The sequence below is a fragment of the Mesoplodon bidens genome (genome assembly GCF_964165515.1).
Source record: "Mesoplodon bidens genome assembly, contig: HAP1_SCAFFOLD_599, whole genome shotgun sequence".
Classification (NCBI taxonomy): Eukaryota; Metazoa; Chordata; class Mammalia; order Artiodactyla; family Ziphiidae; genus Mesoplodon; species Mesoplodon bidens.
Genome location: NW_027671722.1, coordinates 1 through 71,607, shown reverse-complemented (window position 1 = coordinate 71,607; position 71,607 = coordinate 1). Strand labels below are relative to the sequence as shown.

The following is a 71,607-nucleotide window of genomic DNA, read 5'->3' as shown; positions in this document are numbered from 1 at the left end:
CGGCACAGACACCCCGTAAATACTTGATGAATTCAGTAATTAATTCAGCAACGCAAGTTTACACATCACGCAGTCACCTCCCCCAGCTTATCTTCTCCCCAAACTATATTTACATAGTAAATCTTATTTCCAAAGATTCGCAACCTCGCAATGAACATTTCTGTATAGTGCATCTATTTCCAGCCCTAGTGAATGGCTGAATGATACTTAATACCTATCTTGTACAACAAAATTTTGATTCTGGGGTCTCAGGCCAAAGCACAATTCGCATCACAGAAGTCACTGTCAAGTCCCTACCAGGCGAGGGGACATAGAAAACACAAGATAGCATTTCTTTTGGAGTTGTACGGTTTCCTTTATTAAAGAAAGTAGGAACTGCCTCTCTAGGGAAGGACCCAAGCCAACCGGGGCTTTGTCTACCTCCCAGTGGTCATGTGTGAGCCTTGGTGCTGAATCAGGAGTGACTGAAGCGCCTAAAGAAGGAGAGGATCTCACTGGATGCCTTACTTAGAGTCCCCGAACTGGTGGCGGGCTGGCTCTTCCTCCGTCTGCGAGCTGTCCTCCCCTCCTTGGTCAACTTTGGGGTTTTCATGGCCGCATGAGGACCAGTGGGAGGATGCTTTCTGGGTCTTGTCCCCTCGTGTCCTGTGGTGACCTTCACCTGTCCTGCGGTGATGGGAACTTTTCCTCGATGAAGACGTGTCCTTCTTTCCTTTTTTTCCTTCCAGGCTTCATCCCTGGGGTGGGAGACCTTCTGGCTTCCATCCCCTTCAGACGTGTAGCCTTCGCTCTGCAAGGTGGAGACCACGGGGGCTGCGACCTTCCCTTCAGCTCTTCCAGCAGCAGGCTTGCTGGTTGTGACTGCACCTGGCAACACCATGCTCATGCTGCTCTCTGGACCATCTGCCCCCGTCGAGGATGTGCTGGCAACATCCGCCGAGACCAGGCTCGTGTCCTGCAGGGATAGGCTGGCAGCACCTGCAGTGGCCTGGCCGGATCCGCTTTCTCCTGGATCCTCGATGGTGGCTCCCGCCAGGCCCACGGTCATCCCTGCCGCCGATCCTTCGGCGCCTTTCAGGGCTGCAGGTGACCCACGGGGGGCATGATGGATTCCCTCTCCCCCCACATAAGCACAAGACGTGGCTCCAGTCACGTCACGAAGCTTGCGAAGCCCAACCTCATCCTGATCCCTTTCTCTGTGGAGCTCTGTGGTCTGAGCCAAGGGGAGGAGAGACAGGTAAGATAGAGATGACAGAAAGTGAGCTCAGAACTGTCCGCTCCTCTCTCATCCTGGAGCTGAGCAACTCAAGGCCTTATACTTAGAATAACCTTTGAAATCACCCAGTCTAAGCTCCCATTGGATGCAAGACCCCATCTACTGCACCCCTGTCAAACGGCCACTCCACTGTACTTGAACAGTCCCAGGGCCAGGGAGAGCACTGATACAATTCTCCATGATGCTATGCACTTTAACTTTATACCCTTGTGCTTCTCTCCCTGCAGGACAGATTCCTAGAAGTGGGGTTCCTGGGTCAAGGGATGCACACCTTCTACATTTTGGTGACTCCACGGGTTGGGCTGATTTGAGTCAGCATGTCGGAGTCCCGGGGAGACACAATGAAGGAAGGACTTCCTAGCTGTGAATGATGTTCCCCACCTGCTGAGACTACCTGGGCTGGGGTAAGTGTTCAGGAAGAGAGCAGACAGTCAGGATGCTGTAGGAGGGATTACAGCCCTGGTGATGAGACCAGTGCAGCCGAGATGATACCTAAGGTCTCTCTGAAATTCGGCCTCGTGGGACAAGGTGGAGAAGCACTCGGAACCTCTCCCGTGTGGGGACTCCCGTAGTGATAGCTCGTTTGTCCCTGACCCTTTTCAACGGTAGAAGGTATTTCCCAGGCGAGTCTCAGAGAGCACCAAAGGCTATGAAGGACCAGCTTTGCCCTGCTCTCCCAAAGCACCCTGCCCCGTGTTCTTGAGTCCCTGTCGGTGCTTACCACTAGGATGTTGGCATCCTCTGTAGTCGCTGCATCTCCAGTTTGGAGCATCGGGGTACTGCTGTAACTGTCTACCGGTGGTCTCAGGATATAGACAAGCTTTTCCCAATAGGAAAAGAGGTCTTCTTGTGCGTCGGAAGAGGGGCACAGCTGCAGGTAGAAAGTCCGGCCGGTAGCAAGATTCAGGCACAGCTGCTGTTTCTCCCGGTTGTGGATGGAGATCTTGACAAACTTCAAGGGGAGCAGCCTGGTGAGCTCTAGGGTCTTCACGGGCTTGCAACCTCTCCCCTTGGTGACCCCGGCACAGACTCTCCTTGGTCGGGCCAGCAGCATGACGTCAGGTAGCGGGAAGAGGGGGCTGGTGGATGCGACGCCCACAGTCACCGTTCGGACGCGGTTGTCTAGGTCAATCAGTTCTCCTTCCTTGCTGACCTGGATAAAGTCGCTCTCCAACATGGGAGCGTGCTTGAAAATGTCATACTCTCCTCCCTCGTACAGTTGTCGTTGCAGGACCCCCATGGAGGTCCTCGACACCCCCACTGAACAGTAGCTGTTGGCCGTGTAATGAGGTAAACTCTCACTGCTCATGGCTCTCTTCGTTCAAGACAGAGCCACCAGCCACAATTGAGTCTCAGAGGGAGAGAGAGAGAGGGAACGAAAGCACCTCGTCACCTCCCTGCAGGACTCTGCCAGAGTCTCTTGACCCGACCCTATTTATACCGCAAGCCCTTTGTGACCCGTCACCATCGCATCACACACCCCTTTGTTGAGCGTCCAAGCCCCCACCCCCTTGGGGCAGGCTCACCAGCCTCCCCCTAAACCAACCACCACGTCCATAGGGAAGAGGCTGACCCTGCCAGGGTATAGGTGTGGGTAGGCTGGATAGTCTTTCTACTCAAAAGGTTGAGAAAACCCTCCTGCTCTTGTAAATATCTGGGTGGCTTCCAGTCTTGTTGTTGTTACAGATCTCCATCATCTTGGCGCTTCTGCTGAATGATGTCCTGGGGATAAAATCCTGGAAGTGGACCGTGTACTTGCTAAGGGCAGGCATCCTATGGGGATTGCTGTTCTCTGTGCCCCCAGCGTATACAGCCCAGTGCTGGCAGGAACTTAGAAAGAGTGCTGCTACCTGTCAGAGTCCCACTGGTACTGTCATTTCCAGGATATGGAGAATTTTCTCACCCATTTTCTCTTTTCAAGGAGGCTAACTTTTGTTTATATTTATATTTATATTTCTTACAGTTTTAGAAACTTTTTATTGTGAAATATAACACACATTCATGAAAGTGCAGAAAGCATAAATATAGCTTAATGAGTAACAACAAAGTGAACACCCTTGTAGCTGCCACCCAGAGCAAGAAATAGATCCCTGCCAGCCCCTCTTCTGCATGCTCCCTCCCCACAAAGGTAACCCAAACTTGGATTGTATTTATTTTCTTTTCCTTCTTCTTTTTTATTAATGTATAGTTGATTTACAATGTTGTGTTAATTTGTGTTGTGTTAATTTCTTCGGTTAATTTCTGATTCAGTTTTTTGTATACATACATTCTTTTTCCTATTCTTTTCCATTATGGTTTATCACAGGATACTGAATATAGTTCTCTGTGCTCTACAGTAGGACCCTGCTGTTTATCCATCCTGTAGTTTGTATCTGCTAATCCCAAACTCCCAATCCTTCCCTCCTTGACCCCTGCTTGTTTTTTTGTTTGTTTTTTTTTTTTTTTTTTGCGGTACGCGGGCCTCTCACTGTTGTGGCCTCTCTCGTTGCGGAGCACAGGCTCCGGAGCCATGGCTCACGGGCCCAGCCGCTCCGCGGCATGTGGGGCCCTCCCGGACCGGGGCACGAACCCGTGTCCCCTGTGTCGGCAGGCAGACTCCCAACCACTGCGCCACCAGGGAAGCCCGAAGCTGAGCTCTTGAACTGGAGTGACCCTTCCGAGAGGGTCTGTGTTGGGCTACGACGGCCTGACCTTCACACTCCACATCAATCATTTCTTGCCGTGCACCTCGGGTGAGGAACCCAGGCAATTTCCAAACTCACTGCCAGCTGAAGGCTTTCTGTGGGATGCACCCCCAGCAGCTGGGGCCACAAGTCCTTCGTTGAAGAAATGCACCCCACGTGGATATTTCAAATGGAACGGTGTCTTTCAAAGCATACCCTCCAATCTCCTCATTATATAGATCCTGTGGCCCCAAATAGGAAGTAACATAAAGTCCCATATTAACAACCCCCCCAGCCAAATACTTCTTTTCACAGAAACCACAGTACCCTCCACAAAGTGCACATTTGATCAGGCCACTCCCCTCTTGAAAACATATCATGGCTTTGCATCACTCCAAGGTCAGAAATCAAACTCCTTTAAATGGACCTCAAAGCCTTGCATGGCGTGGCCCCTGCTGTGTTCCCCAGCATCACATCACGCTTGCTGTGCCAGCCACGACACTGCCTTCAATATGCCTCCCACCGTAGCACATCTTCAACAATCCTGTGAATGACCTTATTTTGCTGTAGGGAAAAAAACCCTTTCTAGTATGTATGTGTGTTGCCAGACTTGAAGTTTGGGACATTGGTCAGTTTGTAATCAACCATCCATTGCGTAATTGCACTTGCAGCTGCAGAATTGCTACCACGGTGATGAATATTGCTGTCCAAAATATTGGCCTTTATCTGATAGGGTGTACTGACTTGATACCCAAATTGATGTCTCCCTCCAGAGGAAGATGCCTGTTGCTTTGAAATACGTAGGTATCTGTGCATGTGTCTCTTGATGAACCGTCAAGATAGAAAAGGAAATCCAGAGCAAGTGCCAGGCAGGGCACGTTGCGGTGGGCAAGTCCCCACCTCCACTTTACTACTGCACTGGAGGTGTAAATTGTGTCAACTGTGGGTCTGCTCAGCTAACGCCCTGCATAGTGGACTAACTAGGTTCACGTTAAAGAAGTCCTTTGGGGTGAGGGAGTGAGAATGCCTAATACAGGCTAAGAAAGACAAAAGGTAAAGCCAAGGGTACAGAATCCTAAGATGAAGCTGTTTTAAGTAGGCTGATTCAGCCTCTGGCATAGTGAAAATCTGGGGCTCTGAGTCAAAGGCTTTGGAAAGAGTTCCCCTTTATCTCCCTCCTCTACCCCGTAACTCCTCACATTTCCGGAAGGCTTCCCCCAAACCCCTCTCAGGTCTTAGAGAACATGGCTCTTTCTCTCCTCTTACCAAGACCCACTGCTTCAAGAGGTAACTCCCAGGACACATTGATCCCCACAATCTATTGGTCTTTGTGTATCGGAAATCACAAGATGGGATTTTCCAGCCACCCACCAGAGCAACTGAGAAGGGCTTCCTCTCATCCTCCCAAGCTACCACTCCTCCCAGAATCCGTATCTTATTTCTCACCTCCTCCACCTCTACCACTTAATTTGCTCTGCAGAGAAAGTCCCTAAGTTTTACTGGAAACCCAACTTCCATCCTAGTAGACCCTGTTGTCACAGAAGGGAATGAGCAGAGAATTGCAAGGCTAGCAGATGACTCCCCGGTTCATACAAAGACACATGGGGCTTCCCTGGTGGCGCAGTGGTTGGGAGTCCGCCTGCCGATGCAGGGGGCACGGGTTCGTGTCCCTGTCCGGGAAGATCCTACATGCCGTGGAGCCGCTGGGCCCGTGAGCCATGGCCGCTGAGCCTGTGCGTCCGGAGCCTGTGCTCCGCAATGGGAGAGGCCACAGCAGCGAGAGGCCCGCATACCGCAAAAAAAAAAAAAACCGCAAAACAAAAAACACACATGGTTCTCAGAGGCATTCTTCTCAAATCCGACGGTTGTTAACTGTTATCAACAGTTACTCTAATCCAACTGTCATCAAGTGTTGTTAACAATTTAATGATTTTCATGGACTCATGAAATTTATTTACAACTTTTTTTTAAACTGGAAAGACTTTTTTATGATGGACATTTAAAAATGCATAATCTCAGTATGAAATGAGATTTCATAATCTCATTTATGATTTTTTTTATTTTTAGAATCGCTTTCCACATGCATACATAATTTGCATAGTTCATCAGTACAGAGCATTTTGGATTATTCTGTTATTCCTTAGCAATATATCTAAACCTTTCTTGTGTTCCTGGATAGTGAGTATTTATGTCCCTTAGTTTCTTTATGTTATAGTTCTTGAAAGATATCTTTCAGACTTTGTCATCCATCTCTTGTGCATATATTGAAAGGAAAACAACAGTGAAACAAATTGGTTGAGATATTTCTAAGGCAGTGACTGCCACTTGGCTGACAGCAGTATAAGAATCATCCTGATGTCAGAGACGTTAAAATAAAATGGAAACGATAATACATTCCCATGGACATACCGCTTTGCATAATAGCTTTTCCTCCCAGACCATCCCTCCCTTGTTTTGACCCTACAGAAATCCAGTATTGTGAATTTTGTGTTTATCATGTCCTTGTTTTTTTCTCCCCTTTTAGCAAATGTGTGCTAAACATGGAAGCCAACCGGGGCTTTGTCTGCCTCTCAATGGTCATGTGTGAGCCTTGTTTCTGAACCAGGAATGACTCTGAAGCTCCTAAAGAAGGAGAGGATCTTACTGGATGTCTTACTTAGAGTCCCTGAACTGGTGGCGGACTGGCTGTTCCTCAGTTTGCGAGCTGTCCTCCCGTCCTTTGTCAACTTTGGAGTTTCCATGGCCAGATGAGGACCAGTGGGAGGATGATTTCTGGGTCTTGTCCCCTCCTGTCCTGTGGTGACCTTCACGTGTCCTGCGGTGATGGGAACTTTTCCTCGATGAAGACGTGTCCTTCTTTTCTTTTTTTCTCTCCAGGCTTCATCCCTGGGGTGGAAGCCCTTCTGGCTTCCATCCCGTTCAGACATGTAGCCTTCGGTCTGCAAGGTGGAGACCACGGGGTCTGCGACCTTCCCTTCAGCTCTTCCAGCAGCAGGCTTGCTGGTTGTGACTGCAACTGGCAACACCATGCTCATGCTGCTCTCTGGACCATCTGCCCCCGTCGAGGATGTGCTGGCATCATCGGCCAAGACCAGGTTCGTGTCCTGCAAGGATAAGCTGGCAGCACCTGCAGTGTCCTCGCCGGATCCGCTTTCTCCTGGATCCTTGATGGTGGCTCCCGCCAGGCCCATGGTCAACCCTGCCGCTGCTCCTTCGGCGCTTTTCACGGCTGCAGTTGATCCATGGGGGGCACCTGCAATGGCCTCGCCAGATCCGCTTTCTCCTGGATCCTTGATGGTGGCTCCCGCCAGGCCCATGGTCAACCCTGCCGCTGATCCTTCGGCGCTTTTCACGGCTGCAGTTGATCCATGGGGGGCACCTGCAATGGCCTCGCTGAATCCGCTTTCTCTTGGATCCTTGATGGTGGCTACAGCCAGGTCCGTGGTCATCCCTGCCGCTGATCCATCGGCACTTTTCACGGCTGCAGTTGATCCAAGGGGGGCACCTGCAGTGGCCTCGCCGGATCCGCTTTTTCCTGGATCCTTGACCGTGGCTCCCGCCAGGTCCGTGGTCATCCCTGCCGCTGATTCTTCGGAGCTTTTCACGGCTGCACTTGATGTGTGGTGGCACCTGCAATGGCCTCGCCGGATCCGCTTTCTCCAGGATCCTTGATGGTGGCTCCTTGATCGTGGCTCCAGCCAGGCCCATGGCCATTCCTGCCACTGTTCCTTCGTCGCTTTTCACGGCGGTAGTAGATCCATGGTGGGTACCTGCAATGGCCTCGCCGGATCTGCTTTCTCCTGGATCCTGGATAATGGCTCCCGCCAGGCCCATGGGCAACCCTGCCGCTGATCCTTCGGCGCTTTTCACGCCTGCAGTTGATCCATCGGGGATACCTGCAGTGGCCTCGCCGGATCCGCTTTCTCCTGGATCCTTGATGGTGGCTCCCGCCAGGCCCATGGTCATTCCTCCTGCTGATCCTTCGGCACTTTTTGTGGCTCCAGTCACGTCACGAAGCTTGTGAAGCCCAGCCTCATCCTGATCCCTTTCTCTGTGGAGCTCTGTGGTCTGAGCCAAGGGGAGGAGAATCAGGTAAGTTAGAGATGACAGAAAGTGAGATCTGAACTGTCTGCTCCTCTCTCATCCTGGAGCTGAGCAACTCAAGGGCTTATACTTAGAATAACCTTTGAGATCACCCAGTCTAAGCTCCCATTGGATGCTAGATCCCATCTACTGCACCGCTCTCAAACGGCCACTCCATTTTACTTGAACAGTCCCAGGGTCAGGGAAAGCACTGATACAGTTCTCCATGATACACACTTTAATTTTATACCCTTGTGCTTCTCTCTCTGCAGGACAGACTCCTAGAAGTGGGGTTCCCGGGTCAAGGGATGCACACCTTCTGCATTTTGGTGACTCCACGGGTTGGGCTGATTTGAATCAGCATGTCGGCGTCACGGGGAGACACAATGAAGGAAGGACTTCCTAACTGTGAATGATGTTCCACAACTGATGAGACTACCTGGGCTGGGGTAAGTGTTCAAGAAGAGACCAGACAGTCAGGATGCTGTAGGAGGGATTACAGCCCTGGTGAGGAGACCAGTGCAGCTGATATGATACCTAAGGTCTCTCTGAAATTCAGCCCTGTGGGACAAGGTGGAGAAGCACTCGGAACCTCTCCAGTGTGGTGAATCCCATAGTGATAGCTCGTTTGTCCCTGACCCTTTTCAACAATAGAAGGTATTTCCCAGGTGAGTCTCAGAGAGCACCAAAGGCTATGAAGGACCAGCTTTGCCCTGCTCTCCCAAAGCACCCTGCCCCGTGTTCTTGAGTCTCTGTGGGTGCTTCCCACTAGGATTTTGGCATCCTCTGTAGTCGCTGCATCTCCAGTTTGGAGCATCGGGGTACTGCTGTAACTGTCTACCGGTGGTCTCAGGATATAGACAAGCTTTTCCCAATGGGAAAAGAGGTCTTTTTGTGCATCGGAAGAGGGGCACAGCTGCAGATAGAAAGTCCGGCCGGTAGCAAGATTCAGGCACAGCTGCTGTTTCTCACGGTTGTGGATGGAGATCTTGACAAACTTCAAGGGAAGCAGCCTGGTGAGCTCTAGGGTCTTCACGGGCTTGCAACCTCTCCCCTTGGTGATCCCGGCGCATCTGACATGCTCTTCACAGACTTTCGTTGTTCGGGCCAGCAGCATGACGTCAGGTAGTGGGAAGAGGGGGCTGGTGGATGCGACACCCACAGTCACCCTTCGGACGCGGTTGTCTAGGTCAATCAGTTCTCCTTTCTTGCTGACCTGGATAAAGTCGCTCTCAAACATGGGAGCGTACTTGAAAATGTCATACTCTCCTCCCTCGTACAGTTGTCGTTGCAGGACCCCCATGGAGGTCCTCAACACCCCCACTGAACAGTAGCTATTGGCCGTGTAATGAGGTAAACTCTCACTGCTCATGGCTCTCTTCGTTCAAGACAGAGCCACCAGCCACAAATTGAGTCTCGGAGAGAGAGAGGGAACGAAAGCAACTCGTCACCTCCCTGCAGGACTCTGCCAGAGTCTCTTGGCCCGACCATATTTATACCGCAAGTCCTTTGTGACCCGTCACCATCACATCGCACACCCCTTTGTTGAGCCTCCAAGTCCCCACCCCCTTGGGGCAGGCTCACCAGCCTCCCCCTAAACCAACCACCATGTCCATAGGGAACAGGCTGACCCTGCCAGGGTATAGGTGTGGGTAGGCTGGATAGTCTTTCTACTCAAAAGGTTGAGAAAACCCTCCTGCTTTTGTAAATATCTGGGTGGTTTCCAGTCTTGTTGTTGTTACAAATCTCCCTGCAGGGGTCATCTTCGTGCTTCTGCTGAATGATGTCCTGGGGATAAAATCCTGGAAGTGGACTGTGTACTTGCTAAGGGCAGGCATCCTATGGGAATTGCTGTTCTCTGTGTCCCCAGCGTATATAGCACAGTGCTGGCAGGAACTTAGAAAGAGTGCTACGTGTCAGAGTCCCACTGGTACTGTCATTTCCAGGATATGGAGAATTTTCTCACCCATTTTCTCTTTTCAAGGAGGCTAACTTTTGTTTATATTTATATTTATATTTATATTTTTTACAGTTTTAGAAACTTTTTATTGTGAAATATAACACACATTCATGAAAGTGCAGAAAGCATAAATATAGCTTAATGAGAAGAAAGTGAACACCCTTGTAGCTGCCACCCAGAGCAAGAAATAGAACCCTGCCAGCCCCTCTTCTGCATGCTCCCTCCCCACAAAGGTAACCCAAACTTGGATTGTATTTATTTTCTTTTCCTTCTTCTTTTTTATTGATGTATAGTTGATTTACAATGTTGTGTTAATTTGTGTTGTGTTAATTTCTTCGGTTAATTTCTGATTCAGTTTTTTGTATACATACATTCTTTTTCCTATTCTTTTCCATTATGGTTTATCACAGGATACTGAATATAGTTCTCTGTGCTCTACAGTAGGACCCTGCTGTTTATCCATCCTGTAGTTTGTATCTGCTAATCCCAAACTCCCAATCCTTCCCTCCTTGACCCCTGCTTGTTTTTTTTTTTTTTTTTTTTTTTTTGCGGTACGCGGGCCTCTCACTGTTGTGGCCTCTCTCGTTGCGGAGCACAGGCTCCGGAGCCATGGCTCACGGGCCCAGCCGCTCCGCGGCATGTGGGGCCCTCCCGGACCGGGGCACGAACCCGTGTCCCCTGTGTCGGCAGGCGGACTCCCAACCACTGCGCCACCAGGGAAGCCCGAAGCTGAGCTCTTGAACTGGAGTGACCCTTCCGAGAGGGTCTGTGTTGGGCTACGACGGCCTGACCTTCACACTCCACATCAATCATTTCTTGCCGTGCACCTCGGGTGAGGAACCCAGGCAATTTCCAAACTCACTGCCAGCTGAAGGCTTTCTGTGGGATGCACCCCCAGCAGCTGGGGCCACAAGTCCTTCGTTGAAGAAATGCACCCCACGTGGATATTTCAAATGGAACGGTGTCTTTCAAAGCATACCCTCCAATCTCCTCATTATATAGATCCTGTGGCCCCAAATAGGAAGTAACATAAAGTCCCATATTAACAACCCCCCCAGCCAAATACTTCTTTTCACAGAAACCACAGTACCCTCCACAAAGTGCACATTTGATCAGGCCACTCCCCTCTTGAAAACATATCATGGCTTTGCATCACTCCAAGGTCAGAAATCAAACTCCTTTAAATGGACCTCAAAGCCATGCATGGCGTGGCCCCTGCTGTGTTCCCCAGCATCACATCACGCTTGCTGTGCCAGCCACGACACTGCCTTCAATATGCCTCCCACCGTAGCACATCTTCAACAATCCTGTGAATGACCTTATTTTGCTGTAGGGAAAAAAACCCTTTCTAGTATGTATGTGTGTTGCCAGACTTGAAGTTTGGGACATTGGTTAGTTTGTAATCAACCATCCATTGCCTAATTGCACTTGCAGCTGCAGAATTGCTACCACGGTGATGAATATTGCTGTCCAAAATATTGGCCTTTATCTGATAGGGTGTACTGACTTGATACCCAAATTGATGTCTCCCTCCAGAGGAAGATGCCTGTCGCTTTGAAATACGTAGGTATCTGTGCATGTGTCTCTTGATGAACCGTCAAGATAGAAAAGGAAATCCAGAGCAAGTGCCAGGCAGGGCACGTTGCGGTGGGCAAGTCCCCACCTCCACTTTACTACTGCACTGGAGGTGTAAATTGTGTCAACTGTGGGTCTGCTCAGCTAACGCCCTGCATAGTGGACTAACTAGGTTCACGTTAAAGAAGTCCTTTGGGGTGAGGGAGTGAGATTGCCTAATACAGGCTAAGAAAGACAAAAGGTAAAGCCAAGGGTACAGAATCCTAAGATGAAGCTGTTTTAAGTAGGCTGATTCAGCCTCTGGCATAGTGAAAATCTGGGGCTCTGAGTCAAAGGCTTTGGAAAAAGTTCCCCTTTATCTCCCTCCTCTACCCCGTAACTCCTCACATTTCCGGAAGGCTTCCCCCAAACCCCTCTCAGGTCTTAGAGAACATGGCTCTTTCTCTCCTCTTACCAAGACCCACTGCTTCAAGAGGTAACTCCCAGGACACATTGATCCCCACAATCTATTGGTCTTTGTGTATCGGAAATCACAAGATGGGATTTTCCAGCCACCCACCAGAGCAACTGAGAAGGGCTTCCTCTCATCCTCCCAAGCTACCACTCCTCCCAGAATCCGTATCTTATTTCTCACCTCCTCCACCTCTACCACTTAATTTGCTCTGCAGAGAAAGTCCCTAAGTTTTACTGGAAACCCAACTTCCATCCTAGCAGACCCTGTTGTCACAGAAGGGAATGAGCAGAGAATTGCAAGGCTAGCAGATGACTCCCCGGTTCATACAAAGACACATGGGGCTTCCCTGGTGGCGCAGTGGTTGGGAGTCCGCCTGCCGATGCAGGGGGCACGGGTTCGTGTCCCTGTCCGGGAAGATCCTACATGCCGTGGAGCCGCTGGGCCCGTGAGCCATGGCCGCTGAGCCTGTGCGTCCGGAGCCTGTGCTCCGCAATGGGAGAGGCCACAGCAGCGAGAGGCCCGCATACCGCAAAAAAAAAAAAAACCGCAAAACAAAAAACACACATGGTTCTCAGAGGCATTCTTCTCAAATCCGACGGTTGTTAACTGTTATCAACAGTTACTCTAATCCAACTGTCATCAAGTGTTGTTAACAATTTAATGATTTTCATGGACTCATGAAATTTATTTACAACTTTTTTTTAAACTGGAAAGACTTTTTTATGATGGACATTTAAAAATGCATAATCTCAGTATGAAATGAGATTTCATAATCTCATTTATGATTTTTTTTATTTTTAGAATCGCTTTCCACATGCATACATAATTTGCATAGTTCATCAGTACAGAGCATTTTGGATTATTCTGTTATTCCTTAGCAATATATCTAAACCTTTCTTGTGTTCCTGGATAGTGAGTATTTATGTCCCTTAGTTTCTTTATGTTATAGTTCTTGAAAGATATCTTTCAGACTTTGTCATCCATCTCTTGTGCATATATTGAAAGGAAAACAACAGTGAAACAAATTGGTTGAGATATTTCTAAGGCAGTGACTGCCACTTGGCTGACAGCAGTATAAGAATCATCCTGATGTCAGAGACGTTAAAATAAAATGGAAACGATAATACATTCCCATGGACATACCGCTTTGCATAATAGCTTTTCCTCCCAGACCATCCCTCCCTTGTTTTGACCCTACAGAAATCCAGTATTGTGAATTTTGTGTTTATCATGTCCTTGTTTTTTTCTCCCCTTTTAGCAAATGTGTGCTAAACATGGAAGCCAACCGGGGCTTTGTCTGCCTCTCAATGGTCATGTGTGAGCCTTGTTTCTGAACCAGGAATGACTCTGAAGCTCCTAAAGAAGGAGAGGATCTTACTGGATGTCTTACTTAGAGTCCCTGAACTGGTGGCGGACTGGCTGTTCCTCAGTTTGCGAGCTGTCCTCCCGTCCTTTGTCAACTTTGGAGTTTCCATGGCCAGATGAGGACCAGTGGGAGGATGATTTCTGGGTCTTGTCCCCTCCTGTCCTGTGGTGACCTTCACGTGTCCTGCGGTGATGGGAACTTTTCCTCGATGAAGACGTGTCCTTCTTTTCTTTTTTTCTCTCCAGGCTTCATCCCTGGGGTGGAAGCCCTTCTGGCTTCCATCCCGTTCAGACATGTAGCCTTCGGTCTGCAAGGTGGAGACCACGGGGTCTGCGACCTTCCCTTCAGCTCTTCCAGCAGCAGGCTTGCTGGTTGTGACTGCAACTGGCAACACCATGCTCATGCTGCTCTCTGGACCATCTGCCCCCGTCGAGGATGTGCTGGCATCATCGGCCAAGACCAGGTTCGTGTCCTGCAAGGATAAGCTGGCAGCACCTGCAGTGTCCTCGCCGGATCCGCTTTCTCCTGGATCCTTGATGGTGGCTCCCGCCAGGCCCATGGTCAACCCTGCCGCTGCTCCTTCGGCGCTTTTCACGGCTGCAGTTGATCCATGGGGGGCACCTGCAATGGCCTCGCCAGATCCGCTTTCTCCTGGATCCTTGATGGTGGCTCCCGCCAGGCCCATGGTCAACCCTGCCGCTGATCCTTCGGCGCTTTTCACGGCTGCAGTTGATCCATGGGGGGCACCTGCAATGGCCTCGCCAGATCCGCTTTCTCCTGGATCCTTGATGGTGGCTCCAGCCAGGCCCATGGCCATTCCTGCCGCTGATCCTTCGGCACTTTTCACGGCTGCATTTGATCCATGGGGGGCACCTGCAATGGCCTCGCCGGATCCGCTTTCTCCTGGATCCTTGATAATGGCTCCCGCCAGGCCCATGGACATCCCTGCCGCTGATCCTTCGATGCATTTCACGGCTGCAGTTGATCCATGGGGGGGCACCTGCAGTGGCCTCACCGGATCCGCTTTCTCCTGGATCCTTGATGGTGGCTCCCGCCAGACCGGTGGTCATCCCTGCCGCTGATCCTTCGGCGGTTTTCACGGCTGCAGTTGAGACATGGGGGGCACCTGCAATGGCCTCGCTGAATCCGCTTTCTCTTGGATCCTTGATGGTGGCTACAGCCAGGTCCGTGGTCATCCCTGCCGCTGATCCATCGGCGCTTTTCACGGCTGCAGTTGATCCAAGGGGGGCACCTGCAGTGGCCTCGCCGGATCCGCTTTTTCCTGGATCCTTGACCGTGGCTCCCGCCAGGTCCGTGGTCATCCCTGCCGCTGATTCTTCGGAGCTTTTCACGGCTGCACTTGATCTATGGTGGCACCTGCAATGGCCTCGCCGGATCCGCTTTCTCCAGGATCCTTGATGGTGGCTCCTTGATGGTGGCTCCAGCCAGGCCCATGGCCATTCCTGCCACTGTTCCTTCGTCGCTTTTCACGGCGGTAGTAGATCCATGGTGGGTACCTGCAATGGCCTCGCCGGATCTGCTTTCTCCTGGATCCTGGATAATGGCTCCCGCCAGGCCCATGGACAACCCTGCCGCTGATCCTTCGGCGCTTTTCACGCCTGCAGTTGATCCATCGGGGATACCTGCAGTGGCCTCGCCGGATCCGCTTTCTCCTGGATCCTTGATGGTGGCTCCCGCCAGGCCCATGGTCATTCCTCCTGCTGATCCTTCGGCACTTTTTGTGGCTCCAGTCACGTCACGAAGCTTGTGAAGCCCAGCCTCATCCTGATCCCTTTCTCTGTGGAGCTCTGTGGTCTGAGCCAAGGGGAGGAGAATCAGGTAAGTCAGAGATGACAGAAAGTGAGATCTGAACTGTCTGCTCCTCTCTCATCCTGGAGCTGAGCAACTCAAGGGCTTATACTTAGAATAACCTTTGAGATCACCCAGTCTAAGCTCCCATTGGATGCTAGATCCCATCTACTGCACCGCTCTCAAACGGCCACTCCATTTTACTTGAACAGTCCCAGGGTCAGGGAAAGCACTGATACAGTTCTCCATGATACACACTTTAATTTTATACCCTTGTGCTTCTCTCTCTGCAGGACAGACTCCTAGAAGTGGGGTTCCCGGGTCAAGGGATGCACACCTTCTGCATTTTGGTGACTCCACGGGTTGGGCTGATTTGAATCAGCATGTCGGCGTCACGGGGAGACACAATGAAGGAAGGACTTCCTAACTGTGAATGATGTTCCACAACTGATGAGACTACCTGGGCTGGGGTAAGTGTTCAAGAAGAGACCAGACAGTCAGGATGCTGTAGGAGGGATTACAGCCCTGGTGAGGAGACCAGTGCAGCTGATAATGATACCTAAGGTCTCTCTGAAATTCAGCCCTGTGGGACAAGGTGGAGAAGCACTCGGAACCTCTCCAGTGTGGTGAATCCCATAGTGATAGCTCGTTTGTCCCTGACCCTTTTCAACAATAGAAGGTATTTCCCAGGTGAGTCTCAGAGAGCACCAAAGGCTATGAAGGACCAGCTTTGCCCTGCTCTCCCAAAGCACCCTGCCCCGTGTTCTTGAGTCTCTGTGGGTGCTTCCCACTAGGATTTTGGCATCCTCTGTAGTCGCTGCATCTCCAGTTTGGAGCATCGGGGTACTGCTGTAACTGTCTACCGGTGGTCTCAGGATATAGACAAGCTTTTCCCAATGGGAAAAGAGGTCTTTTTGTGCATCGGAAGAGGGGCACAGCTGCAGATAGAAAGTCCGGCCGGTAGCAAGATTCAGGCACAGCTGCTGTTTCTCACGGTTGTGGATGGAGATCTTGACAAACTTCAAGGGAAGCAGCCTGGTGAGCTCTAGGGTCTTCACGGGCTTGCAACCTCTCCCCTTGGTGATCCCGGCGCGTCTGACATGCTCTTCACAGACTTTCGTTGTTCGGGCCAGCAGCATGACGTCAGGTAGTGGGAAGAGGGGGCTGGTGGATGCGACACCCACAGTCACCCTTCGGACGCGGTTGTCTAGGTCAATCAGTTCTCCTTTCTTGCTGACCTGGATAAAGTCGCTCTCAAACATGGGAGCGTACTTGAAAATGTCATACTCTCCTCCCTCGTACAGTTGTCGTTGCAGGACCCCCATGGAGGTCCTCAACACCCCCACTGAACAGTAGCTATTGGCCGTGTAATGAGGTAAACTCTCACTGCTCATGGCTCTCTTCGTTCAAGACAGAGCCACCAGCCACAAATTGAGTCTCGGAGAGAGAGAGGGAACGAAAGCAACTCGTCACCTCCCTGCAGGACTCTGCCAGAGTCTCTTGGCCCGACCATATTTATACCGCAAGTCCTTTGTGACCCGTCACCATCACATCGCACACCCCTTTGTTGAGCCTCCAAGTCCCCACCCCCTTGGGGCAGGCTCACCAGCCTCCCCCTAAACCAACCACCATGTCCATAGGGAACAGGCTGACCCTGCCAGGGTATAGGTGTGGGTAGGCTGGATAGTCTTTCTACTCAAAAGGTTGAGAAAACCCTCCTGCTCTTGTAAATATCTGGGTGGCTTCCAGTCTTGTTGTTGTTACAGATCTCCATCATCTTGGCGCTTCTGCTGAATGATGTCCTGGGGATAAAATCCTGGAAGTGGACCGTGTACTTGCTAAGGGCAGGCATCCTATGGGGATTGCTGTTCTCTGTGCCCCCAGCGTATACAGCCCAGTGCTGGCAGGAACTTAGAAAGAGTGCTGCTACCTGTCAGAGTCCCACTGGTACTGTCATTTCCAGGATATGGAGAATTTTCTCACCCATTTTCTCTTTTCAAGGAGGCTAACTTTTTATATTTGTGGTTTTTTTTTTTTACAGTTTTAGAAACTGTTTTTATTGTGAAATACAACACACACTCATGAAAGTGCACAAACCATAAATATATAGCTTAATGAGTAACAAGAAAGTGAGCACCCTTGTAGCTGCCACCCAGAGCAAGAAATAGAACCCTGCCAGCCCCTCTTCTGCATGCTCCCTCCCCACAAAGGGAACCCAACCTTGGCTTCTATTTTTTTTCTTTTCCCCCTTCTTTTTTATTGACAGTGTAGTTGATTTACAAGGTTGTATTCGTTTCTGTTGTGTTAATTTCTGATTCAGTTTCATGTGTATTCTTTGTATATTTCATGTATAGTCTTTTTCCTATTCTTTTCCATTATGGTTTATCACAGGATACTGACTATAGTTCTCTGTGCTCTACAGTAGGACCCTGCTGTTTATCCACCCTGTAGTTTGTATCTGCTAATCCCAAACTCCCAATCCTTCCCCGCCCCCAACCCCACTGAAAACCCCAAGTCTCTTCCCTATGTCTGGGAGTCTGTTTCTGTTTTGCAGATATGTTCATTTGCGTCGTACTTTAGAGTCCACGTATAAGGGCTATCATGTGGTGAGAAATGTTATTTTTTAAATAGGCTTCCCAGGTGATCCTTATGCATGTGAATGTTGGAGAACTACTGTCTTCCACTGTAAAGTTATGGCATACTGGGGCTGAAAGAGGCCCCCCAGACCTCCTAGCCCAGTGGTTTTCCAACTTGGCTGCTGCACAGTAGAATTATTGGGTGAGATTTTTAAAACTCCCGGTGCTGGAGGGCTTACCCCACCTAAATGTCATCAGAATCTCTGGGATTGGGGTCAGGCTATCAATGTTTGTTTGTTTGTTTGTTTGTTTGTTTTGAAGCTCCCCAGGGAACTCCCAACATACAACCAAGGGTAAGAATCACTGCAGCGGTCCAATCCATTGGTTTTACAGTTGGGGACCCCGTGGCTGCCCACAGAGGTACCATTACAGAGAGGCAGAGTGACCCAGGAGAGTCAGTGGCCCAGACAGGATAGGAACTCAGATTTCCTGACTCCTCGTTGGTGCTGCTTCTACCATAAAGATTGTGTCCCTTTGTTGAGCCAATGACAACCCTGATCCCCCCCGTGTTCTGTTTTACCCTACACAAAGTAAAATAACTCCCAATGGTTTCATTTCCTTACAAGCCAGAGAGAGTTTCTGTTTTCATAAGGTGAACCTCTGACCCCAGCTATGGCCTAAAGCTCAGCCCCGGCTGCAGACTTGTCCTCCCTCCACCCTACGTGCCCTGGAGAAGCCTTGCTGGGAAAACAGGCTTCTCTTTCGGGCAGTGGCTATGCACGTGTGACCTGCGAGCAAGCGACCAAAACCTTTTTCTGTGCTTATTTCCTTGCCTTCTACAGAGTGCCCATAACCAAACCAAAGGGCTTTGCTGAGAAAAGGATGGTTTTTCCATAACATAGCCTCGTGCTAGGCACAGCACGGCACAGACACCCCGTAAATACTTGATGAATTCAGTAATTAATTCAGCAACGCAAGTTTACACATCACGCAGTCACCTCCCCCAGCTTATCTTCTCCCCAAACTATATTTACATAGTAAATCTTATTTCCAAAGATTCGCAACCTCGCAATGAACATTTCTGTATAGTGCATCTATTTCCAGCCCTAGTGAATGGCTGAATGATACTTAATACCTATCTTGTACAACAAAATTTTGATTCTGGGGTCTCAGGCCAAAGCACAATTCGCATCACAGAAGTCACTGTCAAGTCCCTACCAGGCGAGGGGACATAGAAAACACAAGATAGCATTTCTTTTGGAGTTGTACGGTTTCCTTTATTAAAGAAAGTAGGAACTGCCTCTCTAGGGAAGGACCCAAGCCAACCGGGGCTTTGTCTACCTCCCAGTGGTCATGTGTGAGCCTTGGTGCTGAATCAGGAGTGACTGAAGCGCCTAAAGAAGGAGAGGATCTCACTGGATGCCTTACTTAGAGTCCCCGAACTGGTGGCGGGCTGGCTCTTCCTCCGTCTGCGAGCTGTCCTCCCCTCCTTGGTCAACTTTGGGGTTTTCATGGCCGCATGAGGACCAGTGGGAGGATGCTTTCTGGGTCTTGTCCCCTCGTGTCCTGTGGTGACCTTCACCTGTCCTGCGGTGATGGGAACTTTTCCTCGATGAAGACGTGTCCTTCTTTCCTTTTTTTCCTTCCAGGCTTCATCCCTGGGGTGGGAGACCTTCTGGCTTCCATCCCCTTCAGACGTGTAGCCTTCGCTCTGCAAGGTGGAGACCACGGGGGCTGCGACCTTCCCTTCAGCTCTTCCAGCAGCAGGCTTGCTGGTTGTGACTGCACCTGGCAACACCATGCTCATGCTGCTCTCTGGACCATCTGCCCCCGTCGAGGATGTGCTGGCAACATCCGCCGAGACCAGGCTCGTGTCCTGCAGGGATAGGCTGGCAGCACCTGCAGTGGCCTGGCCGGATCCGCTTTCTCCTGGATCCTCGATGGTGGCTCCCGCCAGGCCCACGGTCATCCCTGCCGCCGATCCTTCGGCGCCTTTCAGGGCTGCAGGTGACCCACGGGGGGCATGATGGATTCCCTCTCCCCCCACATAAGCACAAGACGTGGCTCCAGTCACGTCACGAAGCTTGCGAAGCCCAACCTCATCCTGATCCCTTTCTCTGTGGAGCTCTGTGGTCTGAGCCAAGGGGAGGAGAGACAGGTAAGATAGAGATGACAGAAAGTGAGCTCAGAACTGTCCGCTCCTCTCTCATCCTGGAGCTGAGCAACTCAAGGCCTTATACTTAGAATAACCTTTGAAATCACCCAGTCTAAGCTCCCATTGGATGCAAGACCCCATCTACTGCACCCCTGTCAAACGGCCACTCCACTGTACTTGAACAGTCCCAGGGCCAGGGAGAGCACTGATACAATTCTCCATGATGCTATGCACTTTAACTTTATACCCTTGTGCTTCTCTCCCTGCAGGACAGATTCCTAGAAGTGGGGTTCCTGGGTCAAGGGATGCACACCTTCTACATTTTGGTGACTCCACGGGTTGGGCTGATTTGAGTCAGCATGTCGGAGTCCCGGGGAGACACAATGAAGGAAGGACTTCCTAGCTGTGAATGATGTTCCCCACCTGCTGAGACTACCTGGGCTGGGGTAAGTGTTCAGGAAGAGAGCAGACAGTCAGGATGCTGTAGGAGGGATTACAGCCCTGGTGATGAGACCAGTGCAGCCGAGATGATACCTAAGGTCTCTCTGAAATTCGGCCTCGTGGGACAAGGTGGAGAAGCACTCGGAACCTCTCCCGTGTGGGGACTCCCGTAGTGATAGCTCGTTTGTCCCTGACCCTTTTCAACGGTAGAAGGTATTTCCCAGGCGAGTCTCAGAGAGCACCAAAGGCTATGAAGGACCAGCTTTGCCCTGCTCTCCCAAAGCACCCTGCCCCGTGTTCTTGAGTCCCTGTCGGTGCTTACCACTAGGATGTTGGCATCCTCTGTAGTCGCTGCATCTCCAGTTTGGAGCATCGGGGTACTGCTGTAACTGTCTACCGGTGGTCTCAGGATATAGACAAGCTTTTCCCAATAGGAAAAGAGGTCTTCTTGTGCGTCGGAAGAGGGGCACAGCTGCAGGTAGAAAGTCCGGCCGGTAGCAAGATTCAGGCACAGCTGCTGTTTCTCCCGGTTGTGGATGGAGATCTTGACAAACTTCAAGGGGAGCAGCCTGGTGAGCTCTAGGGTCTTCACGGGCTTGCAACCTCTCCCCTTGGTGACCCCGGCACAGACTCTCCTTGGTCGGGCCAGCAGCATGACGTCAGGTAGCGGGAAGAGGGGGCTGGTGGATGCGACGCCCACAGTCACCGTTCGGACGCGGTTGTCTAGGTCAATCAGTTCTCCTTCCTTGCTGACCTGGATAAAGTCGCTCTCCAACATGGGAGCGTGCTTGAAAATGTCATACTCTCCTCCCTCGTACAGTTGTCGTTGCAGGACCCCCATGGAGGTCCTCGACACCCCCACTGAACAGTAGCTGTTGGCCGTGTAATGAGGTAAACTCTCACTGCTCATGGCTCTCTTCGTTCAAGACAGAGCCACCAGCCACAAACTGAGTCTCGGAGGGAGAGAGAGAGAGGGAACGAAAGCACCTCGTCACCTCCCTGCAGGACTCTGCCAGAGTCTCTTGACCCGACCCTATTTATACCGCAAGCCCTTTGTGACCCGTCACCATCGCATCACACACCCCTTTGTTGAGCGTCCAAGCCCCCACCCCCTTGGGGCAGGCTCACCAGCCTCCCCCTAAACCAACCACCACGTCCATAGGGAAGAGGCTGACCCTGCCAGGGTATAGGTGTGGGTAGGCTGGATAGTCTTTCTACTCAAAAGGTTGAGAAAACCCTCCTGCTCTTGTAAATATCTGGGTGGCTTCCAGTCTTGTTGTTGTTACAGATCTCCATCATCTTGGCGCTTCTGCTGAATGATGTCCTGGGGATAAAATCCTGGAAGTGGACCGTGTACTTGCTAAGGGCAGGCATCCTATGGGGATTGCTGTTCTCTGTGCCCCCAGCGTATACAGCCCAGTGCTGGCAGGAACTTAGAAAGAGTGCTGCTACCTGTCAGAGTCCCACTGGTACTGTCATTTCCAGGATATGGAGAATTTTCTCACCCATTTTCTCTTTTCAAGGAGGCTAACTTTTGTTTATATTTATATTTATATTTTTTACAGTTTTAGAAACTTTTTATTGTGAAATATAACACACATTCATGAAAGTGCAGAAAGCATAAATATAGCTTAATGAGTAACAAGAAAGTGAACACCCTTGTAGCTGCCACCCAGAGCAAGAAATAGAACCCTGCCAGCCCCTCTTCTGCATGCTCCCTCCCCACAAAGGTAACCCAAACTTGGATTGTATTTATTTTCTTTTCCTTCTTCTTTTTTATTGATGTATAGTTGATTTACAATGTTGTGTTAATTTGTGTTGTGTTAATTTCTTCGGTTAATTTCTGATTCAGTTTTTTGTATACATACATTCTTTTTCCTATTCTTTTCCATTATGGTTTATCACAGGATACTGAATATAGTTCTCTGTGCTCTACAGTAGGACCCTGCTGTTTATCCATCCTGTAGTTTGTATCTGCTAATCCCAAACTCCCAATCCTTCCCTCCTTGACCCCTGCTTGTTTTTTTTTTTTTTTTTTTTTTTTTGCGGTACGCGGGCCTCTCACTGTTGTGGCCTCTCTCGTTGCGGAGCACAGGCTCCGGAGCCATGGCTCACGGGCCCAGCCGCTCCGCGGCATGTGGGGCCCTCCCGGACCGGGGCACGAACCCGTGTCCCCTGTGTCGGCAGGCGGACTCCCAACCACTGCGCCACCAGGGAAGCCCGAAGCTGAGCTCTTGAACTGGAGTGACCCTTCCGAGAGGGTCTGTGTTGGGCTACGACGGCCTGACCTTCACACTCCACATCAATCATTTCTTGCCGTGCACCTCGGGTGAGGAACCCAGGCAATTTCCAAACTCACTGCCAGCTGAAGGCTTTCTGTGGGATGCACCCCCAGCAGCTGGGGCCACAAGTCCTTCGTTGAAGAAATGCACCCCACGTGGATATTTCAAATGGAACGGTGTCTTTCAAAGCATACCCTCCAATCTCCTCATTATATAGATCCTGTGGCCCCAAATAGGAAGTAACATAAAGTCCCATATTAACAACCCCCCCAGCCAAATACTTCTTTTCACAGAAACCACAGTACCCTCCACAAAGTGCACATTTGATCAGGCCACTCCCCTCTTGAAAACATATCATGGCTTTGCATCACTCCAAGGTCAGAAATCAAACTCCTTTAAATGGACCTCAAAGCCATGCATGGCGTGGCCCCTGCTGTGTTCCCCAGCATCACATCACGCTTGCTGTGCCAGCCACGACACTGCCTTCAATATGCCTCCCACCGTAGCACATCTTCAACAATCCTGTGAATGACCTTATTTTGCTGTAGGGAAAAAAACCCTTTCTAGTATGTATGTGTGTTGCCAGACTTGAAGTTTGGGACATTGGTTAGTTTGTAATCAACCATCCATTGCCTAATTGCACTTGCAGCTGCAGAATTGCTACCACGGTGATGAATATTGCTGTCCAAAATATTGGCCTTTATCTGATAGGGTGTACTGACTTGATACCCAAATTGATGTCTCCCTCCAGAGGAAGATGCCTGTCGCTTTGAAATACGTAGGTATCTGTGCATGTGTCTCTTGATGAACCGTCAAGATAGAAAAGGAAATCCAGAGCAAGTGCCAGGCAGGGCACGTTGCGGTGGGCAAGTCCCCACCTCCACTTTACTACTGCACTGGAGGTGTAAATTGTGTCAACTGTGGGTCTGCTCAGCTAACGCCCTGCATAGTGGACTAACTAGGTTCACGTTAAAGAAGTCCTTTGGGGTGAGGGAGTGAGAATGCCTAATACAGGCTAAGAAAGACAAAAGGTAAAGCCAAGGGTACAGAATCCTAAGATGAAGCTGTTTTAAGTAGGCTGATTCAGCCTCTGGCATAGTGAAAATCTGGGGCTCTGAGTCAAAGGCTTTGGAAAAAGTTCCCCTTTATCTCCCTCCTCTACCCCGTAACTCCTCACATTTCCGGAAGGCTTCCCCCAAACCCCTCTCAGGTCTTAGAGAACATGGCTCTTTCTCTCCTCTTACCAAGACCCACTGCTTCAAGAGGTAACTCCCAGGACACATTGATCCCCACAATCTATTGGTCTTTGTGTATCGGAAATCACAAGATGGGATTTTCCAGGAACCCACCAGAGCAACTGAGAAGGGCTTCCTCTCATCCTCCCAAGCTACCACTCCTCCCAGAATCCGTATCTTATTTCTCACCTCCTCCACCTCTACCACTTAATTTGCTCTGCAGAGAAAGTCCCTAAGTTTTACTGGAAACCCAACTTCCATCCTAGTAGACCCTGTTGTCACAGAAGGGAATGAGCAGAGAATTGCAAGGCTAGCAGATGACTCCCCGGTTCATACAAAGACACATGGGGCTTCCCTGGTGGCGCAGTGGTTGGGAGTCCGCCTGCCGATGCAGGGGGCACGGGTTCGTGTCCCTGTCCGGGAAGATCCTACATGCCGCTGAGCCTGTGCGTCCGGAGCCTGTGCTCCGCAATGGGAGAGGCCACAGCAGCGAGAGGCCCGCATACCGCAAAAAAAAAACAAACCGCAAAACAAAAAACACACATGGTTCTCAGAGGCATTCTTCTCAAATCCGACGGTTGTTAACTGTTATCAACAGTTACTCTAATCCAACTGTTATCAAGTGTTGTTAACAATTTAATGATTTTCATGGACTCATGAAATTTATTTACAACTTTTTTTTAAACTGGAAAGACTTTTTTATGATGGACATTTAAAAATGCATAATCTCAGTATGAAATGAGATTTCATAATCTCATTTATGATTTTTTTTATTTTTAGAATCGCTTTCCACATGCATACATAATTTGCATAGTTCATCAGTACAGAGCATTTTGGATTATTCTGTTATTCCTTAGCAATATATCTAAACCTTTCTTGTGTTCCTGGATAGTGAGTATTTATGTCCCTTAGTTTCTTTATGTTATAGTTCTTGAAAGATATCTTTCAGACTTTGTCATCCATCTCTTGTGCATATATTGAAAGGAAAACAACAGTGAAACAAATTGGTTGAGATATTTCTAAGGCAGTGACTGCCACTTGGCTGACAGCAGTATAAGAATCATCCTGATGTCAGAGACGTTAAAATAAAATGGAAACGATAATACATTCCCATGGACATACCGCTTTGCATAATAGCTTTTCCTCCCAGACCATCCCTCCCTTGTTTTGACCCTACAGAAATCCAGTATTGTGAATTTTGTGTTTATCATGTCCTTGTTTTTTTCTCCCCTTTTAGCAAATGTGTGCTAAACATGGAAGCCAACCGGGGCTTTGTCTGCCTCTCAATGGTCATGTGTGAGCCTTGTTTCTGAACCAGGAATGACTCTGAAGCTCCTAAAGAAGGAGAGGATCTTACTGGATGTCTTACTTAGAGTCCCTGAACTGGTGGCGGACTGGCTGTTCCTCAGTTTGCGAGCTGTCCTCCCGTCCTTTGTCAACTTTGGAGTTTCCATGGCCAGATGAGGACCAGTGGGAGGATGATTTCTGGGTCTTGTCCCCTCCTGTCCTGTGGTGACCTTCACGTGTCCTGCGGTGATGGGAACTTTTCCTCGATGAAGACGTGTCCTTCTTTTCTTTTTTTCTCTCCAGGCTTCATCCCTGGGGTGGAAGCCCTTCTGGCTTCCATCCCGTTCAGACATGTAGCCTTCGGTCTGCAAGGTGGAGACCACGGGGTCTGCGACCTTCCCTTCAGCTCTTCCAGCAGCAGGCTTGCTGGTTGTGACTGCAACTGGCAACACCATGCTCATGCTGCTCTCTGGACCATCTGCCCCCGTCGAGGATGTGCTGGCATCATCGGCCAAGACCAGGTTCGTGTCCTGCAAGGATAAGCTGGCAGCACCTGCAGTGTCCTCGCCGGATCCGCTTTCTCCTGGATCCTTGATGGTGGCTCCCGCCAGGCCCATGGTCAACCCTGCCGCTGCTCCTTCGGCGCTTTTCACGGCTGCAGTTGATCCATGGGGGGCACCTGCAATGGCCTCGCCAGATCCGCTTTCTCCTGGATCCTTGATGGTGGCTCCCGCCAGGCCCATGGTCAACCCTGCCGCTGATCCTTCGGCGCTTTTCACGGCTGCAGTTGATCCATGTGGGGCACCTGCAATGGCCTCGCCAGATCCGCTTTCTCCTGGATCCTTGATGGTGGCTCCAGCCAGGCCCATGGCCATTCCTGCCGCTGATCCTTCGGCGCTTTTCACGGCTGCATTTGATCCATGGGGGGCACCTGCAATGGCCTCGCCGGATCCGCTTTCTCCTGGATCCTTGATAATGGCTCCCGCCAGGCCCATGGACATCCCTGCCGCTGATCCTTCGATGCATTTCACGGCTGCAGTTGATCCATGGGGGGGCACCTGCAGTGGCCTCACCGGATCCGCTTTCTCCTGGATCCTTGATGGTGGCTCCCGCCAGACCGGTGGTCATCCCTGCCGCTGATCCTTCGGCGGTTTTCACGGCTGCAGTTGAGACATGGGGGGCACCTGCAATGGCCTCGCCGGAACCGCTTTCTCCTGTATCCGTGATGGTGCCTCCCGCCAGCCGATGGATATCCCTGTCGCTGATCCTTCGGCCCTTTTCACGGCTGCAGTTGATCCATGGCTGGGCACCTGCAATGGCCTCGCCGGAACCGCTTTCTCCTGAATCTTTGATGGTGGTTCCCGCCAGGCCCGTGGTCATCCCTGCCGGTGATCCTTCTGTGCTTTTCACGGCTGCAGTTGATCCATGGGGGGCACCTGCAATGGCCTCGCTGAATCCGCTTTCTCTTGGATCCTTGATGGTGGCTACAGCCAGGTCCGTGGTCATCCCTGCCGCTGATCCATCGGCACTTTTCACGGCTGCAGTTGATCCAAGGGGGGCACCTGCAGTGGCCTCGCCGGATCCGCTTTTTCCTGGATCCTTGACCGTGGCTCCCGCCAGGTCCGTGGTCATCCCTGCCGCTGATTCTTCGGAGCTTTTCACGGCTGCACTTGATGTGTGGTGGCACCTGCAATGACCTCGCCGGATCCGCTTTCTCCAGGATCCTTGATGGTGGCTCCTTGATCGTGGCTCCAGCCAGGCCCATGGCCATTCCTGCCACTGTTCCTTCGTCGCTTTTCACGGCGGTAGTAGATCCATGGTGGGTACCTGCAATGGCCTCGCCGGATCTGCTTTCTCCTGGATCCTGGATAATGGCTCCCGCCAGGCCCATGGGCAACCCTGCCGCTGATCCTTCGGCGCTTTTCACGCCTGCAGTTGATCCATCGGGGATACCTGCAGTGGCCTCGCCGGATCCGCTTTCTCCTGGATCCTTGATGGTGGCTCCCGCCAGGCCCATGGTCATTCCTCCTGCTGATCCTTCGGCACTTTTTGTGGCTCCAGTCACGTCACGAAGCTTGTGAAGCCCAGCCTCATCCTGATCCCTTTCTCTGTGGAGCTCTGTGGTCTGAGCCAAGGGGAGGAGAATCAGGTAAGTTAGAGATGACAGAAAGTGAGATCTGAACTGTCTGCTCCTCTCTCATCCTGGAGCTGAGCAACTCAAGGGCTTATACTTAGAATAACCTTTGAGATCACCCAGTCTAAGCTCCCATTGGATGCTAGATCCCATCTACTGCACCGCTCTCAAACGGCCACTCCATTTTACTTGAACAGTCCCAGGGTCAGGGAAAGCACTGATACAGTTCTCCATGATACACACTTTAATTTTATACCCTTGTGCTTCTCTCTCTGCAGGACAGACTCCTAGAAGTGGGGTTCCCGGGTCAAGGGATGCACACCTTCTGCATTTTGGTGACTCCACGGGTTGGGCTGATTTGAATCAGCATGTCGGCGTCACGGGGAGACACAATGAAGGAAGGACTTCCTAACTGTGAATGATGTTCCACAACTGATGAGACTACCTGGGCTGGGGTAAGTGTTCAAGAAGAGACCAGACAGTCAGGATGCTGTAGGAGGGATTACAGCCCTGGTGAGGAGACCAGTGCAGCTGATATGATACCTAAGGTCTCTCTGAAATTCAGCCCTGTGGGACAAGGTGGAGAAGCACTCGGAACCTCTCCAGTGTGGTGAATCCCATAGTGATAGCTCGTTTGTCCCTGACCCTTTTCAACAATAGAAGGTATTTCCCAGGTGAGTCTCAGAGAGCACCAAAGGCTATGAAGGACCAGCTTTGCCCTGCTCTCCCAAAGCACCCTGCCCCGTGTTCTTGAGTCTCTGTGGGTGCTTCCCACTAGGATTTTGGCATCCTCTGTAGTCGCTGCATCTCCAGTTTGGAGCATCAGGGTACTGCTGTAACTGTCTACCGGTGGTCTCAGGATATAGACAAGCTTTTCCCAATGGGAAAAGAGGTCTTTTTGTGCATCGGAAGAGGGGCACAGCTGCAGATAGAAAGTCCGGCCGGTAGCAAGATTCAGGCACAGCTGCTGTTTCTCACGGTTGTGGATGGAGATCTTGACAAACTTCAAGGGAAGCAGCCTGGTGAGCTCTAGGGTCTTCACGGGCTTGCAACCTCTCCCCTTGGTGATCCCGGCGCATCTGACATGCTCTTCACAGACTTTCGTTGTTCGGGCCAGCAGCATGACGTCAGGTAGTGGGAAGAGGGGGCTGGTGGATGCGACACCCACAGTCACCCTTCGGACGCGGTTGTCTAGGTCAATCAGTTCTCCTTTCTTGCTGACCTGGATAAAGTCGCTCTCAAACATGGGAGCGTACTTGAAAATGTCATACTCTCCTCCCTCGTACAGTTGTCGTTGCAGGACCCCCATGGAGGTCCTCAACACCCCCACTGAACAGTAGCTATTGGCCGTGTAATGAGGTAAACTCTCACTGCTCATGGCTCTCTTCGTTCAAGACAGAGCCACCAGCCACAAATTGAGTCTCGGAGAGAGAGAGGGAACGAAAGCAACTCGTCACCTCCCTGCAGGACTCTGCCAGAGTCTCTTGGCCCGACCATATTTATACCGCAAGTCCTTTGTGACCCGTCACCATCACATCGCACACCCCTTTGTTGAGCCTCCAAGTCCCCACCCCCTTGGGGCAGGCTCACCAGCCTCCCCCTAAACCAAGCACCATGTCCATAGGGAACAGGCTGACCCTGCCAGGGTATAGGTGTGGGTAGGCTGGATAGTCTTTCTACTCAAAAGGTTGAGAAAACCCTCCTGCTTTTGTAAATATCTGGGTGGTTTCCAGTCTTGTTGTTGTTACAAATCTCCCTGCAGGGGTCATCTTCGTGCTTCTGCTGAATGATGTCCTGGGGATAAAATCCTGGAAGTGGACTGTGTACTTGCTAAGGGCAGGCATCCTATGGGAATTGCTGTTCTCTGTGTCCCCAGCGTATATAGCACAGTGCTGGCAGGAACTTAGAAAGAGTGCTACGTGTCAGAGTCCCACTGGTACTGTCATTTCCAGGATATGGAGAATTTTCTCACCCATTTTCTCTTTTCAAGGAGGCTAACTTTTGTTTATATTTATATTTATATTTATATTTTTTACAGTTTTAGAAACTTTTTATTGTGAAATATAACACACATTCATGAAAGTGCAGAAAGCATAAATATAGCTTAATGAGTAACAAGAAAGTGAACACCCTTGTAGCTGCCACCCAGAGCAAGAAATAGAACCCTGCCAGCCCCTCTTCTGCATGCTCCCTCCCCACAAAGGTAACCCAAACTTGGATTGTATTTATTTTCTTTTCCTTCTTCTTTTTTATTGATGTATAGTTGATTTACAATGTTGTGTTAATTTGTGTTGTGTTAATTTCTTCGGTTAATTTCTGATTCAGTTTTTTGTATACATACATTCTTTTTCCTATTCTTTTCCATTATGGTTTATCACAGGATACTGAATATAGTTCTCTGTGCTCTACAGTAGGACCCTGCTGTTTATCCATCCTGTAGTTTGTATCTGCTAATCCCAAACTCCCAATCCTTCCCTCCTTGACCCCTGCTTGTTTTTTTTTTTTTTTTTTTTTTTTTTTTTGCGGTACGCGGGCCTCTCACTGTTGTGGCCTCTCTCGTTGCGGAGCACAGGCTCCGGAGCCATGGCTCACGGGCCCAGCCGCTCCGCGGCATGTGGGGCCCTCCCGGACCGGGGCACGAACCCGTGTCCCCTGTGTCGGCAGGCAGACTCCCAACCACTGCGCCACCAGGGAAGCCCGAAGCTGAGCTCTTGAACTGGAGTGACCCTTCCGAGAGGGTCTGTGTTGGGCTACGACGGCCTGACCTTCACACTCCACATCAATCATTTCTTGCCGTGCACCTCGGGTGAGGAACCCAGGCAATTTCCAAACTCACTGCCAGCTGAAGGCTTTCTGTGGGATGCACCCCCAGCAGCTGGGGCCACAAGTCCTTCGTTGAAGAAATGCACCCCACGTGGATATTTCAAATGGAACGGTGTCTTTCAAAGCATACCCTCCAATCTCCTCATTATATAGATCCTGTGGCCCCAAATAGGAAGTAACATAAAGTCCCATATTAACAACCCCCCCAGCCAAATACTTCTTTTCACAGAAACCACAGTACCCTCCACAAAGTGCACATTTGATCAGGCCACTCCCCTCTTGAAAACATATCATGGCTTTGCATCACTCCAAGGTCAGAAATCAAACTCCTTTAAATGGACCTCAAAGCCTTGCATGGCGTGGCCCCTGCTGTGTTCCCCAGCATCACATCACGCTTGCTGTGCCAGCCACGACACTGCCTTCAATATGCCTCCCACCGTAGCACATCTTCAACAATCCTGTGAATGACCTTATTTTGCTGTAGGGAAAAAAACCCTTTCTAGTATGTATGTGTGTTGCCAGACTTGAAGTTTGGGACATTGGTTAGTTTGTAATCAACCATCCATTGCCTAATTGCACTTGCAGCTGCAGAATTGCTACCACGGTGATGAATATTGCTGTCCAAAATATTGGCCTTTATCTGATAGGGTGTACTGACTTGATACCCAAATTGATGTCTCCCTCCAGAGGAAGATGCCTGTCGCTTTGAAATACGTAGGTATCTGTGCATGTGTCTCTTGATGAACCGTCAAGATAGAAAAGGAAATCCAGAGCAAGTGCCAGGCAGGGCACGTTGCGGTGGGCAAGTCCCCACCTCCACTTTACTACTGCACTGGAGGTGTAAATTGTGTCAACTGTGGGTCTGCTCAGCTAACGCCCTGCATAGTGGACTAACTAGGTTCACGTTAAAGAAGTCCTTTGGGGTGAGGGAGTGAGAATGCCTAATACAGGCTAAGAAAGACAAAAGGTAAAGCCAAGGGTACAGAATCCTAAGATGAAGCTGTTTTAAGTAGGCTGATTCAGCCTCTGGCATAGTGAAAATCTGGGGCTCTGAGTCAAAGGCTTTGGAAAGAGTTCCCCTTTATCTCCCTCCTCTACCCCATAACTCCTCACATTTCCGGAAGGCTTCCCCCAAACCCCTCTCAGGTCTTAGAGAACATGGCTCTTTCTCTCCTCTTACCAAGACCCACTGCTTCAAGAGGTAACTCCCAGGACACATTGATCCCCACAATCTATTGGTCTTTGTGTATCGGAAATCACAAGATGGGATTTTCCAGCCACCCACCAGAGCAACTGAGAAGGGCTTCCTCTCATCCTCCCAAGCTACCACTCCTCCCAGAATCCGTATCTTATTTCTCACCTCCTCCACCTCTACCACTTAATTTGCTCTGCAGAGAAAGTCCCTAAGTTTTACTGGAAACCCAACTTCCATCCTAGTAGACCCTGTTGTCACAGAAGGGAATGAGCAGAGAATTGCAAGGCTAGCAGATGACTCCCCGGTTCATACAAAGACACATGGGGCTTCCCTGGTGGCGCAGTGGTTGGGAGTCCGCCTGCCGATGCAGGGGGCACGGGTTCGTGTCCCTGTCCGGGAAGATCCTACATGCCGTGGAGCCGCTGGGCCCGTGAGCCATGGCCGCTGAGCCTGTGCGTCCGGAGCCTGTGCTCCGCAATGGGAGAGGCCACAGCAGCGAGAGGCCCGCATACCGCAAAAAAAAAAAAAAACCGCAAAACAAAAAACACACATGGTTCTCAGAGGCATTCTTCTCAAATCCGACGGTTGTTAACTGTTATCAACAGTTACTCTAATCCAACTGTCATCAAGTGTTGTTAACAATTTAATGATTTTCATGGACTCATGAAATTTATTTACAACTTTTTTTTAAACTGGAAAGACTTTTTTATGATGGACATTTAAAAATGCATAATCTCAGTATGAAATGAGATTTCATAATCTCATTTATGATTTTTTTTATTTTTAGAATCGCTTTCCACATGCATACATAATTTGCATAGTTCATCAGTACAGAGCATTTTGGATTATTCTGTTATTCCTTAGCAATATATCTAAACCTTTCTTGTGTTCCTGGATAGTGAGTATTTATGTCCCTTAGTTTCTTTATGTTATAGTTCTTGAAAGATATCTTTCAGACTTTGTCATCCATCTCTTGTGCATATATTGAAAGGAAAACAACAGTGAAACAAATTGGTTGAGATATTTCTAAGGCAGTGACTGCCACTTGGCTGACAGCAGTATAAGAATCATCCTGATGTCAGAGACGTTAAAATAAAATGGAAACGATAATACATTCCCATGGACATACCGCTTTGCATAATAGCTTTTCCTCCCAGACCATCCCTCCCTTGTTTTGACCCTACAGAAATCCAGTATTGTGAATTTTGTGTTTATCATGTCCTTGTTTTTTTCTCCCCTTTTAGCAAATGTGTGCTAAACATGGAAGCCAACCGGGGCTTTGTCTGCCTCTCAATGGTCATGTGTGAGCCTTGTTTCTGAACCAGGAATGACTCTGAAGCTCCTAAAGAAGGAGAGGATCTTACTGGATGTCTTACTTAGAGTCCCTGAACTGGTGGCGGACTGGCTGTTCCTCAGTTTGCGAGCTGTCCTCCCGTCCTTTGTCAACTTTGGAGTTTCCATGGCCAGATGAGGACCAGTGGGAGGATGATTTCTGGGTCTTGTCCCCTCCTGTCCTGTGGTGACCTTCACGTGTCCTGCGGTGATGGGAACTTTTCCTCGATGAAGACGTGTCCTTCTTTTCTTTTTTTCTCTCCAGGCTTCATCCCTGGGGTGGAAGCCCTTCTGGCTTCCATCCCGTTCAGACATGTAGCCTTCGGTCTGCAAGGTGGAGACCACGGGGTCTGCGACCTTCCCTTCAGCTCTTCCAGCAGCAGGCTTGCTGGTTGTGACTGCAACTGGCAACACCATGCTCATGCTGCTCTCTGGACCATCTGCCCCCGTCGAGGATGTGCTGGCATCATCGGCCAAGACCAGGTTCGTGTCCTGCAAGGATAAGCTGGCAGCACCTGCAGTGTCCTCGCCGGATCCGCTTTCTCCTGGATCCTTGATGGTGGCTCCCGCCAGGCCCATGGTCAACCCTGCCGCTGCTCCTTCGGCGCTTTTCACGGCTGCAGTTGATCCATGGGGGGCACCTGCAATGGCCTCGCCAGATCCGCTTTCTCCTGGATCCTTGATGGTGGCTCCCGCCAGGCCCATGGTCAACCCTGCCGCTGATCCTTCGGCGCTTTTCACGGCTGCAGTTGATCCATGGGGGGCACCTGCAATGGCCTCGCCAGATCCGCTTTCTCCTGGATCCTTGATGGTGGCTCCAGCCAGGCCCATGGCCATTCCTGCCGCTGATCCTTCGGCGCTTTTCACGGCTGCATTTGATCCATGGGGGGCACCTGCAATGGCCTCGCCGGATCCGCTTTCTCCTGGATCCTTGATAATGGCTCCCGCCAGGCCCATGGACATCCCTGCCGCTGATCCTTCGATGCATTTCACGGCTGCAGTTGATCCATGGGGGGGCACCTGCAGTGGCCTCACCGGATCCGCTTTCTCCTGGATCCTTGATGGTGGCTCCCGCCAGACCGGTGGTCATCCCTGCCGCTGATCCTTCGGCGGTTTTCACGGCTGCAGTTGAGACATGGGGGGCACCTGCAATGGCCTCGCTGAATCCGCTTTCTCTTGGATCCTTGATGGTGGCTACAGCCAGGTCCGTGGTCATCCCTGCCGCTGATCCATCGGCGCTTTTCACGGCTGCAGTTGATCCAAGGGGGGCACCTGCAGTGGCCTCGCCGGATCCGCTTTTTCCTGGATCCTTGACCGTGGCTCCCGCCAGGTCCGTGGTCATCCCTGCCGCTGATTCTTCGGAGCTTTTCACGGCTGCACTTGATCTATGGTGGCACCTGCAATGGCCTCGCCGGATCCGCTTTCTCCAGGATCCTTGATGGTGGCTCCTTGATGGTGGCTCCAGCCAGGCCCATGGCCATTCCTGCCACTGTTCCTTCGTCGCTTTTCACGGCGGTAGTAGATCCATGGTGGGTACCTGCAATGGCCTCGCCGGATCTGCTTTCTCCTGGATCCTGGATAATGGCTCCCGCCAGGCCCATGGACAACCCTGCCGCTGATCCTTCGGCGCTTTTCACGCCTGCAGTTGATCCATCGGGGATACCTGCAGTGGCCTCGCCGGATCCGCTTTCTCCTGGATCCTTGATGGTGGCTCCCGCCAGGCCCATGGTCATTCCTCCTGCTGATCCTTCGGCACTTTTTGTGGCTCCAGTCACGTCACGAAGCTTGTGAAGCCCAGCCTCATCCTGATCCCTTTCTCTGTGGAGCTCTGTGGTCTGAGCCAAGGGGAGGAGAATCAGGTAAGTCAGAGATGACAGAAAGTGAGATCTGAACTGTCTGCTCCTCTCTCATCCTGGAGCTGAGCAACTCAAGGGCTTATACTTAGAATAACCTTTGAGATCACCCAGTCTAAGCTCCCATTGGATGCTAGATCCCATCTACTGCACCGCTCTCAAACGGCCACTCCATTTTACTTGAACAGTCCCAGGGTCAGGGAAAGCACTGATACAGTTCTCCATGATACACACTTTAATTTTATACCCTTGTGCTTCTCTCTCTGCAGGACAGACTCCTAGAAGTGGGGTTCCCGGGTCAAGGGATGCACACCTTCTGCATTTTGGTGACTCCACGGGTTGGGCTGATTTGAATCAGCATGTCGGCGTCACGGGGAGACACAATGAAGGAAGGACTTCCTAACTGTGAATGATGTTCCACAACTGATGAGACTACCTGGGCTGGGGTAAGTGTTCAAGAAGAGACCAGACAGTCAGGATGCTGTAGGAGGGATTACAGCCCTGGTGAGGAGACCAGTGCAGCTGATAATGATACCTAAGGTCTCTCTGAAATTCAGCCCTGTGGGACAAGGTGGAGAAGCACTCGGAACCTCTCCAGTGTGGTGAATCCCATAGTGATAGCTCGTTTGTCCCTGACCCTTTTCAACAATAGAAGGTATTTCCCAGGTGAGTCTCAGAGAGCACCAAAGGCTATGAAGGACCAGCTTTGCCCTGCTCTCCCAAAGCACCCTGCCCCGTGTTCTTGAGTCTCTGTGGGTGCTTCCCACTAGGATTTTGGCATCCTCTGTAGTCGCTGCATCTCCAGTTTGGAGCATCGGGGTACTGCTGTAACTGTCTACCGGTGGTCTCAGGATATAGACAAGCTTTTCCCAATGGGAAAAGAGGTCTTTTTGTGCATCGGAAGAGGGGCACAGCTGCAGATAGAAAGTCCGGCCGGTAGCAAGATTCAGGCACAGCTGCTGTTTCTCACGGTTGTGGATGGAGATCTTGACAAACTTCAAGGGAAGCAGCCTGGTGAGCTCTAGGGTCTTCACGGGCTTGCAACCTCTCCCCTTGGTGATCCCGGCGCGTCTGACATGCTCTTCACAGACTTTCGTTGTTCGGGCCAGCAGCATGACGTCAGGTAGTGGGAAGAGGGGGCTGGTGGATGCGACACCCACAGTCACCCTTCGGACGCGGTTGTCTAGGTCAATCAGTTCTCCTTTCTTGCTGACCTGGATAAAGTCGCTCTCAAACATGGGAGCGTACTTGAAAATGTCATACTCTCCTCCCTCGTACAGTTGTCGTTGCAGGACCCCCATGGAGGTCCTCAACACCCCCACTGAACAGTAGCTATTGGCCGTGTAATGAGGTAAACTCTCACTGCTCATGGCTCTCTTCGTTCAAGACAGAGCCACCAGCCACAAATTGAGTCTCGGAGAGAGAGAGGGAACGAAAGCAACTCGTCACCTCCCTGCAGGACTCTGCCAGAGTCTCTTGGCCCGACCATATTTATACCGCAAGTCCTTTGTGACCCGTCACCATCACATCGCACACCCCTTTGTTGAGCCTCCAAGTCCCCACCCCCTTGGGGCAGGCTCACCAGCCTCCCCCTAAACCAACCACCATGTCCATAGGGAACAGGCTGACCCTGCCAGGGTATAGGTGTGGGTAGGCTGGATAGTCTTTCTACTCAAAAGGTTGAGAAAACCCTCCTGCTTTTGTAAATATCTGGGTGGTTTCCAGTCTTGTTGTTGTTACAAATCTCCCTGCAGGGGTCATCTTCGTGCTTCTGCTGAATGATGTCCTGGGGATAAAATCCTGGAAGTGGACTGTGTACTTGCTAAGGGCAGGCATCCTATGGGAATTGCTGTTCTCTGTGTCCCCAGCGTATATAGCACAGTGCTGGCAGGAACTTAGAAAGAGTGCTACGTGTCAGAGTCCCACTGGTACTGTCATTTCCAGGATATGGAGAATTTTCTCACCCATTTTCTCTTTTCAAGGAGGCTAACTTTTGTTTATATTTATATTTATATTTATATTTTTTACAGTTTTAGAAACTTTTTATTGTGAAATATAACACACATTCATGAAAGTGCAGAAAGCATAAATATAGCTTAATGAGTAACAAGAAAGTGAACACCCTTGTAGCTGCCACCCAGAGCAAGAAATAGAACCCTGCCAGCCCCTCTTCTGCATGCTCCCTCCCCACAAAGGTAACCCAAACTTGGATTGCATTTATTTTCTTTTCCTTCTTCTTTTTTATTGATGTATAGTTGATTTACAATGTTGTGTTAATTTGTGTTGTGTTAATTTCTTCGGTTAATTTCTGATTCAGTTTTTTGTATACATACATTCTTTTTCCTATTCTTTTCCATTATGGTTTATCACAGGATACTGAATATAGTTCTCTGTGCTCTACAGTAGGACCCTGCTGTTTATCCATCCTGTAGTTTGTATCTGCTAATCCCAAACTCCCAATCCTTCCCTCCTTGACCCCTGCTTGTTTTTTTGTTTTTTTTTTTTTTTTTTTTTGCGGTACGCGGGCCTCTCACTGTTGTGGCCTCTCTCGTTGCGGAGCACAGGCTCCGGAGCCATGGCTCACGGGCCCAGCCGCTCCGCGGCATGTGGGGCCCTCCCGGACCGGGGCACGAACCCGTGTCCCCTGTGTCGGCAGGCAGACTCCCAACCACTGCGCCACCAGGGAAGCCCGAAGCTGAGCTCTTGAACTGGAGTGACCCTTCCGAGAGGGTCTGTGTTGGGCTACGACGGCCTGACCTTCACACTCCACATCAATCATTTCTTGCCGTGCACCTTGGGTGAGGAACCCAGGCAATTTCCAAACTCACTGCCAGCTGAAGGCTTTCTGTGGGATGCACCCCCAGCAGCTGGGGCCACAAGTCCTTCGTTGAAGAAATGCACCCCACGTGGATATTTCAAATGGAACGGTGTCTTTCAAAGCATACCCTCCAATCTCCTCATTATATAGATCCTGTGGCCCCAAATAGGAAGTAACATAAAGTCCCATATTAACAACCCCCCCAGCCAAATACTTCTTTTCACAGAAACCACAGTACCCTCCACAAAGTGCACATTTGATCAGGCCACTCCCCTCTTGAAAACATATCATGGCTTTGCATCACTCCAAGGTCAGAAATCAAACTCCTTTAAATGGACCTCAAAGCCTTGCATGGCGTGGCCCCTGCTGTGTTCCCCAGCATCACATCACGCTTGCTGTGCCAGCCACGACACTGCCTTCAATATGCCTCCCACCGTAGCACATCTTCAACAATCCTGTGAATGACCTTATTTTGCTGTAGGGAAAAAAACCCTTTCTAGTATGTATGTGTGTTGCCAGACTTGAAGTTTGGGACATTGGTTAGTTTGTAATCAACCATCCATTGCGTAATTGCACTTGCAGCTGCAGAATTGCTACCACGGTGATGAATATTGCTGTCCAAAATATTGGCCTTTATCTGATAGGGTGTACTGACTTGATACCCAAATTGATGTCTCCCTCCAGAAGAAGATGCCTGTTGCTTTGAAATACGTAGGTATCTGTGCATGTGTCTCTTGATGAACCGTCAAGATAGAAAAGGAAATCCAGAGCAAGTGCCAGGCAGGGCACGTTGCGGTGGGCAAGTCCCCACCTCCACTTTACTACTGCACTGGAGGTGTAAATTGTGTCAACTGTGGGTCTGCTCAGCTAACGCCCTGCATAGTGGACTAACTAGGTTCACGTTAAAGAAGTCCTTTGGGGTGAGGGAGTGAGAATGCCTAATACAGGCTAAGAAAGACAAAAGGTAAAGCCAAGGGTACAGAATCCTAAGATGAAGCTGTTTTAAGTAGGCTGATTCAGCCTCTGGCATAGTGAAAATCTGGGGCTCTGAGTCAAAGGCTTTGGAAAGAGTTCCCCTTTATCTCCCTCCTCTACCCCGTAACTCCTCACATTTCCGGAAGGCTTCCCCCAAACCCCTCTCAGGTCTTAGAGAACATGGCTCTTTCTCTCCTCTTACCAAGACCCACTGCTTCAAGAGGTAACTCCCAGGACACATTGATCCCCACAATCTATTGGTCTTTGTGTATCGGAAATCACAAGATGGGATTTTCCAGCCACCCACCAGAGCAACTGAGAAGGGCTTCCTCTCATCCTCCCAAGCTACCACTCCTCCCAGAATCCGTATCTTATTTCTCACCTCCTCCACCTCTACCACTTAATTTGCTCTGCAGAGAAAGTCCCTAAGTTTTACTGGAAACCCAACTTCCATCCTAGTAGACCCTGTTGTCACAGAAGGGAATGAGCAGAGAATTGCAAGGCTAGCAGATGACTCCCCGGTTCATACAAAGACACATGGGGCTTCCCTGGTGGCGCAGTGGTTGGGAGTCCGCCTGCCGATGCAGGGGGCACGGGTTCGTGTCCCTGTCCGGGAAGATCCTACATGCCGTGGAGCCGCTGGGCCCGTGAGCCATGGCCGCTGAGCCTGTGCGTCCGGAGCCTGTGCTCCGCAATGGGAGAGGCCACAGCAGCGAGAGGCCCGCATACCGCAAAAAAAAAAAAACCGCAAAACAAAAAACACACATGGTTCTCAGAGGCATTCTTCTCAAATCCGACGGTTGTTAACTGTTATCAACAGTTACTCTAATCCAACTGTCATCAAGTGTTGTTAACAATTTAATGATTTTCATGGACTCATGAAATTTATTTACAACTTTTTTTTAAACTGGAAAGACTTTTTTATGATGGACATTTAAAAATGCATAATCTCAGTATGAAATGAGATTTCATAATCTCATTTATGATTTTTTTTATTTTTAGAATCGCTTTCCACATGCATACATAATTTGCATAGTTCATCAGTACAGAGCATTTTGGATTATTCTGTTATTCCTTAGCAATATATCTAAACCTTTCTTGTGTTCCTGGATAGTGAGTATTTATGTCCCTTAGTTTCTTTATGTTATAGTTCTTGAAAGATATCTTTCAGACTTTGTCATCCATCTCTTGTGCATATATTGAAAGGAAAACAACAGTGAAACAAATTGGTTGAGATATTTCTAAGGCAGTGACTGCCACTTGGCTGACAGCAGTATAAGAATCATCCTGATGTCAGAGACGTTAAAATAAAATGGAAACGATAATACATTCCCATGGACATACCGCTTTGCATAATAGCTTTTCCTCCCAGACCATCCCTCCCTTGTTTTGACCCTACAGAAATCCAGTATTGTGAATTTTGTGTTTATCATGTCCTTGTTTTTTTCTCCCCTTTTAGCAAATGTGTGCTAAACATGGAAGCCAACCGGGGCTTTGTCTGCCTCTCAATGGTCATGTGTGAGCCTTGTTTCTGAACCAGGAATGACTCTGAAGCTCCTAAAGAAGGAGAGGATCTTACTGGATGTCTTACTTAGAGTCCCTGAACTGGTGGCGGACTGGCTGTTCCTCAGTTTGCGAGCTGTCCTCCCGTCCTTTGTCAACTTTGGAGTTTCCATGGCCAGATGAGGACCAGTGGGAGGATGATTTCTGGGTCTTGTCCCCTCCTGTCCTGTGGTGACCTTCACGTGTCCTGCGGTGATGGGAACTTTTCCTCGATGAAGACGTGTCCTTCTTTTCTTTTTTTCTCTCCAGGCTTCATCCCTGGGGTGGAAGCCCTTCTGGCTTCCATCCCGTTCAGACATGTAGCCTTCGGTCTGCAAGGTGGAGACCACGGGGTCTGCGACCTTCCCTTCAGCTCTTCCAGCAGCAGGCTTGCTGGTTGTGACTGCAACTGGCAACACCATGCTCATGCTGCTCTCTGGACCATCTGCCCCCGTCGAGGATGTGCTGGCATCATCGGCCAAGACCAGGTTCGTGTCCTGCAAGGATAAGCTGGCAGCACCTGCAGTGTCCTCGCCGGATCCGCTTTCTCCTGGATCCTTGATGGTGGCTCCCGCCAGGCCCATGGTCAACCCTGCCGCTGCTCCTTCGGCGCTTTTCACGGCTGCAGTTGATCCATGGGGGGCACCTGCAATGGCCTCGCCAGATCCGCTTTCTCCTGGATCCTTGATGGTGGCTCCCGCCAGGCCCATGGTCAACCCTGCCGCTGATCCTTCGGCGCTTTTCACGGCTGCAGTTGATCCATGGGGGGCACCTGCAATGGCCTCGCCAGATCCGCTTTCTCCTGGATCCTTGATGGTGGCTCCAGCCAGGCCCATGGCCATTCCTGCCGCTGATCCTTCGGCGCTTTTCACGGCTGCATTTGATCCATGGGGGGCACCTGCAATGGCCTCGCCGGATCCGCTTTCTCCTGGATCCTTGATAATGGCTCCCGCCAGGCCCATGGACATCCCTGCCGCTGATCCTTCGATGCATTTCACGGCTGCAGTTGATCCATGGGGGGGCACCTGCAGTGGCCTCACCGGATCCGCTTTCTCCTGGATCCTTGATGGTGGCTCCCGCCAGACCGGTGGTCATCCCTGCCGCTGATCCTTCGGCGGTTTTCACGGCTGCAGTTGAGACATGGGGGGCACCTGCAATGGCCTCGCTGAATCCGCTTTCTCTTGGATCCTTGATGGTGGCTACAGCCAGGTCCGTGGTCATCCCTGCCGCTGATCCATCGGCGCTTTTCACGGCTGCAGTTGATCCAAGGGGGGCACCTGCAGTGGCCTCGCCGGATCCGCTTTTTCCTGGATCCTTGACCGTGGCTCCCGCCAGGTCCGTGGTCATCCCTGCCGCTGATTCTTCGGAGCTTTTCACGGCTGCACTTGATCTATGGTGGCACCTGCAATGGCCTCGCCGGATCCGCTTTCTCCAGGATCCTTGATGGTGGCTCCTTGATGGTGGCTCCAGCCAGGCCCATGGCCATTCCTGCCACTGTTCCTTCGTCGCTTTTCACGGCGGTAGTAGATCCATGGTGGGTACCTGCAATGGCCTCGCCGGATCTGCTTTCTCCTGGATCCTGGATAATGGCTCCCGCCAGGCCCATGGACAACCCTGCCGCTGATCCTTCGGCGCTTTTCACGCCTGCAGTTGATCCATCGGGGATACCTGCAGTGGCCTCGCCGGATCCGCTTTCTCCTGGATCCTTGATGGTGGCTCCCGCCAGGCCCATGGTCATTCCTCCTGCTGATCCTTCGGCACTTTTTGTGGCTCCAGTCACGTCACGAAGCTTGTGAAGCCCAGCCTCATCCTGATCCCTTTCTCTGTGGAGCTCTGTGGTCTGAGCCAAGGGGAGGAGAATCAGGTAAGTTAGAGATGACAGAAAGTGAGATCTGAACTGTCTGCTCCTCTCTCATCCTGGAGCTGAGCAACTCAAGGGCTTATACTTAGAATAACCTTTGAGATCACCCAGTCTAAGCTCCCATTGGATGCTAGATCCCATCTACTGCACCGCTCTCAAACGGCCACTCCATTTTACTTGAACAGTCCCAGGGTCAGGGAAAGCACTGATACAGTTCTCCATGATACACACTTTAATTTTATACCCTTGTGCTTCTCTCTCTGCAGGACAGACTCCTAGAAGTGGGGTTCCCGGGTCAAGGGATGCACACCTTCTGCATTTTGGTGACTCCACGGGTTGGGCTGATTTGAATCAGCATGTCGGCGTCACGGGGAGACACAATGAAGGAAGGACTTCCTAACTGTGAATGATGTTCCACAACTGATGAGACTACCTGGGCTGGGGTAAGTGTTCAAGAAGAGACCAGACAGTCAGGATGCTGTAGGAGGGATTACAGCCCTGGTGAGGAGACCAGTGCAGCTGATAATGATACCTAAGGTCTCTCTGAAATTCAGCCCTGTGGGACAAGGTGGAGAAGCACTCGGAACCTCTCCAGTGTGGTGAATCCCATAGTGATAGCTCGTTTGTCCCTGACCCTTTTCAACAATAGAAGGTATTTCCCAGGTGAGTCTCAGAGAGCACCAAAGGCTATGAAGGACCAGCTTTGCCCTGCTCTCCCAAAGCACCCTGCCCCGTGTTCTTGAGTCTCTGTGGGTGCTTCCCACTAGGATTTTGGCATCCTCTGTAGTCGCTGCATCTCCAGTTTGGAGCATCGGGGTACTGCTGTAACTGTCTACCGGTGGTCTCAGGATATAGACAAGCTTTTCCCAATGGGAAAAGAGGTCTTTTTGTGCATCGGAAGAGGGGCACAGCTGCAGATAGAAAGTCCGGCCGGTAGCAAGATTCAGGCACAGCTGCTGTTTCTCACGGTTGTGGATGGAGATCTTGACAAACTTCAAGGGAAGCAGCCTGGTGAGCTCTAGGGTCTTCACGGGCTTGCAACCTCTCCCCTTGGTGATCCCGGCGCATCTGACATGCTCTTCACAGACTTTCGTTGTTCGGGCCAGCAGCATGACGTCAGGTAGTGGGAAGAGGGGGCTGGTGGATGCGACACCCACAGTCACCCTTCGGACGCGGTTGTCTAGGTCAATCAGTTCTCCTTTCTTGCTGACCTGGATAAAGTCGCTCTCAAACATGGGAGCGTACTTGAAAATGTCATACTCTCCTCCCTCGTACAGTTGTCGTTGCAGGACCCCCATGGAGGTCCTCAACACCCCCACTGAACAGTAGCTATTGGCCGTGTAATGAGGTAAACTCTCACTGCTCATGGCTCTCTTCGTTCAAGACAGAGCCACCAGCCACAAATTGAGTCTCGGAGAGAGAGAGGGAACGAAAGCAACTCGTCACCTCCCTGCAGGACTCTGCCAGAGTCTCTTGGCCCGACCATATTTATACCGCAAGTCCTTTGTGACCCGTCACCATCACATCGCACACCCCTTTGTTGAGCCTCCAAGTCCCCACCCCCTTGGGGCAGGCTCACCAGCCTCCCCCTAAACCAACCACCATGTCCATAGGGAACAGGCTGACCCTGCCAGGGTATAGGTGTGGGTAGGCTGGATAGTCTTTCTACTCAAAAGGTTGAGAAAACCCTCCTGCTTTTGTAAATATCTGGGTGGTTTCCAGTCTTGTTGTTGTTACAAATCTCCCTGCAGGGGTCATCTTCGTGCTTCTGCTGAATGATGTCCTGGGGATAAAATCCTGGAAGTGGACTGTGTACTTGCTAAGGGCAGGCATCCTATGGGAATTGCTGTTCTCTGTGTCCCCAGCGTATATAGCACAGTGCTGGCAGGAACTTAGAAAGAGTGCTACGTGTCAGAGTCCCACTGGTACTGTCATTTCCAGGATATGGAGAATTTTCTCACCCATTTTCTCTTTTCAAGGAGGCTAACTTTTGTTTATATTTATATTTATATTTATATTTTTTACAGTTTTAGAAACTTTTTATTGTGAAATATAACACACATTCATGAAAGTGCAGAAAGCATAAATATAGCTTAATGAGTAACAAGAAAGTGAACACCCTTGTAGCTGCCACCCAGAGCAAGAAATAGAACCCTGCCAGCCCCTCTTCTGCATGCTCCCTCCCCACAAAGGTAACCCAAACTTGGATTGCATTTATTTTCTTTTCCTTCTTCTTTTTTATTGATGTATAGTTGATTTACAATGTTGTGTTAATTTGTGTTGTGTTAATTTCTTCGGTTAATTTCTGATTCAGTTTTTTGTATACATACATTCTTTTTCCTATTCTTTTCCATTATGGTTTATCACAGGATACTGAATATAGTTCTCTGTGCTCTACAGTAGGACCCTGCTGTTTATCCATCCTGTAGTTTGTATCTGCTAATCCCAAACTCCCAATCCTTCCCTCCTTGACCCCTGCTTGTTTTTTTGTTTTTTTTTTTTTTTTTTTTTGCGGTACGCGGGCCTCTCACTGTTGTGGCCTCTCTCGTTGCGGAGCACAGGCTCCGGAGCCATGGCTCACGGGCCCAGCCGCTCCGCGGCATGTGGGGCCCTCCCGGACCGGGGCACGAACCCGTGTCCCCTGTGTCGGCAGGCAGACTCCCAACCACTGCGCCACCAGGGAAGCCCGAAGCTGAGCTCTTGAACTGGAGTGACCCTTCCGAGAGGGTCTGTGTTGGGCTACGACGGCCTGACCTTCACACTCCACATCAATCATTTCTTGCCGTGCACCTTGGGTGAGGAACCCAGGCAATTTCCAAACTCACTGCCAGCTGAAGGCTTTCTGTGGGATGCACCCCCAGCAGCTGGGGCCACAAGTCCTTCGTTGAAGAAATGCACCCCACGTGGATATTTCAAATGGAACGGTGTCTTTCAAAGCATACCCTCCAATCTCCTCATTATATAGATCCTGTGGCCCCAAATAGGAAGTAACATAAAGTCCCATATTAACAACCCCCCCAGCCAAATACTTCTTTTCACAGAAACCACAGTACCCTCCACAAAGTGCACATTTGATCAGGCCACTCCCCTCTTGAAAACATATCATGGCTTTGCATCACTCCAAGGTCAGAAATCAAACTCCTTTAAATGGACCTCAAAGCCTTGCATGGCGTGGCCCCTGCTGTGTTCCCCAGCATCACATCACGCTTGCTGTGCCAGCCACGACACTGCCTTCAATATGCCTCCCACCGTAGCACATCTTCAACAATCCTGTGAATGACCTTATTTTGCTGTAGGGAAAAAAACCCTTTCTAGTATGTATGTGTGTTGCCAGACTTGAAGTTTGGGACATTGGTTAGTTTGTAATCAACCATCCATTGCGTAATTGCACTTGCAGCTGCAGAATTGCTACCACGGTGATGAATATTGCTGTCCAAAATATTGGCCTTTATCTGATAGGGTGTACTGACTTGATACCCAAATTGATGTCTCCCTCCAGAAGAAGATGCCTGTTGCTTTGAAATACGTAGGTATCTGTGCATGTGTCTCTTGATGAACCGTCAAGATAGAAAAGGAAATCCAGAGCAAGTGCCAGGCAGGGCACGTTGCGGTGGGCAAGTCCCCACCTCCACTTTACTACTGCACTGGAGGTGTAAATTGTGTCAACTGTGGGTCTGCTCAGCTAACGCCCTGCATAGTGGACTAACTAGGTTCACGTTAAAGAAGTCCTTTGGGGTGAGGGAGTGAGAATGCCTAATACAGGCTAAGAAAGACAAAAGGTAAAGCCAAGGGTACAGAATCCTAAGATGAAGCTGTTTTAAGTAGGCTGATTCAGCCTCTGGCATAGTGAAAATCTGGGGCTCTGAGTCAAAGGCTTTGGAAAGAGTTCCCCTTTATCTCCCTCCTCTACCCCGTAACTCCTCACATTTCCGGAAGGCTTCCCCCAAACCCCTCTCAGGTCTTAGAGAACATGGCTCTTTCTCTCCTCTTACCAAGACCCACTGCTTCAAGAGGTAACTCCCAGGACACATTGATCCCCACAATCTATTGGTCTTTGTGTATCGGAAATCACAAGATGGGATTTTCCAGCCACCCACCAGAGCAACTGAGAAGGGCTTCCTCTCATCCTCCCAAGCTACCACTCCTCCCAGAATCCGTATCTTATTTCTCACCTCCTCCACCTCTACCACTTAATTTGCTCTGCAGAGAAAGTCCCTAAGTTTTACTGGAAACCCAACTTCCATCCTAGTAGACCCTGTTGTCACAGAAGGGAATGAGCAGAGAATTGCAAGGCTAGCAGATGACTCCCCGGTTCATACAAAGACACATGGGGCTTCCCTGGTGGCGCAGTGGTTGGGAGTCCGCCTGCCGATGCAGGGGGCACGGGTTCGTGTCCCTGTCCGGGAAGATCCTACATGCCGTGGAGCCGCTGGGCCCGTGAGCCATGGCCGCTGAGCCTGTGCGTCCGGAGCCTGTGCTCCGCAATGGGAGAGGCCACAGCAGCGAGAGGCCCGCATACCGCAAAAAAAAAAAAACCGCAAAACAAAAAACACACATGGTTCTCAGAGGCATTCTTCTCAAATCCGACGGTTGTTAACTGTTATCAACAGTTACTCTAATCCAACTGTCATCAAGTGTTGTTAACAATTTAATGATTTTCATGGACTCATGAAATTTATTTACAACTTTTTTTTAAACTGGAAAGACTTTTTTATGATGGACATTTAAAAATGCATAATCTCAGTATGAAATGAGATTTCATAATCTCATTTATGATTTTTTTTATTTTTAGAATCGCTTTCCACATGCATACATAATTTGCATAGTTCATCAGTACAGAGCATTTTGGATTATTCTGTTATTCCTTAGCAATATATCTAAACCTTTCTTGTGTTCCTGGATAGTGAGTATTTATGTCCCTTAGTTTCTTTATGTTATAGTTCTTGAAAGATATCTTTCAGACTTTGTCATCCATCTCTTGTGCATATATTGAAAGGAAAACAACAGTGAAACAAATTGGTTGAGATATTTCTAAGGCAGTGACTGCCACTTGGCTGACAGCAGTATAAGAATCATCCTGATGTCAGAGACGTTAAAATAAAATGGAAACGATAATACATTCCCATGGACATACCGCTTTGCATAATAGCTTTTCCTCCCAGACCATCCCTCCCTTGTTTTGACCCTACAGAAATCCAGTATTGTGAATTTTGTGTTTATCATGTCCTTGTTTTTTTCTCCCCTTTTAGCAAATGTGTGCTAAACATGGAAGCCAACCGGGGCTTTGTCTGCCTCTCAATGGTCATGTGTGAGCCTTGTTTCTGAACCAGGAATGACTCTGAAGCTCCTAAAGAAGGAGAGGATCTTACTGGATGTCTTACTTAGAGTCCCTGAACTGGTGGCGGACTGGCTGTTCCTCAGTTTGCGAGCTGTCCTCCCGTCCTTTGTCAACTTTGGAGTTTCCATGGCCAGATGAGGACCAGTGGGAGGATGATTTCTGGGTCTTGTCCCCTCCTGTCCTGTGGTGACCTTCACGTGTCCTGCGGTGATGGGAACTTTTCCTCGATGAAGACGTGTCCTTCTTTTCTTTTTTTCTCTCCAGGCTTCATCCCTGGGGTGGAAGCCCTTCTGGCTTCCATCCCGTTCAGACATGTAGCCTTCGGTCTGCAAGGTGGAGACCACGGGGTCTGCGACCTTCCCTTCAGCTCTTCCAGCAGCAGGCTTGCTGGTTGTGACTGCAACTGGCAACACCATGCTCATGCTGCTCTCTGGACCATCTGCCCCCGTCGAGGATGTGCTGGCATCATCGGCCAAGACCAGGTTCGTGTCCTGCAAGGATAAGCTGGCAGCACCTGCAGTGTCCTCGCCGGATCCGCTTTCTCCTGGATCCTTGATGGTGGCTCCCGCCAGGCCCATGGTCAACCCTGCCGCTGCTCCTTCGGCGCTTTTCACGGCTGCAGTTGATCCATGGGGGGCACCTGCAATGGCCTCGCCAGATCCGCTTTCTCCTGGATCCTTGATGGTGGCTCCCGCCAGGCCCATGGTCAACCCTGCCGCTGATCCTTCGGCGCTTTTCACGGCTGCAGTTGATCCATGGGGGGCACCTGCAATGGCCTCGCCAGATCCGCTTTCTCCTGGATCCTTGATGGTGGCTCCAGCCAGGCCCATGGCCATTCCTGCCGCTGATCCTTCGGCGCTTTTCACGGCTGCATTTGATCCATGGGGGGCACCTGCAATGGCCTCGCCGGATCCGCTTTCTCCTGGATCCTTGATAATGGCTCCCGCCAGGCCCATGGACATCCCTGCCGCTGATCCTTCGATGCATTTCACGGCTGCAGTTGATCCATGGGGGGGCACCTGCAGTGGCCTCACCGGATCCGCTTTCTCCTGGATCCTTGATGGTGGCTCCCGCCAGACCGGTGGTCATCCCTGCCGCTGATCCTTCGGCGGTTTTCACGGCTGCAGTTGAGACATGGGGGGCACCTGCAATGGCCTCGCTGAATCCGCTTTCTCTTGGATCCTTGATGGTGGCTACAGCCAGGTCCGTGGTCATCCCTGCCGCTGATCCATCGGCGCTTTTCACGGCTGCAGTTGATCCAAGGGGGGCACCTGCAGTGGCCTCGCCGGATCCGCTTTTTCCTGGATCCTTGACCGTGGCTCCCGCCAGGTCCGTGGTCATCCCTGCCGCTGATTCTTCGGAGCTTTTCACGGCTGCACTTGATCTATGGTGGCACCTGCAATGGCCTCGCCGGATCCGCTTTCTCCAGGATCCTTGATGGTGGCTCCTTGATGGTGGCTCCAGCCAGGCCCATGGCCATTCCTGCCACTGTTCCTTCGTCGCTTTTCACGGCGGTAGTAGATCCATGGTGGGTACCTGCAATGGCCTCGCCGGATCTGCTTTCTCCTGGATCCTGGATAATGGCTCCCGCCAGGCCCATGGACAACCCTGCCGCTGATCCTTCGGCGCTTTTCACGCCTGCAGTTGATCCATCGGGGATACCTGCAGTGGCCTCGCCGGATCCGCTTTCTCCTGGATCCTTGATGGTGGCTCCCGCCAGGCCCATGGTCATTCCTCCTGCTGATCCTTCGGCACTTTTTGTGGCTCCAGTCACGTCACGAAGCTTGTGAAGCCCAGCCTCATCCTGATCCCTTTCTCTGTGGAGCTCTGTGGTCTGAGCCAAGGGGAGGAGAATCAGGTAAGTTAGAGATGACAGAAAGTGAGATCTGAACTGTCTGCTCCTCTCTCATCCTGGAGCTGAGCAACTCAAGGGCTTATACTTAGAATAACCTTTGAGATCACCCAGTCTAAGCTCCCATTGGATGCTAGATCCCATCTACTGCACCGCTCTCAAACGGCCACTCCATTTTACTTGAACAGTCCCAGGGTCAGGGAAAGCACTGATACAGTTCTCCATGATACACACTTTAATTTTATACCCTTGTGCTTCTCTCTCTGCAGGACAGACTCCTAGAAGTGGGGTTCCCGGGTCAAGGGATGCACACCTTCTGCATTTTGGTGACTCCACGGGTTGGGCTGATTTGAATCAGCATGTCGGCGTCACGGGGAGACACAATGAAGGAAGGACTTCCTAACTGTGAATGATGTTCCACAACTGATGAGACTACCTGGGCTGGGGTAAGTGTTCAAGAAGAGACCAGACAGTCAGGATGCTGTAGGAGGGATTACAGCCCTGGTGAGGAGACCAGTGCAGCTGATAATGATACCTAAGGTCTCTCTGAAATTCAGCCCTGTGGGACAAGGTGGAGAAGCACTCGGAACCTCTCCAGTGTGGTGAATCCCATAGTGATAGCTCGTTTGTCCCTGACCCTTTTCAACAATAGAAGGTATTTCCCAGGTGAGTCTCAGAGAGCACCAAAGGCTATGAAGGACCAGCTTTGCCCTGCTCTCCCAAAGCACCCTGCCCCGTGTTCTTGAGTCTCTGTGGGTGCTTCCCACTAGGATTTTGGCATCCTCTGTAGTCGCTGCATCTCCAGTTTGGAGCATCGGGGTACTGCTGTAACTGTCTACCGGTGGTCTCAGGATATAGACAAGCTTTTCCCAATGGGAAAAGAGGTCTTTTTGTGCATCGGAAGAGGGGCACAGCTGCAGATAGAAAGTCCGGCCGGTAGCAAGATTCAGGCACAGCTGCTGTTTCTCACGGTTGTGGATGGAGATCTTGACAAACTTCAAGGGAAGCAGCCTGGTGAGCTCTAGGGTCTTCACGGGCTTGCAACCTCTCCCCTTGGTGATCCCGGCGCGTCTGACATGCTCTTCACAGACTTTCGTTGTTCGGGCCAGCAGCATGACGTCAGGTAGTGGGAAGAGGGGGCTGGTGGATGCGACACCCACAGTCACCCTTCGGACGCGGTTGTCTAGGTCAATCAGTTCTCCTTTCTTGCTGACCTGGATAAAGTCGCTCTCAAACATGGGAGCGTACTTGAAAATGTCATACTCTCCTCCCTCGTACAGTTGTCGTTGCAGGACCCCCATGGAGGTCCTCAACACCCCCACTGAACAGTAGCTATTGGCCGTGTAATGAGGTAAACTCTCACTGCTCATGGCTCTCTTCGTTCAAGACAGAGCCACCAGCCACAAATTGAGTCTCGGAGAGAGAGAGGGAACGAAAGCAACTCGTCACCTCCCTGCAGGACTCTGCCAGAGTCTCTTGGCCCGACCATATTTATACCGCAAGTCCTTTGTGACCCGTCACCATCACATCGCACACCCCTTTGTTGAGCCTCCAAGTCCCCACCCCCTTGGGGCAGGCTCACCAGCCTCCCCCTAAACCAACCACCATGTCCATAGGGAACAGGCTGACCCTGCCAGGGTATAGGTGTGGGTAGGCTGGATAGTCTTTCTACTCAAAAGGTTGAGAAAACCCTCCTGCTTTTGTAAATATCTGGGTGGTTTCCAGTCTTGTTGTTGTTACAAATCTCCCTGCAGGGGTCATCTTCGTGCTTCTGCTGAATGATGTCCTGGGGATAAAATCCTGGAAGTGGACTGTGTACTTGCTAAGGGCAGGCATCCTATGGGAATTGCTGTTCTCTGTGTCCCCAGCGTATATAGCACAGTGCTGGCAGGAACTTAGAAAGAGTGCTACGTGTCAGAGTCCCACTGGTACTGTCATTTCCAGGATATGGAGAATTTTCTCACCCATTTTCTCTTTTCAAGGAGGCTAACTTTTGTTTATATTTATATTTATATTTATATTTTTTACAGTTTTAGAAACTTTTTATTGTGAAATATAACACACATTCATGAAAGTGCAGAAAGCATAAATATAGCTTAATGAGTAACAAGAAAGTGAACACCCTTGTAGCTGCCACCCAGAGCAAGAAATAGAACCCTGCCAGCCCCTCTTCTGCATGCTCCCTCCCCACAAAGGTAACCCAAACTTGGATTGTATTTATTTTCTTTTCCTTCTTCTTTTTTATTGATGTATAGTTGATTTACAATGTTGTGTTAATTTGTGTTGTGTTAATTTCTTCGGTTAATTTCTGATTCAGTTTTTTGTATACATACATTCTTTTTCCTATTCTTTTCCATTATGGTTTATCACAGGATACTGAATATAGTTCTCTGTGCTCTACAGTAGGACCCTGCTGTTTATCCATCCTGTAGTTTGTATCTGCTAATCCCAAACTCCCAATCCTTCCCTCCTTGACCCCTGCTTGTTTTTTTGTTTTTTTTTTTTTTTTTTTTTTGCGGTACGCGGGCCTCTCACTGTTGTGGCCTCTCTCGTTGCGGAGCACAGGCTCCGGAGCCATGGCTCACGGGCCCAGCCGCTCCGCGGCATGTGGGGCCCTCCCGGACCGGGGCACGAACCCGTGTCCCCTGTGTCGGCAGGCAGACTCCCAACCACTGCGCCACCAGGGAAGCCCGAAGCTGAGCTCTTGAACTGGAGTGACCCTTCCGAGAGGGTCTGTGTTGGGCTACGACGGCCTGACCTTCACACTCCACATCAATCATTTCTTGCCGTGCACCTTGGGTGAGGAACCCAGGCAATTTCCAAACTCACTGCCAGCTGAAGGCTTTCTGTGGGATGCACCCCCAGCAGCTGGGGCCACAAGTCCTTCGTTGAAGAAATGCACCCCACGTGGATATTTCAAATGGAACGGTGTCTTTCAAAGCATACCCTCCAATCTCCTCATTATATAGATCCTGTGGCCCCAAATAAGAAGTAACATAAAGTCCCATATTAACAACCCCCCCAGCCAAATACTTCTTTTCACAGAAACCACAGTACCCTCCACAAAGTGCACATTTGATCAGGCCACTCCCCTCTTGAAAACATATCATGGCTTTGCATCACTCCAAGGTCAGAAATCAAACTCCTTTAAATGGACCTCAAAGCCTTGCATGGCGTGGCCCCTGCTGTGTTCCCCAGCATCACATCACGCTTGCTGTGCCAGCCACGACACTGCCTTCAATATGCCTCCCACCGTAGCACATCTTCAACAATCCTGTGAATGACCTTATTTTGCTGTAGGGAAAAAAACCCTTTCTAGTATGTATGTGTGTTGCCAGACTTGAAGTTTGGGACATTGGTTAGTTTGTAATCAACCATCCATTGCGTAATTGCACTTGCAGCTGCAGAATTGCTACCACGGTGATGAATATTGCTGTCCAAAATATTGGCCTTTATCTGATAGGGTGTACTGACTTGATACCCAAATTGATGTCTCCCTCCAGAAGAAGATGCCTGTTGCTTTGAAATACGTAGGTATCTGTGCATGTGTCTCTTGATGAACCGTCAAGATAGAAAAGGAAATCCAGAGCAAGTGCCAGGCAGGGCACGTTGCGGTGGGCAAGTCCCCACCTCCACTTTACTACTGCACTGGAGGTGTAAATTGTGTCAACTGTGGGTCTGCTCAGCTAACGCCCTGCATAGTGGACTAACTAGGTTCACGTTAAAGAAGTCCTTTGGGGTGAGGGAGTGAGAATGCCTAATACAGGCTAAGAAAGACAAAAGGTAAAGCCAAGGGTACAGAATCCTAAGATGAAGCTGTTTTAAGTAGGCTGATTCAGCCTCTGGCATAGTGAAAATCTGGGGCTCTGAGTCAAAGGCTTTGGAAAGAGTTCCCCTTTATCTCCCTCCTCTACCCCGTAACTCCTCACATTTCCGGAAGGCTTCCCCCAAACCCCTCTCAGGTCTTAGAGAACATGGCTCTTTCTCTCCTCTTACCAAGACCCACTGCTTCAAGAGGTAACTCCCAGGACACATTGATCCCCACAATCTATTGGTCTTTGTGTATCGGAAATCACAAGATGGGATTTTCCAGCCACCCACCAGAGCAACTGAGAAGGGCTTCCTCTCATCCTCCCAAGCTACCACTCCTCCCAGAATCCGTATCTTATTTCTCACCTCCTCCACCTCTACCACTTAATTTGCTCTGCAGAGAAAGTCCCTAAGTTTTACTGGAAACCCAACTTCCATCCTAGTAGACCCTGTTGTCACAGAAGGGAATGAGCAGAGAATTGCAAGGCTAGCAGATGACTCCCCGGTTCATACAAAGACACATGGGGCTTCCCTGGTGGCGCAGTGGTTGGGAGTCCGCCTGCCGATGCAGGGGGCACGGGTTCGTGTCCCTGTCCGGGAAGATCCTACATGCCGTGGAGCCGCTGGGCCCGTGAGCCATGGCCGCTGAGCCTGTGCGTCCGGAGCCTGTGCTCCGCAATGGGAGAGGCCACAGCAGCGAGAGGCCCGCATACCGCAAAAAAAAAAAAAACCGCAAAACAAAAAACACACATGGTTCTCAGAGGCATTCTTCTCAAATCCGACGGTTGTTAACTGTTATCAACAGTTACTCTAATCCAACTGTCATCAAGTGTTGTTAACAATTTAATGATTTTCATGGACTCATGAAATTTATTTACAACTTTTTTTTAAACTGGAAAGACTTTTTTATGATGGACATTTAAAAATGCATAATCTCAGTATGAAATGAGATTTCATAATCTCATTTATGATTTTTTTTATTTTTAGAATCGCTTTCCACATGCATACATAATTTGCATAGTTCATCAGTACAGAGCATTTTGGATTATTCTGTTATTCCTTAGCAATATATCTAAACCTTTCTTGTGTTCCTGGATAGTGAGTATTTATGTCCCTTAGTTTCTTTATGTTATAGTTCTTGAAAGATATCTTTCAGACTTTGTCATCCATCTCTTGTGCATATATTGAAAGGAAAACAACAGTGAAACAAATTGGTTGAGATATTTCTAAGGCAGTGACTGCCACTTGGCTGACAGCAGTATAAGAATCATCCTGATGTCAGAGACGTTAAAATAAAATGGAAACGATAATACATTCCCATGGACATACCGCTTTGCATAATAGCTTTTCCTCCCAGACCATCCCTCCCTTGTTTTGACCCTACAGAAATCCAGTATTGTGAATTTTGTGTTTATCATGTCCTTGTTTTTTTCTCCCCTTTTAGCAAATGTGTGCTAAACATGGAAGCCAACCGGGGCTTTGTCTGCCTCTCAATGGTCATGTGTGAGCCTTGTTTCTGAACCAGGAATGACTCTGAAGCTCCTAAAGAAGGAGAGGATCTTACTGGATGTCTTACTTAGAGTCCCTGAACTGGTGGCGGACTGGCTGTTCCTCAGTTTGCGAGCTGTCCTCCCGTCCTTTGTCAACTTTGGAGTTTCCATGGCCAGATGAGGACCAGTGGGAGGATGATTTCTGGGTCTTGTCCCCTCCTGTCCTGTGGTGACCTTCACGTGTCCTGCGGTGATGGGAACTTTTCCTCGATGAAGACGTGTCCTTCTTTTCTTTTTTTCTCTCCAGGCTTCATCCCTGGGGTGGAAGCCCTTCTGGCTTCCATCCCGTTCAGACATGTAGCCTTCGGTCTGCAAGGTGGAGACCACGGGGTCTGCGACCTTCCCTTCAGCTCTTCCAGCAGCAGGCTTGCTGGTTGTGACTGCAACTGGCAACACCATGCTCATGCTGCTCTCTGGACCATCTGCCCCCGTCGAGGATGTGCTGGCATCATCGGCCAAGACCAGGTTCGTGTCCTGCAAGGATAAGCTGGCAGCACCTGCAGTGTCCTCGCCGGATCCGCTTTCTCCTGGATCCTTGATGGTGGCTCCCGCCAGGCCCATGGTCAACCCTGCCGCTGCTCCTTCGGCGCTTTTCACGGCTGCAGTTGATCCATGGGGGGCACCTGCAATGGCCTCGCCAGATCCGCTTTCTCCTGGATCCTTGATGGTGGCTCCCGCCAGGCCCATGGTCAACCCTGCCGCTGATCCTTCGGCGCTTTTCACGGCTGCAGTTGATCCATGGGGGGCACCTGCAATGGCCTCGCCAGATCCGCTTTCTCCTGGATCCTTGATGGTGGCTCCAGCCAGGCCCATGGCCATTCCTGCCGCTGATCCTTCGGCGCTTTTCACGGCTGCATTTGATCCATGGGGGGCACCTGCAATGGCCTCGCCGGATCCGCTTTCTCCTGGATCCTTGATAATGGCTCCCGCCAGGCCCATGGACATCCCTGCCGCTGATCCTTCGATGCATTTCACGGCTGCAGTTGATCCATGGGGGGGCACCTGCAGTGGCCTCACCGGATCCGCTTTCTCCTGGATCCTTGATGGTGGCTCCCGCCAGACCGGTGGTCATCCCTGCCGCTGATCCTTCGGCGGTTTTCACGGCTGCAGTTGAGACATGGGGGGCACCTGCAATGGCCTCGCTGAATCCGCTTTCTCTTGGATCCTTGATGGTGGCTACAGCCAGGTCCGTGGTCATCCCTGCCGCTGATCCATCGGCGCTTTTCACGGCTGCAGTTGATCCAAGGGGGGCACCTGCAGTGGCCTCGCCGGATCCGCTTTTTCCTGGATCCTTGACCGTGGCTCCCGCCAGGTCCGTGGTCATCCCTGCCGCTGATTCTTCGGAGCTTTTCACGGCTGCACTTGATCTATGGTGGCACCTGCAATGGCCTCGCCGGATCCGCTTTCTCCAGGATCCTTGATGGTGGCTCCTTGATGGTGGCTCCAGCCAGGCCCATGGCCATTCCTGCCACTGTTCCTTCGTCGCTTTTCACGGCGGTAGTAGATCCATGGTGGGTACCTGCAATGGCCTCGCCGGATCTGCTTTCTCCTGGATCCTGGATAATGGCTCCCGCCAGGCCCATGGACAACCCTGCCGCTGATCCTTCGGCGCTTTTCACGCCTGCAGTTGATCCATCGGGGATACCTGCAGTGGCCTCGCCGGATCCGCTTTCTCCTGGATCCTTGATGGTGGCTCCCGCCAGGCCCATGGTCATTCCTCCTGCTGATCCTTCGGCACTTTTTGTGGCTCCAGTCACGTCACGAAGCTTGTGAAGCCCAGCCTCATCCTGATCCCTTTCTCTGTGGAGCTCTGTGGTCTGAGCCAAGGGGAGGAGAATCAGGTAAGTTAGAGATGACAGAAAGTGAGATCTGAACTGTCTGCTCCTCTCTCATCCTGGAGCTGAGCAACTCAAGGGCTTATACTTAGAATAACCTTTGAGATCACCCAGTCTAAGCTCCCATTGGATGCTAGATCCCATCTACTGCACCGCTCTCAAACGGCCACTCCATTTTACTTGAACAGTCCCAGGGTCAGGGAAAGCACTGATACAGTTCTCCATGATACACACTTTAATTTTATACCCTTGTGCTTCTCTCTCTGCAGGACAGACTCCTAGAAGTGGGGTTCCCGGGTCAAGGGATGCACACCTTCTGCATTTTGGTGACTCCACGGGTTGGGCTGATTTGAATCAGCATGTCGGCGTCACGGGGAGACACAATGAAGGAAGGACTTCCTAACTGTGAATGATGTTCCACAACTGATGAGACTACCTGGGCTGGGGTAAGTGTTCAAGAAGAGACCAGACAGTCAGGATGCTGTAGGAGGGATTACAGCCCTGGTGAGGAGACCAGTGCAGCTGATAATGATACCTAAGGTCTCTCTGAAATTCAGCCCTGTGGGACAAGGTGGAGAAGCACTCGGAACCTCTCCAGTGTGGTGAATCCCATAGTGATAGCTCGTTTGTCCCTGACCCTTTTCAACAATAGAAGGTATTTCCCAGGTGAGTCTCAGAGAGCACCAAAGGCTATGAAGGACCAGCTTTGCCCTGCTCTCCCAAAGCACCCTGCCCCGTGTTCTTGAGTCTCTGTGGGTGCTTCCCACTAGGATTTTGGCATCCTCTGTAGTCGCTGCATCTCCAGTTTGGAGCATCGGGGTACTGCTGTAACTGTCTACCGGTGGTCTCAGGATATAGACAAGCTTTTCCCAATGGGAAAAGAGGTCTTTTTGTGCATCGGAAGAGGGGCACAGCTGCAGATAGAAAGTCCGGCCGGTAGCAAGATTCAGGCACAGCTGCTGTTTCTCACGGTTGTGGATGGAGATCTTGACAAACTTCAAGGGAAGCAGCCTGGTGAGCTCTAGGGTCTTCACGGGCTTGCAACCTCTCCCCTTGGTGATCCCGGCGCATCTGACATGCTCTTCACAGACTTTCGTTGTTCGGGCCAGCAGCATGACGTCAGGTAGTGGGAAGAGGGGGCTGGTGGATGCGACACCCACAGTCACCCTTCGGACGCGGTTGTCTAGGTCAATCAGTTCTCCTTTCTTGCTGACCTGGATAAAGTCGCTCTCAAACATGGGAGCGTACTTGAAAATGTCATACTCTCCTCCCTCGTACAGTTGTCGTTGCAGGACCCCCATGGAGGTCCTCAACACCCCCACTGAACAGTAGCTATTGGCCGTGTAATGAGGTAAACTCTCACTGCTCATGGCTCTCTTCGTTCAAGACAGAGCCACCAGCCACAAATTGAGTCTCGGAGAGAGAGAGGGAACGAAAGCAACTCGTCACCTCCCTGCAGGACTCTGCCAGAGTCTCTTGGCCCGACCATATTTATACCGCAAGTCCTTTGTGACCCGTCACCATCACATCGCACACCCCTTTGTTGAGCCTCCAAGTCCCCACCCCCTTGGGGCAGGCTCACCAGCCTCCCCCTAAACCAACCACCATGTCCATAGGGAACAGGCTGACCCTGCCAGGGTATAGGTGTGGGTAGGCTGGATAGTCTTTCTACTCAAAAGGTTGAGAAAACCCTCCTGCTCTTGTAAATATCTGGGTGGCTTCCAGTCTTGTTGTTGTTACAGATCTCCATCATCTTGGCGCTTCTGCTGAATGATGTCCTGGGGATAAAATCCTGGAAGTGGACCGTGTACTTGCTAAGGGCAGGCATCCTATGGGGATTGCTGTTCTCTGTGCCCCCAGCGTATACAGCCCAGTGCTGGCAGGAACTTAGAAAGAGTGCTGCTACCTGTCAGAGTCCCACTGGTACTGTCATTTCCAGGATATGGAGAATTTTCTCACCCATTTTCTCTTTTCAAGGAGGCTAACTTTTTATATTTGTGGTTTTTTTTTTTTTTACAGTTTTAGAAACTGTTTTTATTGTGAAATACAACACACACTCATGAAAGTGCACAAACCATAAATATATAGCTTAATGAGTAACAAGAAAGTGAGCACCCTTGTAGCTGCCACCCAGAGCAAGAAATAGAACCCGGCCAGCCCCTCTTCTGCATGCTCCCTCCCCACAAAGGGAACCCAACCTTGGCTTCTATTTTTTTTCTTTTCCCCCTTCTTTTTTATTGACAGTGTAGTTGATTTACAAGGTTGTATTCGTTTCTGTTGTGTTAATTTCTGATTCAGTTTCATGTGTATTCTTTGTATATTTCATGTATAGTCTTTTTCCTATTCTTTTCCATTATGGTTTATCACAGGATACTGACTATAGTTCTCTGTGCTCTACAGTAGGACCCTGCTGTTTATCCACCCTGTAGTTTGTATCTGCTAATCCCAAACTCCCAATCCTTCCCCGCCCCCAACCCCACTGAAAACCCCAAGTCTCTTCCCTATGTCTGGGAGTCTGTTTCTGTTTTGCAGATATGTTCATTTGCGTCGTACTTTAGAGTCCACGTATAAGGGCTATCATGTGGTGAGAAATGTTATTTTTTAAATAGGCTTCCCAGGTGATCCTTATGCATGTGAATGTTGGAGAACTACTGTCTTCCACTGTAAAGTTATGGCATACTGGGGCTGAAAGAGGCCCCCCAGACCTCCTAGCCCAGTGGTTTTCCAACTTGGCTGCTGCACAGTAGAATTATTGGGTGAGATTTTTAAAACTCCCGGTGCTGGAGGGCTTACCCCACCTAAATGTCATCAGAATCTCTGGGATTGGGGTCAGGCTATCAATGTTTGTTTGTTTGTTTGTTTTGAAGCTCCCCAGGGAACTCCCAACATACAACCAAGGGTAAGAATCACTGCAGCGGTCCAATCCATTGGTTTTACAGTTGGGGACCCCGTGGCTGCCCACAGAGGTACCATTACAGAGAGGCAGAGTGACCCAGGAGAGTCAGTGGCCCAGACAGGATAGGAACTCAGATTTCCTGACTCCTCGTTGGTGCTGCTTCTACCATAAAGATTGTGTCCCTTTGTTGAGCCAATGACAACCCTGATCCCCCCCGTGTTCTGTTTTACCCTACACAAAGTAAAATAACTCCCAATGGTTTCATTTCCTTACAAGCCAGAGAGAGTTTCTGTTTTCATAAGGTGAACCTCTGACCCCAGCTATGGCCTAAAGCTCAGCCCCGGCTGCAGACTTGTCCTCCCTCCACCCTACGTGCCCTGGAGAAGCCTTGCTGGGAAAACAGGCTTCTCTTTCGGGCAGTGGCTATGCACGTGTGACCTGCGAGCAAGCGACCAAAACCTTTTTCTGTGCTTATTTCCTTGCCTTCTACAGAGTGCCCATAACCAAACCAAAGGGCTTTGCTGAGAAAAGGATGGTTTTTCCATAACATAGCCTCGTGCTAGGCACAGCACGGCACAGACACCCCGTAAATACTTGATGAATTCAGTAATTAATTCAGCAACGCAAGTTTACACATCACGCAGTCACCTCCCCCAGCTTATCTTCTCCCCAAACTATATTTACATAGTAAATCTTATTTCCAAAGATTCGCAACCTCGCAATGAACATTTCTGTATAGTGCATCTATTTCCAGCCCTAGTGAATGGCTGAATGATACTTAATACCTATCTTGTACAACAAAATTTTGATTCTGGGGTCTCAGGCCAAAGCACAATTCGCATCACAGAAGTCACTGTCAAGTCCCTACCAGGCGAGGGGACATAGAAAACACAAGATAGCATTTCTTTTGGAGTTGTACGGTTTCCTTTATTAAAGAAAGTAGGAACTGCCTCTCTAGGGAAGGACCCAAGCCAACCGGGGCTTTGTCTACCTCCCAGTGGTCATGTGTGAGCCTTGGTGCTGAATCAGGAGTGACTGAAGCGCCTAAAGAAGGAGAGGATCTCACTGGATGCCTTACTTAGAGTCCCCGAACTGGTGGCGGGCTGGCTCTTCCTCCGTCTGCGAGCTGTCCTCCCCTCCTTGGTCAACTTTGGGGTTTTCATGGCCGCATGAGGACCAGTGGGAGGATGCTTTCTGGGTCTTGTCCCCTCGTGTCCTGTGGTGACCTTCACCTGTCCTGCGGTGATGGGAACTTTTCCTCGATGAAGACGTGTCCTTCTTTCCTTTTTTTCCTTCCAGGCTTCATCCCTGGGGTGGGAGACCTTCTGGCTTCCATCCCCTTCAGACGTGTAGCCTTCGCTCTGCAAGGTGGAGACCACGGGGGCTGCGACCTTCCCTTCAGCTCTTCCAGCAGCAGGCTTGCTGGTTGTGACTGCACCTGGCAACACCATGCTCATGCTGCTCTCTGGACCATCTGCCCCCGTCGAGGATGTGCTGGCAACATCCGCCGAGACCAGGCTCGTGTCCTGCAGGGATAGGCTGGCAGCACCTGCAGTGGCCTGGCCGGATCTGCTTTCTCCTGGATCCTCGATGGTGGCTCCCGCCAGGCCCACGGTCATCCCTGCCGCCGATCCTTCGGCGCCTTTCAGGGCTGCAGGTGACCCACGGGGGGCATGATGGATTCCCTCTCCCCCCACATAAGCACAAGACGTGGCTCCAGTCACGTCACGAAGCTTGCGAAGCCCAACCTCATCCTGATCCCTTTCTCTGTGGAGCTCTGTGGTCTGAGCCAAGGGGAGGAGAGACAGGTAAGATAGAGATGACAGAAAGTGAGCTCAGAACTGTCCGCTCCTCTCTCATCCTGGAGCTGAGCAACTCAAGGCCTTATACTTAGAATAACCTTTGAAATCACCCAGTCTAAGCTCCCATTGGATGCAAGACCCCATCTACTGCACCCCTGTCAAACGGCCACTCCACTGTACTTGAACAGTCCCAGGGCCAGGGAGAGCACTGATACAATTCTCCATGATGCTATGCACTTTAACTTTATACCCTTGTGCTTCTCTCCCTGCAGGACAGATTCCTAGAAGTGGGGTTCCTGGGTCAAGGGATGCACACCTTCTACATTTTGGTGACTCCACGGGTTGGGCTGATTTGAGTCAGCATGTCGGAGTCCCGGGGAGACACAATGAAGGAAGGACTTCCTAGCTGTGAATGACGTTCCCCACCTGCTGAGACTACCTGGGCTGGGGTAAGTGTTCAGGAAGAGAGCAGACAGTCAGGATGCTGTAGGAGGGATTACAGCCCTGGTGATGAGACCAGTGCAGCCGAGATGATACCTAAGGTCTCTCTGAAATTCGGCCTCGTGGGACAAGGTGGAGAAGCACTCGGAACCTCTCCCGTGTGGGGACTCCCGTAGTGATAGCTCGTTTGTCCCTGACCCTTTTCAACGGTAGAAGGTATTTCCCAGGCGAGTCTCAGAGAGCACCAAAGGCTATGAAGGACCAGCTTTGCCCTGCTCTCCCAAAGCACCCTGCCCCGTGTTCTTGAGTCCCTGTCGGTGCTTACCACTAGGATGTTGGCATCCTCTGTAGTCGCTGCATCTCCAGTTTGGAGCATCGGGGTACTGCTGTAACTGTCTACCGGTGGTCTCAGGATATAGACAAGCTTTTCCCAATAGGAAAAGAGGTCTTCTTGTGCGTCGGAAGAGGGGCACAGCTGCAGGTAGAAAGTCCGGCCGGTAGCAAGATTCAGGCACAGCTGCTGTTTCTCCCGGTTGTGGATGGAGATCTTGACAAACTTCAAGGGGAGCAGCCTGGTGAGCTCTAGGGTCTTCACGGGCTTGCAACCTCTCCCCTTGGTGACCCCGGCACAGACTCTCCTTGGTCGGGCCAGCAGCATGACGTCAGGTAGCGGGAAGAGGGGGCTGGTGGATGCGACGCCCACAGTCACCGTTCGGACGCGGTTGTCTAGGTCAATCAGTTCTCCTTCCTTGCTGACCTGGATAAAGTCGCTCTCCAACATGGGAGCGTGCTTGAAAATGTCATACTCTCCTCCCTCGTACAGTTGTCGTTGCAGGACCCCCATGGAGGTCCTCGACACCCCCACTGAACAGTAGCTGTTGGCCGTGTAATGAGGTAAACTCTCACTGCTCATGGCTCTCTTCGTTCAAGACAGAGCCACCAGCCACAAACTGAGTCTCGGAGGGAGAGAGAGAGAGGGAACGAAAGCACCTCGTCACCTCCCTGCAGGACTCTGCCAGAGTCTCTTGACCCGACCCTATTTATACCGCAAGCCCTTTGTGACCCGTCACCATCGCATCACACACCCCTTTGTTGAGCGTCCAAGCCCCCACCCCCTTGGGGCAGGCTCACCAGCCTCCCCCTAAACCAACCACCACGTCCATAGGGAAGAGGCTGACCCTGCCAGGGTATAGGTGTGGGTAGGCTGGATAGTCTTTCTACTCAAAAGGTTGAGAAAACCCTCCTGCTCTTGTAAATATCTGGGTGGCTTCCAGTCTTGTTGTTGTTACAGATCTCCATCATCTTGGCGCTTCTGCTGAATGATGTCCTGGGGATAAAATCCTGGAAGTGGACCGTGTACTTGCTAAGGGCAGGCATCCTATGGGGATTGCTGTTCTCTGTGCCCCCAGCGTATACAGCCCAGTGCTGGCAGGAACTTAGAAAGAGTGCTGCTACCTGTCAGAGTCCCACTGGTACTGTCATTTCCAGGATATGGAGAATTTTCTCACCCATTTTCTCTTTTCAAGGAGGCTAACTTTTGTTTATATTTATATTTATATTTCTTACAGTTTTAGAAACTTTTTATTGTGAAATATAACACACATTCATGAAAGTGCAGAAAGCATAAATATAGCTTAATGAGTAACAAGAAAGTGAACACCCTTGTAGCTGCCACCCAGAGCAAGAAATAGATCCCTGCCAGCCCCTCTTCTGCATGCTCCCTCCCCACAAAGGTAACCCAAACTTGGATTGTATTTATTTTCTTTTCCTTCTTCTTTTTTATTAATGTATAGTTGATTTACAATGTTGTGTTAATTTGTGTTGTGTTAATTTCTTCGGTTAATTTCTGATTCAGTTTTTTGTATACATACATTCTTTTTCCTATTCTTTTCCATTATGGTTTATCACAGGATACTGAATATAGTTCTCTGTGCTCTACAGTAGGACCCTGCTGTTTATCCATCCTGTAGTTTGTATCTGCTAATCCCAAACTCCCAATCCTTCCCTCCTTGACCCCTGCTTGTTTTTTTGTTTGTTTTTTTTTTTTTTTTGCGGTACGCGGGCCTCTCACTGTTGTGGCCTCTCTCGTTGCGGAGCACAGGCTCCGGAGCCATGGCTCACGGGCCCAGCCGCTCCGCGGCATGTGGGGCCCTCCCGGACCGGGGCACGAACCCGTGTCCCCTGTGTCGGCAGGCGGACTCCCAACCACTGCGCCACCAGGGAAGCCCGAAGCTGAGCTCTTGAACTGGAGTGACCCTTCCGAGAGGGTCTGTGTTGGGCTACGACGGCCTGACCTTCACACTCCACATCAATCATTTCTTGCCGTGCACCTCGGGTGAGGAACCCAGGCAATTTCCAAACTCACTGCCAGCTGAAGGCTTTCTGTGGGATGCACCCCCAGCAGCTGGGGCCACAAGTCCTTCGTTGAAGAAATGCACCCCACGTGGATATTTCAAATGGAACGGTGTCTTTCAAAGCATACCCTCCAATCTCCTCATTATATAGATCCTGTGGCCCCAAATAGGAAGTAACATAAAGTCCCATATTAACAACCCCCCCAGCCAAATACTTCTTTTCACAGAAACCACAGTACCCTCCACAAAGTGCACATTTGATCAGGCCACTCCCCTCTTGAAAACATATCATGGCTTTGCATCACTCCAAGGTCAGAAATCAAACTCCTTTAAATGGACCTCAAAGCCTTGCATGGCGTGGCCCCTGCTGTGTTCCCCAGCATCACATCACGCTTGCTGTGCCAGCCACGACACTGCCTTCAATATGCCTCCCACCGTAGCACATCTTCAACAATCCTGTGAATGACCTTATTTTGCTGTAGGGAAAAAAACCCTTTCTAGTATGTATGTGTGTTGCCAGACTTGAAGTTTGGGACATTGGTCAGTTTGTAATCAACCATCCATTGCGTAATTGCACTTGCAGCTGCAGAATTGCTACCACGGTGATGAATATTGCTGTCCAAAATATTGGCCTTTATCTGATAGGGTGTACTGACTTGATACCCAAATTGATGTCTCCCTCCAGAGGAAGATGCCTGTTGCTTTGAAATACGTAGGTATCTGTGCATGTGTCTCTTGATGAACCGTCAAGATAGAAAAGGAAATCCAGAGCAAGTGCCAGGCAGGGCACGTTGCGGTGGGCAAGTCCCCACCTCCACTTTACTACTGCACTGGAGGTGTAAATTGTGTCAACTGTGGGTCTGCTCAGCTAACGCCCTGCATAGTGGACTAACTAGGTTCACGTTAAAGAAGTCCTTTGGGGTGAGGGAGTGAGAATGCCTAATACAGGCTAAGAAAGACAAAAGGTAAAGCCAAGGGTACAGAATCCTAAGATGAAGCTGTTTTAAGTAGGCTGATTCAGCCTCTGGCATGGTGAAAATCTGGGGCTCTGAGTCAAAGGCTTTGGAAAGAGTTCCCCTTTATCTCCCTCCTCTACCCCGTAACTCCTCACATTTCCGGAAGGCTTCCCCCAAACCCCTCTCAGGTCTTAGAGAACATGGCTCTTTCTCTCCTCTTACCAAGACCCACTGCTTCAAGAGGTAACTCCCAGGACACATTGATCCCCACAATCTATTGGTCTTTGTGTATCGGAAATCACAAGATGGGATTTTCCAGCCACCCACCAGAGCAACTGAGAAGGGCTTCCTCTCATCCTCCCAAGCTACCACTCCTCCCAGAATCCGTATCTTATTTCTCACCTCCTCCACCTCTACCACTTAATTTGCTCTGCAGAGAAAGTCCCTAAGTTTTACTGGAAACCCAACTTCCATCCTAGTAGACCCTGTTGTCACAGAAGGGAATGAGCAGAGAATTGCAAGGCTAGCAGATGACTCCCCGGTTCATACAAAGACACATGGGGCTTCCCTGGTGGCGCAGTGGTTGGGAGTCCGCCTGCCGATGCAGGGGGCACGGGTTCGTGTCCCTGTCCGGGAAGATCCTACATGCCGTGGAGCCGCTGGGCCCGTGAGCCATGGCCGCTGAGCCTGTGCGTCCGGAGCCTGTGCTCCGCAATGGGAGAGGCCACAGCAGCGAGAGGCCCGCATACCGCAAAAAAAAAACAAACCGCAAAACAAAAAACACACATGGTTCTCAGAGGCATTCTTCTCAAATCCGACGGTTGTTAACTGTTATCAACAGTTACTCTAATCCAACTGTTATCAAGTGTTGTTAACAATTTAATGATTTTCATGGACTCATGAAATTTATTTACAACTTTTTTTTAAACTGGAAAGACTTTTTTATGATGGACATTTAAAAATGCATAATCTCAGTATGAAATGAGATTTCATAATCTCATTTATGATTTTTTTTATTTTTAGAATCGCTTTCCACATGCATACATAATTTGCATAGTTCATCAGTACAGAGCATTTTGGATTATTCTGTTATTCCTTAGCAATATATCTAAACCTTTCTTGTGTTCCTGGATAGTGAGTATTTATGTCCCTTAGTTTCTTTATGTTATAGTTCTTGAAAGATATCTTTCAGACTTTGTCATCCATCTCTTGTGCATATATTGAAAGGAAAACAACAGTGAAACAAATTGGTTGAGATATTTCTAAGGCAGTGACTGCCACTTGGCTGACAGCAGTATAAGAATCATCCTGATGTCAGAGATGTTAAAATAAAATGGAAACGATAATACATTCCCATGGACATACCGCTTTGCATAATAGCTTTTCCTCCCAGACCATCCCTCCCTTGTTTTGACCCTACAGAAATCCAGTATTGTGAATTTTGTGTTTATCATGTCCTTGTTTTTTTCTCCCCTTTTAGCAAATGTGTGCTAAACATGGAAGCCAACCGGGGCTTTGTCTGCCTCTCAATGGTCATGTGTGAGCCTTGTTTCTGAACCAGGAATGACTCTGAAGCTCCTAAAGAAGGAGAGGATCTTACTGGATGTCTTACTTAGAGTCCCTGAACTGGTGGCGGACTGGCTGTTCCTCAGTTTGCGAGCTGTCCTCCCGTCCTTTGTCAACTTTGGAGTTTCCATGGCCAGATGAGGACCAGTGGGAGGATGATTTCTGGGTCTTGTCCCCTCCTGTCCTGTGGTGACCTTCACGTGTCCTGCGGTGATGGGAACTTTTCCTCGATGAAGACGTGTCCTTCTTTTCTTTTTTTCTCTCCAGGCTTCATCCCTGGGGTGGAAGCCCTTCTGGCTTCCATCCCGTTCAGACATGTAGCCTTCGGTCTGCAAGGTGGAGACCACGGGGTCTGCGACCTTCCCTTCAGCTCTTCCAGCAGCAGGCTTGCTGGTTGTGACTGCAACTGGCAACACCATGCTCATGCTGCTCTCTGGACCATCTGCCCCCGTCGAGGATGTGCTGGCATCATCGGCCAAGACCAGGTTCGTGTCCTGCAAGGATAAGCTGGCAGCACCTGCAGTGTCCTCGCCGGATCCGCTTTCTCCTGGATCCTTGATGGTGGCTCCCGCCAGGCCCATGGTCAACCCTGCCGCTGCTCCTTCGGCGCTTTTCACGGCTGCAGTTGATCCATGGGGGGCACCTGCAATGGCCTCGCCAGATCCGCTTTCTCCTGGATCCTTGATGGTGGCTCCCGCCAGGCCCATGGTCAACCCTGCCGCTGATCCTTCGGCGCTTTTCACGGCTGCAGTTGATCCATGGGGGGCACCTGCAATGGCCTCGCCAGATCCGCTTTCTCCTGGATCCTTGATGGTGGCTCCAGCCAGGCCCATGGCCATTCCTGCCGCTGATCCTTCGGCGCTTTTCACGGCTGCATTTGATCCATGGGGGGCACCTGCAATGGCCTCGCCGGATCCGCTTTCTCCTGGATCCTTGATAATGGCTCCCGCCAGGCCCATGGACATCCCTGCCGCTGATCCTTCGATGCATTTCACGGCTGCAGTTGATCCATGGGGGGGCACCTGCAGTGGCCTCACCGGATCCGCTTTCTCCTGGATCCTTGATGGTGGCTCCCGCCAGACCGGTGGTCATCCCTGCCGCTGATCCTTCGGCGGTTTTCACGGCTGCAGTTGAGACATGGGGGGCACCTGCAATGGCCTCGCTGAATCCGCTTTCTCTTGGATCCTTGATGGTGGCTACAGCCAGGTCCGTGGTCATCCCTGCCGCTGATCCATCGGCGCTTTTCACGGCTGCAGTTGATCCAAGGGGGGCACCTGCAGTGGCCTCGCCGGATCCGCTTTTTCCTGGATCCTTGACCGTGGCTCCCGCCAGGTCCGTGGTCATCCCTGCCGCTGATTCTTCGGAGCTTTTCACGGCTGCACTTGATCTATGGTGGCACCTGCAATGGCCTCGCCGGATCCGCTTTCTCCAGGATCCTTGATGGTGGCTCCTTGATGGTGGCTCCAGCCAGGCCCATGGCCATTCCTGCCACTGTTCCTTCGTCGCTTTTCACGGCGGTAGTAGATCCATGGTGGGTACCTGCAATGGCCTCGCCGGATCTGCTTTCTCCTGGATCCTGGATAATGGCTCCCGCCAGGCCCATGGACAACCCTGCCGCTGATCCTTCGGCGCTTTTCACGCCTGCAGTTGATCCATCGGGGATACCTGCAGTGGCCTCGCCGGATCCGCTTTCTCCTGGATCCTTGATGGTGGCTCCCGCCAGGCCCATGGTCATTCCTCCTGCTGATCCTTCGGCACTTTTTGTGGCTCCAGTCACGTCACGAAGCTTGTGAAGCCCAGCCTCATCCTGATCCCTTTCTCTGTGGAGCTCTGTGGTCTGAGCCAAGGGGAGGAGAATCAGGTAAGTTAGAGATGACAGAAAGTGAGATCTGAACTGTCTGCTCCTCTCTCATCCTGGAGCTGAGCAACTCAAGGGCTTATACTTAGAATAACCTTTGAGATCACCCAGTCTAAGCTCCCATTGGATGCTAGATCCCATCTACTGCACCGCTCTCAAACGGCCACTCCATTTTACTTGAACAGTCCCAGGGTCAGGGAAAGCACTGATACAGTTCTCCATGATACACACTTTAATTTTATACCCTTGTGCTTCTCTCTCTGCAGGACAGACTCCTAGAAGTGGGGTTCCCGGGTCAAGGGATGCACACCTTCTGCATTTTGGTGACTCCACGGGTTGGGCTGATTTGAATCAGCATGTCGGCGTCACGGGGAGACACAATGAAGGAAGGACTTCCTAACTGTGAATGATGTTCCACAACTGATGAGACTACCTGGGCTGGGGTAAGTGTTCAAGAAGAGACCAGACAGTCAGGATGCTGTAGGAGGGATTACAGCCCTGGTGAGGAGACCAGTGCAGCTGATAATGATACCTAAGGTCTCTCTGAAATTCAGCCCTGTGGGACAAGGTGGAGAAGCACTCGGAACCTCTCCAGTGTGGTGAATCCCATAGTGATAGCTCGTTTGTCCCTGACCCTTTTCAACAATAGAAGGTATTTCCCAGGTGAGTCTCAGAGAGCACCAAAGGCTATGAAGGACCAGCTTTGCCCTGCTCTCCCAAAGCACCCTGCCCCGTGTTCTTGAGTCTCTGTGGGTGCTTCCCACTAGGATTTTGGCATCCTCTGTAGTCGCTGCATCTCCAGTTTGGAGCATCGGGGTACTGCTGTAACTGTCTACCGGTGGTCTCAGGATATAGACAAGCTTTTCCCAATGGGAAAAGAGGTCTTTTTGTGCATCGGAAGAGGGGCACAGCTGCAGATAGAAAGTCCGGCCGGTAGCAAGATTCAGGCACAGCTGCTGTTTCTCACGGTTGTGGATGGAGATCTTGACAAACTTCAAGGGAAGCAGCCTGGTGAGCTCTAGGGTCTTCACGGGCTTGCAACCTCTCCCCTTGGTGATCCCGGCGCGTCTGACATGCTCTTCACAGACTTTCGTTGTTCGGGCCAGCAGCATGACGTCAGGTAGTGGGAAGAGGGGGCTGGTGGATGCGACACCCACAGTCACCCTTCGGACGCGGTTGTCTAGGTCAATCAGTTCTCCTTTCTTGCTGACCTGGATAAAGTCGCTCTCAAACATGGGAGCGTACTTGAAAATGTCATACTCTCCTCCCTCGTACAGTTGTCGTTGCAGGACCCCCATGGAGGTCCTCAACACCCCCACTGAACAGTAGCTATTGGCCGTGTAATGAGGTAAACTCTCACTGCTCATGGCTCTCTTCGTTCAAGACAGAGCCACCAGCCACAAATTGAGTCTCGGAGAGAGAGAGGGAACGAAAGCAACTCGTCACCTCCCTGCAGGACTCTGCCAGAGTCTCTTGGCCCGACCATATTTATACCGCAAGTCCTTTGTGACCCGTCACCATCACATCGCACACCCCTTTGTTGAGCCTCCAAGTCCCCACCCCCTTGGGGCAGGCTCACCAGCCTCCCCCTAAACCAACCACCATGTCCATAGGGAACAGGCTGACCCTGCCAGGGTATAGGTGTGGGTAGGCTGGATAGTCTTTCTACTCAAAAGGTTGAGAAAACCCTCCTGCTCTTGTAAATATCTGGGTGGCTTCCAGTCTTGTTGTTGTTACAGATCTCCATCATCTTCGTGCTTCTGCTGAATGATGTCCTGGGGATAAAATCCTGGAAGTGGACCGTGTACTTGCTAAGGGCAGGCATCCTATGGGGATTGCTGTTCTCTGTGCCCCCAGCGTATACAGCCCAGTGCTGGCAGGAACTTAGAAAGAGTGCTGCTACCTGTCAGAGTCCCACTGGTACTGTCATTTCCAGGATATGGAGAATTTTCTCACCCATTTTCTCTTTTCAAGGAGGCTAACTTTTTATATTTGTGGTTTTTTTTTTTACAGTTTTAGAAACTGTTTTTATTGTGAAATACAACACACACTCATGAAAGTGCACAAACCATAAATATATAGCTTAATGAGTAACAAGAAAGTGAGCACCCTTGTAGCTGCCACCCAGAGCAAGAAATAGAACCCTGCCAGCCCCTCTTCTGCATGCTCCCTCCCCACAAAGGGAACCCAACCTTGGCTTCTATTTTTTTTCTTTTCCCCCTTCTTTTTTATTGACAGTGTAGTTGATTTACAAGGTTGTATTCGTTTCTGTTGTGTTAATTTCTGATTCAGTTTCATGTGTATTCTTTGTATATTTCATGTATAGTCTTTTTCCTATTCTTTTCCATTATGGTTTATCACAGGATACTGACTATAGTTCTCTGTGCTCTACAGTAGGACCCTGCTGTTTATCCACCCTGTAGTTTGTATCTGCTAATCCCAAACTCCCAATCCTTCCCCGCCCCCAACCCCACTGAAAACCCCAAGTCTCTTCCCTATGTCTGGGAGTCTGTTTCTGTTTTGCAGATATGTTCATTTGCGTCGTACTTTAGAGTCCACGTATAAGGGCTATCATGTGGTGAGAAATGTTATTTTTTAAATAGGCTTCCCAGGTGATCCTTATGCATGTGAATGTTGGAGAACTACTGTCTTCCACTGTAAAGTTATGGCATACTGGGGCTGAAAGAGGCCCCCCAGACCTCCTAGCCCAGTGGTTTTCCAACTTGGCTGCTGCACAGTAGAATTATTGGGTGAGATTTTTAAAACTCCCGGTGCTGGAGGGCTTACCCCACCTAAATGTCATCAGAATCTCTGGGATTGGGGTCAGGCTATCAATGTTTGTTTGTTTGTTTGTTTTGAAGCTCCCCAGGGAACTCCCAACATACAACCAAGGGTAAGAATCACTGCAGCGGTCCAATCCATTGGTTTTACAGTTGGGGACCCCGTGGCTGCCCACAGAGGTACCATTACAGAGAGGCAGAGTGACCCAGGAGAGTCAGTGGCCCAGACAGGATAGGAACTCAGATTTCCTGACTCCTCGTTGGTGCTGCTTCTACCATAAAGATTGTGTCCCTTTGTTGAGCCAATGACAACCCTGATCCCCCCCGTGTTCTGTTTTACCCTACACAAAGTAAAATAACTCCCAATGGTTTCATTTCCTTACAAGCCAGAGAGAGTTTCTGTTTTCATAAGGTGAACCTCTGACCCCAGCTATGGCCTAAAGCTCAGCCCCGGCTGCAGACTTGTCCTCCCTCCACCCTACGTGCCCTGGAGAAGCCTTGCTGGGAAAACAGGCTTCTCTTTCGGGCAGTGGCTATGCACGTGTGACCTGCGAGCAAGCGACCAAAACCTTTTTCTGTGCTTATTTCCTTGCCTTCTACAGAGTGCCCATAACCAAACCAAAGGGCTTTGCTGAGAAAAGGATGGTTTTTCCATAACATAGCCTCGTGCTAGGCACAGCACGGCACAGACACCCCGTAAATACTTGATGAATTCAGTAATTAATTCAGCAACGCAAGTTTACACATCACGCAGTCACCTCCCCCAGCTTATCTTCTCCCCAAACTATATTTACATAGTAAATCTTATTTCCAAAGATTCGCAACCTCGCAATGAACATTTCTGTATAGTGCATCTATTTCCAGCCCTAGTGAA

The 71,607-nt window shown here is 50.4% G+C and overlaps 1 protein-coding gene across 1 annotated transcript; it reads right to left on the bottom strand.

Moving 5' to 3' along the window:
• Window positions 1-35,265: 35,265 nt before the first annotated feature.
• LOC308611113 (Golgi-associated RAB2B interactor protein 3-like) lies at window positions 35,266-69,326 on the bottom strand (the record flags this gene model as incomplete). Its single annotated transcript, XM_081260024.1, has 3 exons — window positions 35,266-35,292; window positions 35,339-35,875; window positions 68,718-69,326. Coding segments are annotated over 3 exons (1,173 nt in total), but the record flags the coding sequence as incomplete, so codon positions are not given.
• Window positions 69,327-71,607: the final 2,281 nt, after the last annotated feature.